At 36.5% G+C, this 72,089-nt stretch overlaps 1 protein-coding gene and 1 long non-coding RNA gene across 3 annotated transcripts in view; one reads left to right on the top strand and one right to left on the bottom strand.

Moving 5' to 3' along the window:
• LOC106086151 (uncharacterized) overlaps positions 1–9,945 on the top strand; it is a 20,824-nt gene extending 10,879 nt beyond the window's left edge. The window contains exons 2-4 of one of the 2 annotated variants that reach the window (XR_001221089.2): positions 1–44; positions 169–272; positions 9,680–9,945. The exon at positions 1–44 is cut by the window's left edge and continues 40 nt beyond it. This is a non-coding gene — a long non-coding RNA (uncharacterized LOC106086151). Of the gene's footprint in view, positions 45–168; positions 273–325; positions 533–9,679 lie in introns of those variants that run through there. The other variant, XR_001221088.2, reaches the window with a different exon arrangement.
• A 24,340-nt stretch (positions 9,946–34,285) lies between these two features.
• LOC106086138 (homeobox protein unplugged) lies at positions 34,286–61,113 on the bottom strand. The gene is made up of 3 exons (XM_059368819.1): positions 59,826–61,113; positions 34,933–35,159; positions 34,286–34,837 (listed from the first exon to the last, which is right to left on the bottom strand). The coding sequence occupies exons 1-3, from the start codon at positions 60,667–60,669 to the stop codon at positions 34,475–34,477; spliced, it is 1,434 nt and encodes a 477-aa protein (XP_059224802.1). The 5' UTR covers positions 60,670–61,113; the 3' UTR covers positions 34,286–34,474.
• Positions 61,114–72,089: the final 10,976 nt, after the last annotated feature.

Here is a 72,089-nt window from a genome sequence, read left to right as displayed (position 1 = left end):
TCATCTTTGCCATCATCTCATCAACATAAACCATCAAGAAACAGGTACGTAAAATCAGTTTCTTTAAAAAGTGAGCAGACAAACAGACGGACATAGCTTAATCGAATCAGGGACTGATTCTGAGTCGATCGGTATACTTATCAATGGGTCTATCTTTCTTCTTTCTAGGTGTTACAAACAAATACGCTAAGTTGTAATACCGTGTACCGCAGTAGTGGTGTAGGGTATTAAAATATGCCTAACGTGTCATGCTATGGTGTACCGTTAACGAGGTATGAATTGTTTAATTTTTAAAATATCAAAATTTTGACTTGGGTTTTTTCAGTGTTTTTAATGACATCGTCAATTTTTGAGCTATAAATTTCACTCAAACTGTGCCAGTACATGTATGCACAAAATAAAAAAAGAATGATGCCAATACCTGTGGCCCTTTAAACATGTCATGGCTTTCAATATGAAAAATATTTGTTTTGTCAAAAATTTACAAAATTTTTTAAAAAAGATACTCCCATTTCCTTCAGGATTTCGTAAACTTTGGCCATGCAACTATAATCATTTCTTTCCACTTTCACAAAGTAGAAGTATTGAGAAAAGAGAAAAGTGTTTTTCCACTTCTTTTAGGCTTGAATTAAAGCTTTAAATGTTCCCTATAACTAAAGGTATGTTTCGCCATATCCTAGCCATAAATGAGGTCGTGGCAGTCCAAATACTAAAAATGTCGATTTTTAAGCAGTGCTCATATATTCACTGTTTAAAATCAAGTATTACGTCACAACTAATTGCACGTACATGTGAGGAACTTTTATTTGGTACCACTTCTTCTACAAACACACAAAAAGAATCATGCACATATCTCTATTCCATCAAAAAAGTCCAATTTTTCAAATTTTGTTGTTGTCGTCAGCGTTAGTCATGAAAAACGACCGTCTTATTTGCAAAATATACCTTACTTTTAAGGATGTACAAAACATTTCCCTATTCGGATTCTATCTTCTCTAAATTCAATATGGACTTCATTAAACTAGGTGTAAAAATATCTATTTTTGAAATGTACCCTTATATGCGAGCTTCATCAAAGTATTGATTGATTCATCCATGGGATATACTTTTCCATGCCGAGAAAAAGTCATTTGCAAAATTTTAAAAAATTTTTAGTAAAAATGTGGGTTCCATAGCAAAAATACCGAAAATCAACGCTCATCCAAATATTGATCGATTCATCCATGGGATATACTTTTCCATGCCGAGAAAATGTCAAATTGCAAAATTTTAACAAATTTTTAGTAAAAATACCAAAAAACCAAGGCTCCGTTTATATGATGGGACCTACACCTAAATTTGGACCGATCTGGATTATATTCTGCAATGTTGTAGATATGTCTAAAAACACTCTCTCTCTTCCAAATTTCAGGCAAATCGGATGAGCTAAAGATTTTTAATCTAGAGATCGTAAAGTAGTGATGAAGCGAAATGTCCTAATTGAACATCTTAAGCTTATAAAATGCGTATGCGTATGCGACAGACCAAAGTCTCTGGTGGAATAGTTTGTTTTATTGAGTCGCGATTTAAATGTTCCTGCGTGTAGTGTGGCAATACTGGCTCACTTACTTGAGTGGTGGGCGTTAACATTTTTGTGTGCGTTTTTTGTGTAGTCGCACACAAAGCCTGTAGCCCACAGTCTTGACTAGAGATGATACATGTTTCAATTTGTGTCCTTTTTTGTTGCCAACTTTGAATGAGACATCGACATTGTAGCACCATCAACCTCTCAGCGGGTGCTCATGCCGTTCCAATCGATAATGGTTTGTTTTTAATAAACCGCAAAATGTTTCCGTTCTCACTTCCGCAATGCAACTGCAGCACAATCACGCATAAACAGACATACTAAGTAATGAATCCTCTTTAGCGTTGTCGCCCAATGTTAATCTCTGACGGACCAGAGACCACGTAATGAATACAAAGCACGACCGCCCCCAAGCTGCATCGGAATGATTTGTTTCCGTTGTTCCTTTTTTCGACATTGTTTCTGGCGTAGTCTTTTTTACGACTGCCACGCGGTAGGTCACCCCTATTAACGGGCAAATAGGAAGGACGTGAGTGAGAGTGTGCACACTTAAATCACTTATTTGGACTAACTGCCGCTGTGTGGTACATTCTGTCCTCGTAAAGTAGTGAAGAGACATCTGTAACAGGTTTACCTATCCTCATCAAACACCTAGCCACACAAGACGCACCGAATGACGGACACACAGACGTGTGAGCTGAAATAATTTCAAATTCGATGCATTCAGGACGACGTCAGAAATTTCAAATGTAACGGCGGTAATGGAATTTCTTGATATGCCATTAAACTTAATAATAAAAAACAATCGCGTGAATGCCATCGTGGCGCAGAAGTTAGCATGGCCGCCTATGACGCTGAACATCTAGGTGCGAACTTGGCATGAACATTAGACAGCATTTTCAGCTTAAACTTGAAACGGACAGCACTCATTGATATGTGACAAGTTTATCCCTTGTTCCTTAATGTGCAAATTTGTACATTGCGTCTTAAAAGCATATCGATGGCTTAATATAAAAGGATCTTTCTCAATTTTTTTCAGAATGGTGTGTTTTGCTTATTCTGGAAGACAAATGTCGGATGCAACTTGTCTCCAAATTTAAGGTGAATATAGTAGCATAAACAGATACATGATGATTAAAAAAATTCAAGTTTTTATACTCACCACCATTGAGCTGCGACCCCGTAAAGTACATACGTATACTGTTGATCGTCTTGACATTCCGTCCGTCCCGTATATGGGAATCACGATAGCGGTCGATCGAATAAATATATTCGGTCGAAACTACGAACACATATTTCTAATTGATAAAGGTCATGAGGGATTTGAAAATGGGCGACATCGTACAAACCGATCTCCAGATTTGACTTCTTTGAGCCAAAGAAGGAGCAGCAATTTCCGTCCGACTTGGCTGAAATTTTACACGGAGTGTGTTGGTACAACTGCAACGCCCTTGGCAAGTACGTTACAAATAGGTCTATAACCTGATATAGCGCCCATATTTACCGATCTCCCATTTGACATCTGGAGTCTCTGGAAGCCGGAAATGCCGTGTGTGTAGGAGCTTACAACAAAAGTAAGCACTAAGAAATTGTGAGCGAAACTCAAAAAGAATGCAAAACGAGAACAAACAAGTAAAAGCGTGCTAAGTTCGGCCGGGCCGAATCTTGGAAACGAACCACCATGGATGCAGCTAAAAATTTATTCAAAATAAGTCTAGTTGAAGGTCATAGTTTTATTCTACATACCAAACTTATGTCAAACCAGAAAAATTAAAGCTTCTAGGAACCGAACAACCGAACCGAACGAGAGACCGGTTTACATGGGAGCTATATCTGGTTCTGGACAGACTGGGACTGTACTTGGCACAGTTGTTAAAAGCCATTACAAAACACTACATGCAAAATTTCAGCCAAATCGGACAAAAATTGCGGCTTGTAAGGGCTCAAGAAGTCAAATCGGGAGATCGGTTTATATTGGAGCTATAACCAAATCTGAACCGATACAGCCCATTTGCAATCCTCAACGATCTACATCAATATTAAGTATTTGCGCAAAATTTCAAGTGGCTGGCTCTACGCGTTCGACCGCGTATCCGACTATCGTGATTTCGACAGTCGGACGGACATGGCTGGATCGACTTAGAACGTCGAAACGATCAAGAATATATAACTAAATCTGAACCGATACAGCCCATTTGCAATCGCCAACGACCTACATCAATATTAAGTATTTGTGCGTGGCGTCTTTGACGATATTTCGAGGTGTTACCAACGGAATGACTAGATTAGTATACCGCCATCCTATGGTGGTGGGTATAAAGCATAACTGGCAAAAGCGCATCACATTGGTGATGTTTGTGAACCAAAGACAATTGAAGCTAAAAAAACTAGACGTTTGAAACAATGAAATCACACAGAGAGAAATAGAAACTGTACTGACACATGAAGAGATATTGATCCAGCGGCTGCAGGAATTGGCATGTGGTAGCCAAACTTAAAATCCAATATGCAATTTCCATTTAGATTTAAATTTGACGCTGACATAATCAATTAAATCCATAAATTTCTGGTGATATTCATTCTCATAGTCATTAGCTCGACTCACTCCCCTTTGGGAGAAATAACGTATTGTAAAATATGAAATCCGATTTGGCCGAAATTTTGTACCTAATGTTTTGTTATGACTTACAATAACTGCTCTAAGTACGATCCAAATCGGTATATAACCTGATATAGCTCTCATATAAACCGCTCTCCCGATTTGAAATCTTAAGCCCCTGTTTGAATGTTCTATTACGACTTCCAACAATCGTGCCATGTATCGTTGAAATCGGTCTATAACCGGCCCCCATATATATCGATCGAATGAAGGAATGTCCTACTAAATGAAATCAGCAAGTTTTTTGATTCCAAATCTATTATTTAGGGAAAGTAATCATGAAAACATTTCACTTAAAGCGAATATAATACCACCCTTTAGCTTATTTCCTCAATTTGTACGCGAATTTTCGAATTCCCATTTCATCAGAGCGTGTCGTGTGCTCACATTCATACACAGCGTCAAAGTGAGCGGTTGGCGCCAATTCAATTTTCCTGGCGCAAGAAGAATCCCATAGCTACCGTATATCCTTTCTTACCCATTGGCATGTTCACTGTCAACAATACAAGAGGTTTTGAATCCAATGCCTGGTCAAACATCCGAATTTGAAGAACAGTGGCATTGACCACTACCACGAGTGAATGCCTAATCGGTTTCAAGTCACACAATAGTTGGAAACTTTTGAAAACTATCCAGACATCCGGACACCCGTTTTTAATAATGCCTAATACGCTAATCCATTCATTTTTGTTATGCGTCCATTAGTTTGAAATACAATGACATTAAGTACTCACACTTTGTTGTCCGGCCGATCTGCATGTATTGAGTTTTGGGTAATAAACCTTTACACTCGCCCAATAAAGCAATTCACCCACCTACCAAAGCGGGCAAAGTTCAATGCGTTTTGTTTAAGAAGCGAAGGGAGAAACATAAATACAAATATTGACAAATGGCTTCCGTGACACAGCCATTCACTCCCACCACCAGCACGCATCTTCAGATCTGCCCATCAATAAAAATCAAATAAAAAATATTTATGAATTATTTATGAAAATAATTAAAAAGAAATTTTTCAAAAGTGATGTCGGCTTTTACACAAAACGGCTCGTTTAATTTTTTTACAATAGAATGCCGCGACACATTTCTCAACATGTCCATATCTCTGTGGAACAATCGTGAATGTGATGTTGACAGCGTACAGCTTGCATACGGGATTTCAATTCCAATGTACCCATCCACAATGGGTATGAAAAGTCCTCGAACAGTGGGAAAATAGTATGTGCGCACTAAAGGTGGGTTCTTATAGACAACGATACTCACACAATATAAATAGAACTTTGTCATACTCTCATTGTAAACACGCTCTCGCGGCAAATTCGCAATAAGTACGACCTACCAAAGTATGGCCGGCGCTAGAAACGAAAACCTTAAGTGGAACTCCTTCTGACTGCAGTGCGGGACACACACACAGTAGATATTCTATAGTCTCTTCTTCTTTTTCGATGTCCTCACAGCTTCTGCAAAAGTCGTTACTGGCAACCTTTAGTTTGTCAGCATGTTTTCCGATTAGACAGACAGTGACCAGTCATGACCGAAACATTGACTGAGACGTCAGTTCTAGCCAGTGACAGCAAAGCGGAAGAGGTCTTCAAATCTAGATTAGATCACATGATTTTGGAATGCCCACAATCCCCCCTTTGTGACCATCTTTCATCCGTTGCCCTCCGGACCTGATTCTGAAGACTTATCTTACATTTGACTAGAAGCATACCTACAGATTCCAGGTCCCCTGAAATGTGTAAAGTAGTTCCTCGGCGCGCAAGCTCGTCTGCTCTACAATCAAAATACAAAACAAAAATCTCTGTGGCCCACCATCCAGAACAGGTAAATGTATTGCGATAGAAAAGAACCCAGCCAGGAAGAATCGTGTGTTGTACACTGAGGCGGCAGGACTCCATCGGGTCATTCCGGTCGTACAACCGGCTGTCATGGGATTGAGGAGAAAAATCGTGTCTCACATTGATTGGTGTGTTGTTATCTCTGGACAACTGTTAGAAAGCATTATAAAAAAAATTGTAATGAAGAAATAGCGAATATATTTCGTAGTTCAAGTGGTACTGAGCAAAACAGAAGCGATACGTCGCTGCGTCACTATGAATATCCCTTCAATTGGTTGCACATGTATTTAAAAGCCAAGGAGCTGGGTCGCAAACAACTCTATTTCAATGTAGTTTTTTCTGTTGTGTGTCGTTGTAGCTCTTCTTGTTTTGTGTCGTCCAATAGATTGCAACCTCACACTGGATAGTCTTTTTAAAGCTTAAGTCGCTAACTTGCCTTGCGGGCTTGTGTATAAATACTATCCTTGCCTCCTGACACGCTTTCGGTGTATATGCAAGTCCTACGCACGCTGTGAAAATGTCGCCCAGATGGGAGACCAGATAGTCGGCCTCCTCCTGTAGTAGGTTAGGTAAGAGTGGCAGTCCTTTACAGACTCACTTAGACAATTTTAAGTCCACTGTGTTACCACAGTAGCGACAGACCAAGGATTCTAGCGGGAATCGATCCCACGACCCCTGCCCTGGTAATCCAAGCACGATACTAACTCGGCTACGGGGTCGCCCTCCTCCTATAGTAACGCCGGAAATATTCCATCAGGTTCGGATGACTTAAGTGGTTGGTAGCTCCTCAAGGCCTCTTACCATAAATTCTGTTATGATAAGCCTTCAATTCGGTGTGTCTGTGAGTCCCGTCGTATCCTGTGGTGCGTTTTTATCAAAAGCCGCAAAATGTCCTCCGTTTAGTCTGCTCTCATTCACATGTCGTCTGCTAATGTTTCAGATTGGGCATGGATTTTTGAGAGAAACTTTTTCATCTTGGGGGTATCATTAACGCTTTCGAACTATTCGCGGAAAAACAGGAGGCATGTTTGTATTGTATTCCTTGAGGCCGTGTAATACACACATCCCAATAAACTGTCGCTTTTTATCAACGTGCAGTTATAAAGTCTGTGGACCACTTGGACCACAATGTTGCGAATCTCACCGGTCATCCAGGTTTTTTTTTTTGGGCTGAATTCCTTTCCCGAAGAGGATAACCATCTTCGAAAGACCCCACTATTGCGGTCGTTATCCTGTGACATTGTCGTCAATGTTTTCTATGCTTGAACAAAATATTGTATAAATTATCTTGCCTAAGTCTTACTTGAAGTAGACTTTCCCGAGTTGGTTTTCACCGTATTCCGGAAGCTTATCGGACTTGGTTTATTTGAAAGATTTCCTTTCCTATCAAATAAAAATATTTTTTATTTACTGAAAAATATCAATTATTTACTTGGTTTTTTGATAGAATAAACGATTTTCCAATAAACTGGTTTATTGAATTAAACTCAGCTTGTCATAAATGCAATTACAAAATCGTTTATTAATAAATACAATAATAAATACAAATTCCTTTATAGATCAGATTTCAGCAAAATTTTTAATTGGACATAAAAATTGTAAGACTGAACCATGATTTTGATTTTTTTTGTGTAGGCGGGCCAATTATGTTGCTTCTGTATGGGTGTGTGTGTGTAGGTATTTTAATCCATATTTGAATTCGTATTTCAATCCATATACATATGTACTCGTTATTTCTTCCAAAATACACACTGTCTCTGCAAATCACTGATGCTTTACTCCTTGCGTTATGTTTGAGGATACTACGAAAGTAGAAGAGCAATTGCGAAGTCTCGATGTGAAATTTCTTCTTAAAAATAACGTGCAAATCTGCCAAGTGCTTGGAGAAATGCTCGCCTAAAGCGAATACGATGATCGAATTGGTAGCGTGATCATCGGTCCGATTGCCACAATAGTCACTGTAATACAACCTAACGATAAGTTTTCCTGCAATAGAGACAGACTGTAGGATCATGGCAAAAGGTATTCTCAATTAAATTGAAGTCTTGTAGGAATGGAGTGGCCTCGTTGACTGATAAAGTGTTTTGCCACCACGAATTTTTCTTCAGGCATGTACCTCTCCCCGCCCATGTCCGAGACGGTGACTTGTAAAGGTTGAAGAACAAATCGCAGTTACCACGAATGCAGCTAGCCGACCACTTAATAGTTGAAGAAATGAAGTCATTAAATCGTTTACTGAAGCAATTTGTCCCCAACCAATAATTTACATGTCTTGCGAGGCGATCACCGCCGTACGTGCCCATACGTCATGGGAATTTTAGAATTCTTGACTGGCAGGGCCACTCAGCCCAGGTCTTGGTTGTTCCTATTTTTGTTTTGTTTCGTTCTGTGTTGCGGTTGAAGTGAAAGGCTTGTTAAATGATCACAAAATTCTCTCATTAAATGCATTTAAAATAATCATGGAATTGGAATGACATGTGCATGAATTGGACAAGAAAATAATAATAATTAATCAATTCATAAATATTGATGCATGCATTTGGGTGTGTGTGCTGTGTGAGTGTGTGTGTTAGACGATTTACATGCACCCGCACTCACTCATATTGTAATTGATGACAAAACGGCTACGGAGGGAGATGTCTTTGATAACAGTCAGTTGTTGTCGCGTCAAATCATTCAATCGGACCGCTCTGCTGCACGGCTTATTATGAATTCATGCAAAGTAATCGTCGATATTTTTTGGAATTTCTGTAGAATTTCAGACAAGTGCAATGTTTCTCTTGCCTTAGCAGGCACTCTTATGCACGCACACAAACAATTCTGTTGGGGAACGAAACGCAATGGCTTTGTTAGCAGGAGTACATATTAGACTTGAGCAAAATGTTGTCCGAATATTGCTATGAAGCCAAAACAAAAATTTCTAAAGCTATGCCTCAATGTAGTTTGCAAAATTAGAATCGTATTTCCACACCGTTCCAGAGGAGAATTTGGCAAGGCTCCTCAGTCGAGGCCCGAAAGAATTCATTCCACAACATCAAAAAGACGAAAACACTAGAATCAAAAATACTTGTTTCTCACTTTCTCATGTAATGGTCACATTCATGTCTTGGCTCCGAAAAATGTATATGTAGTTTGTGGTTCTTTTAAAAGGCCCATTTCGAAGATTTGTTTACTGCCGTTTTCACTGCTATGTTGTAAAGACTTTATTTTTGAAAACAACCTAAGTGAAATTATCCTTAAATATACGAATTCTCAGTCGTTTCAGTACTTCACAAAATCTTGGTTTAATTAAGAAATTTGTACATTAAAATAAAATGTTTGCTGAAATCAGTCCTATAAAGGAATTTACAAACGATTTTGTAATTTGCATTTATGACAAGTTGAACAATTCAATGAAAACAGTTTTCAACTCAATAAACCATACCATTGGAAATAGTGTCTTCTATGAAAAAAAGCTTCGCAGTCTTAATTTAAGTAAATAATTGATATTTTGCCATGATTAAACAATTTTTTTATATCAGTCGATTAATTGGCAATGAACAATTAAATGTGTTGCATTTAAATAAGTTGTCTTTAAAGGAGGCGATTTTTATGATTACGATACGAAATCTTTTGTAGGCGACCTTAACAGAATAACCAAAAGGGGAAGGCCAAGACTCGATGGAAAGACCAAGTGATGAAAGACATCTCCAAACTAAGCGTCAAAGAAAAGAAAAGGAGCTCAAAAGATCGAGGTGCTGGAAAATCCATTCTACACAGAAAAAATAAAAATCGAGTTCAATCACGAAATTAATTGATCCAAATATTTTTTAGTTGAAACTGCTTCAATCACGAAAATGATAATATACATCAAAGGTGATAAAAAATATTTTTCTAAATAAAATATTTTCAACTATACATTTTAGTCAAATAAAATAAAATGATTAAAAAACTTTTGAAATAATCAATTATTTTTTTTTTATTGGTCGAATTAAAAAATGATTGATTAATTTTTTGGGGGTATACTAACCTAGTCATTCCGTTTGTAACACCTCGAAATATTTGTCTAAGACCCCATAAAGTATATATATATATATATATATTCTTGGTAGTCACGACGTTCGGAGTCGATCTAGCCATGTCCGTCCGATCTAGCCATGTCGGTCTATAACCTGATATATCTCCCATATAAACCGATCTCCTGATTTGACTACTTGAGTCCTTACAAGCCTCAATTTTGTACTATTTGAATGAAAATTTGCATGTAGTCTTTTGTAATGACTTTCAACAACTGTGCTAAGTACGATCCAAATCGGTCTATAACCTGATATAGCTTTTGATTTGGCTCCTGCTCTTTTATAGCTCCCATGTAAACCGGTTTCTCGATCATCGTTGTTCGGTTCCTAGAAGGTTTACTTTTCTGGTTTGACAGAAGTTTGGTATGTAGAATAAATTATGACCTTCAACTAAATTTATTTTGAATACATTTTTTGCAGAATCCATGGTGGTGGGTTCCCAAGATTCGGCCCGGCCGAAATTAGCACGCATTACTAGTCAATTTTATCAATTAAAAAATTAATTGAATATATTGAAAATATACAAATGTTATATTAAAATTTTTGTTAAAAGCACTCGATTTCGATGCAACAATGTTCACATATGTAAAGATCCTGAAACACGAATTTGAGGTTTATGTTTGGGGCCATGATCACTGTTTAGACACAAAACAAAAACATTCGGATGTTGGTGGTGTTTTGATCAAGATTTGCTGGAATGTAGGACTAATAGGTCCGTAAAATACCCTTCCTATGTTTAGGGATGCCAAAAGTTTTCCAGCAATAACGGTAACAAAAATTTTAAAATGCTGGTTATCTCTTCAGTAATGCCGGCGACATTGAGATGTATTAAACGCTTGTACGAAGAGGTACGATTAAGCAGCACGACATTCCGACTGCACGAAATGATATTAAAGAAGTTTCTCCGATTCCTTAATAGCATGTTTGTGATAAAATTATGTTGTATGAAATATGCTATAATGCTCCCCGTGACAATAAAAAAATTTATTTTCAACAAGTTATAGTCCGATTCGGACCATAAATGAATTGAATGCTGAACATTGTAGAAGTCATTGTGTAATATTTCAGTCCACTCGGATAAGAATTGCGCCTTGTAGGTGCTCAAGAAGCAAAATCGGGAGATCGGTTTATATGGGAGCTGTTTCAAACTATAGATCGATTCAGACCAAATTGCACAGACATGTTGAAGGCCATGGGAGAAGCCATTGTACATAATTTGTGCTAAATCGGATGAGAATTGCTCTCTCTAGAGGCTCAAGAAGTTAAGATCCCAGATCGGTTTATATGGTAGCTGTGTCAGGTTATGTACCGATTTGAGCCATACTCATCACAGTTTTTGGAAGTCATATCAAAACACCTCATGCTTAATTTTACCCAAATCGGTTGGGAATTGCTCTCTCTAGAGGCTCAAGAAGTTAAGATCCCAGATCGGTTTATATGGCAGCTATGTCAGGTTATTTACCGATTTGAGCCATACACATCACAGTTTTTGGAAGTCATATCAAAACACCTCATGCTTAATTTTACCCGAATTGGGTGGAAATCGCGCCCTCTAGAAGCTCAAGAAGTCAAGACCCAAGATCGGTTTATATGGCAGCTATATCAAAACATGGACCGATTTGGCCCATTTACAATCACCACCGACCTACACTAATAAGAAGTATTTGTGCCAAAGGTAATAAGCACTAACTGGAAATGCAAAAAGCGTCCATTAAGTGCCTTTGCTTTGGCGCTTGGTGGGACTTTTTCGGGTTTTTGAATCTATTGCGAAAAGTCCTAAGTTGGCATCAATACCAATGTTATATGATGCGAAAATTAAAATAAAGCCAGCATTATGAAATATTGTTTCCCGAATTATAAAAGAGAGAGTTGCGAGACGAATTTAGGTCTAGCTTCCTTCATCGACTAACAGATTTACCAATCACCCTATTGAAAAAAAAACATTTCAATTAACTCCTTTTTCAAATTCACGGTAAAAAGTCCCCCCCGCGTTTTTTTTGTAACTGAATAGCAGATTTATGTTTTTACGACAGAATAAATAGTTCGGAGGAAAGGCTTATTGTAGGCAGTTTAATCGTTGTGTGATCAAAGTTTCCAGTCATCGCCGTTGATGTCGTCTTCGTTGGACGTCTCATTTGAGTCGTGTTTCTGCTCAGATTTCGAAGCTGACGATCTTGGCGTTTTATTGACACCGAAGCACAGACACAGACCACGAGGCTTGCTATGCCATACGGATGGCTATCTCTGGGATCTGTGACAAGGATATGCATTACGATTTCTTTTCTTTTTGTTAAATAATGTTTGCAATGTTTTTCATTTGTGTGTTAGTATCGTGTACTGCATGCCATTTGTGAATTTGTAATGAATTATCAATTTTCAGTTACACATCCACAGAGAGACTCATGGACATGAAAACGTCATGTATGTTGGCTTTAATGAAGAGTTTTGTCAAATATACGTTATGCGCTGTGGCTTGGACATGTTGTTTAAAGCCATACATTAATGAGGTATAATGATTCGAAGCGGCCTTCTTTTATGTTTAAGTGATTGCCAATTCATTGGTAATTCAACATGAAAAGTGACAAATTACTGCGAATTATTGTTAGTGGGCCTAATGGCAGGAATTGTCCTTTTATTTGTGGGACAGAGCAGATTTGTCCTATGATGGACGATGGTAGAAAAGAATGCGGGTTTAATAGTTTCGGAGGCACCACATTTCTTTCGTTAAACTCGGTTTGTTCTTGGGCGATTGAAATCGTATCAATACAATCGATATACATTTAGATTTGAGATATTTGCGAGTAAGAGTAATGATCAAATGAACATCCCAAAAGTGCGGCCCCAACTGGTCCCTACTCCACTCTATGCGATTAGAGTGCGAATCTGATATTAAAAAAAAAACAAGTAAAAGCGTGCCGGGTGGAATCTTGGGAACCCGACACCATGGATTCTGCTAAAAATGTATTCAAAATAAATTTAGTTGAAGTTCATAATTTTATTCTACATACAAAGCTTCTATCAATCCAGAAAGAGGAAAGCTTCTAGGAACCGAACAACGATGATCGAGAGACCAGTTTACATAGGTGATATATCGGGGTATAGACTGATTGGGATCGTATTTGGCACAGTTATTGAAAGTCATTACAAAACACTACATGCTAAATTTCTGCCAAACCGGACACAAATTGCAGCTTCCAGTGGCTCAATAAGTCAAATCGGGTGATCGGTTTATATGGGAGTTATATCAGGTTATAAACCGATGTGAACCGTACTTGGCGCAGTTGTTGGAAGTCATAACACAAAACTTCGTGCAAAATTTCAGTCAAATCGGACAAAAATTGGGGCTTGTAAGGGCTCAAGAAGTCAAATCTTGAGATCGGTTTATATGGGAGCTATGTCTGAATCTGAACCGATATAGCCCATTTGCAATCCCCAACGAACTAAATCAATGTTAAGTATTTGTGCAAAATTTCAAGTGGCTAGCTCTACGCTCTCGACTTTGAACGTCGGGACGATTAACAATATATGTTACAAACGGAATGACTCTATTAGTATATCCCCATCCTATAGTGATGGGTATAAAAGAACATATCCAAAGGAATAAGTAGGACGTATATTCCAAACGATGAGTAGAATACTATGCTTTAAAAGTAGCAATTAGGCACAATTAATCCGGATGTAATATGATGTCAGGATTGTGTTGGTGCAAAAAATTTGCCGTAAAGCTGAGTATGCACCTCTAGCGAAGTTTTTGGTTGCAGCCAAGATATTTATGCCGCCACTGAAAAATAATTGTGTAGAATACTGTGGTACAGGGTATTATAACTAAGTGCATTTGTTCGTAGCACCCAGAAGGTATGAAGATAGACCCATTGATAAGTATACCGATCGACTCAGATTTACTTTCTGATTCGATTTAGCTATGTTCGTCTGTACCTCTGTCCATGTTAATTTGTGTAACAACTACAGGTCGCAGTTTTCATCCGATCGTCTTCAAATATGGTACAGTCATGTTTTTCGGCCTAGAGACGAAGCTTATTGAAATTGGAAAAAATCGGTTCAGATTTAAATATAGCTCCCATATATATGTTCGTCCGATTTGCAGTAATAATACAATAAAATGTTCATTTGTTACCGATTTTCTCGAAATTTGGCAGGAAGAATTGTTTTATTAGTCTCGACATAACTGGTGGGTTTCATAGAAATCGGTTAAAATTTAAATATAGCTCTCATATATATATATCGCCCGATTTTCACTCCCAGAGCCACAATATCTATGAAGTTTGCTTGAAATCGGTTCAGATTTAGATACAGATATGACTTGTTACTTTTAATATTACTGGTAATTTTCAGAGAAATCGGTTAAGATTTATATAGAGCTGCCATATAGGTATTTCGCGCGAATTTCCCTTCTGTGGTCACTGCAAGCGCATTATTGACTAATTTTGCCAAAATTGTGCACAAATCTTTCATATCACAATATCAATGAGGTTTGGTCAAAATCGGTTCAGATTTAGATGTAGCTCCCATATATATGTTCGTCAGATTTTGTATAATTTGCATTAATGTTGTCATTTGTCAACCGTATTTATTACAATTTGAACATATTTGCTCGAAATTTGATGCGGATTGTTTAATAACCCATCTGAAAACATCCGCCGAGGTCCATCAAAATTGGTTCAGAATTAGATATAGCTCTCACTTTGTTCCTATAGTGTAGGTGTACGGCATTATAAAGTCGGCACCGCCCGACTTTTGCCTTTCCTTACTGGTTTTTGACTAGAGTTCTTTTTTGTGGAAAATTTTTCGAAAATCATTTTGGTTGGTGGTTTGACAAGGTTACCAAATTTGATTTTTTTGGGTTTCTTGGCCAAAATGTTGCCATTTACGTATAAAAATGATATTGTATATAGTTGTTTGGGTCGTACTGAAATTCATATATGTAATTTCAACCAAACCCCACCCCTTCATAATTAATAAATAATGAAACACAAGCAATTTAAAAAGAGACAATACAGCATTTATTTTGTAAAAATAATTAGATTTTGTAGTATTTTTACTGTTATAAGTTAAATAAGCACAACATTCCAAAAGCCTTTGTCAAAAACACCTGTAAGCAACATCACTAACACTAACAAATACTCAGTTACAATTAGAAGTTTGGCGATCGCGTTTATTTTGCGTAAGAAAATGACTTCTTGCACAGTGACCACAGTCGCCAAGTGATGCTGGCAGAGGCTTTTGGAAAGCTCTACATATTTAACTTATACCAGTGAAAAACCGTTTCGTTTTAAATTGTTTTGTCTAATTATTATTTATTTCGAAGGGGTGGGTTTTGGTTAAAAGAATGTGGTAGCAGCCTTTAACACAAGGTTAAACATATGTTTATTTGACAGTTTTCAACGCTGTATTTGTACGAAAAAAGTCTTTAAAAACCTAATGCTAAGTTTACATGGCACATTTGATGTATTGGTAGTATTGGTGAAAACAACGGTGTATTCGTCACATGTACACCTAACCATCAGTCAAAGCTGACAAATCAAAATCATTTGATTTTTTTCAATGAATGACGTCTATCGATTACCGCTTACAAAGAAATGTGTAATCATTATTTGAAAACACCTGTGATAAACAAGGTTAAGAAATGAGAAATGAGAGTAAAGCATGAAAAATTACATGTAATCAAAGAAAAGAAAAAATCGATGTACCGTTTTAGGCAAAAGCTGTTACAGCACGTACACACGTTAAGTACGATCATGATGTACCATGTAAACTCTGCTTAAAACACTAAAGTGTTCAGTGTAACAACTCTTCTTTAATACACGAAAACATGGATTTCGTAAATTTTTTCACACAAAAGGGCGTAGTTCCAGCCATGGTTGAATTAAGAAGATACAATCCTGTGGCGATGGTGTCGCAAATTCCCACAAGGCTGTCAAATTTCTGGACACTTCCTAATTGACATTCTACTTTTAATTTGCATTATCATGTGTAGCAGCCACAAGATCAAAGGATTTATGATTATAAACGTGTAAATTATAAATTAAAACAATTAACAAAATGTAAAAAAATTTTCAAATCCACCCCAAACTTATGACGTTCTAGCGGGATTTTGTTACAACTCTGGAGTTGGACAATTCCATCAGCCGGGCAAGAAGGCCAACCTTCTAAATTCAACCATGGTACCAGCCTTAATGCCATAAAGTTTAGTAGGCGTCACCATGCTCTATGACAAATTATGACAATCAGTAATGTGATTGATGTCCCATCCTTTGGTAATCGTCTCTTCGATGCTGATTGTTGTTTGCAAATCTGTTTCTGCCTACCTCCCTTAATTTTTATGCTCGTGTTGTTTTTGGGGAAATTGAATTGAAACTGACATCGTTTTGAATCTGTAATGTAATCTGTGATTGTGGTACATTAGTGGCGAGAGGCTAAGGGATGGACATGAACCTGGATGCTTCCGAAACTTGCATATGAACGTGAGTATAATTAATTGAAAAATAATTTTAAATTTCAAGCCACTGCTATATCATTTAGAAGGTGGTTTAGCAGATCAAATCTGGGTGAGATTTCGACAAAGCGCAAAAGGAGAGTATAATGCGGTCTCCAGAATATTAACTCTGCTCTTGCTCACCATGCCAGTCAGAAGGCTGCTGTGGAGTCGGAAGCATCAACAGCCCTTCGTTAAAAAGCCATTACAACATTAAAGAATCGGTCATAAATTATGTGTGATTGTTGAGCCGGTAGCCCGCCTGGTTTCGTTTGGGTGGGGTGTGACGGTTAGACTGAGAGACTAACGACGGCAGCAACAAATTATCCACAAAAGGACAGAGAAGAAAGGCTTTGTTTTGATTCTTTTGCACTTTTATAGTTCATGTGCCATCGTAGTGTGTTTGTGTGTGTTTTTGGGTGCAATGAGTCTCGAGTAGAAATAAAATCGCTACAATGTTTTCGTTGTTTCTGGGGGCGTGTCTCCCAATATTATCGCTGCCGTTGGTTGTCGCACAATGGACTGATTGTTGGGCCTTACCATATTACCTATGCGCTGCCTCCAGCAGCGTCATTTTCTTCGGGGGTTGCTCGCTCGTTCATTACTTTACGTTGCGTTACTTCCGCCGGTATGTACGAGTATGTGTGCGTTTCCCATCTCACCATCCAAATTGCTACAGCTTATTTTTTACAGATGAAGTTTCGATGGCGACGAGGCCAGTATATAAATTGGAAGTATCATCGCAGTTCTGTTGAGGTCGTCACACTTGGTCATTTGAAAAACAAACAAATTAAAATTCCTTAATGAACAGAGATCATTCCGATATTGTTCTACACCGTTTTCTTATGTGCAGTTGTAGAACAAAATTTTATTTCAGTTGTTAGACGCTTAACAAAATGTATGTAGCACTAAATTTTCACAAATTTTGTCCCATGAAATAGCACTATCCACAACACTATTTGTTTATGGTGGGTTTGGACCAAAATTTGTATTTAGGCATAAAAAAATATATACAAAGCACAAGTCAAATTAGATACGTTTAGTATCCTGAGGATCTAAAGCGTTGAAATTTGTACCGGTCTTCCTATTTAGGGTCTTAGGTCTACAAAAACCGCATTTATTACACTACTTCGCTGAAATTTGGCGCAATTAGTTTTCTTAACATCCTTGACGTCGGTTTCGAATATGGTACAGATCGATCTTTATCTTAATGTAGCCCCCATAAAGACCGGTCTTCGATTAAGAATAGTAGCCTCATTTACTACCCGATATTTGACGCAGTGAGTTGCTTTAGACCCTTCAACGTTCGTGCCGAGTGTGGCTCCGACGGAAGATTATTGGGTATAGCTCCATATGGACCTATCTTCTGAGTTAAGGTCTTAGGCTGAAATTTATATCAGTCCCCTTAATATTATTAATGATTATATTCAAGATCAGTCTATATTTGGATATAGTTGCCATATAAACCGATCTCCCGATTTAAGTACTTGTTTCCATAATAAAAAGTATTAGGCCCCTCAAAATCCGTGCCGACTCTCATATAGACCGATCTCCAGATTGAAGGTCTTTGACCCATAAATGACGTATTACCCGATTTTGCTGAAATTGAATATAGAACGTTATGTAAAGCCCCTACATATCGATCCCGAAAATGGTGCAGATCGGTCTTTATCAGGATATAACTGGTATATATATATCGATCTTCCGATTTATGAACTTCAACTCATATAGGGTCCATTTATTTCTCAATTTCATTAAAATTTGAAAAAGTGAGGTGTGTTAGACCCCTCGACGTTGAGTATGGTCCATATCCAACCCTATTTCGGTGAAGGTGCTATGGATTTATATATTGTTGCATTTGTCACCGGATTTTGACGAAATCTGATTATATGGCAGCTTTATACAAACATGATCAGGATAGGGACTATAATTGGTACGGACAACGGAGTAGTGCTGGATAACTATCGATATGTAATTTAATGTTGGCATCCCTATAAATAGTTTTAAACACTATCGCTACCATCGGCAAAATTTAATTTTCTGTTGAAATGTACCCTGTTTTGGTAAAAATTACTCATAGGCCAAACATTAGTTTTTAATTGCCATAAGCAGATCAAATTCTTCTAGAACATAATTGGATTTATTTCAATGTTACGATGCAAAATTATATTACAAGCCCACAATGTTGCTCTAATGAATTTTGTCATTAGACGTACCGATAGCTAAACTTTAAAAATTTAAAATTTCCAAGTTTAATATCCGTCCAGCACTGGTCTATGCGCTTAAATACTCACCTTCTTTCTCTAGTAGGAGAGACAGAAGAGAATAATTATTGGTCTGCTAAACGAATAATCGTTTGCGGCTATCGAAACACTTTTGCCAGTAAAAAGTTTTTGGTTTTGGAACAAAAGAAAGGTACTTTTGCCGTGGCGAAGTTGCTAAAGGGTTGACAATAAACAAAGTTATTTACATTCTATAATACTATTATTATAGCTAACGTTTGATATGTTGAAGCGAAACGTAACATAGTTACAATAAAGGAAAACTTCAACTTTCTCGTAGAAATGTCTCAAACATTTTATTTTTTTGCATGTAGATAAATCGAGTGCCGTAATATTCAGCAATTTGGTATGTTTTATTTCTAGCGCATGTACACTGGAAAAAAAAGTTGGCCCAAAATTCATAAAAATATCTAGTAGAGTATCATGAGAAAATTATTATTCAGAAATTTTGAGGAAATTGGCAATGATGCAAGAAAATGTTGGATTTTCATAAATAAATCTCTCTCGGGGTTCGAAAAGACTGAATTAAGTTTATATAATCTCGAAGGGAATGTAATAGTTGATGACAATGAAAAGAAAAATTGTTTAAATAATTATTTTACGAATATTGCTTTAGAACTAAGGAGGCAAGCCTATACCGAAGAGGAGGAGTGCCTATACCGAAGAAACGTAATGCTAGCTATCTTGGTAGATAAAATAATAGAGAAAGTTTTGTTTCGTAAGCTGGCGGATTATTTTGAAGAAAATATTTTACTCTGCCGACATATCTGTTCTGGACTGGATAATGGTTTTAGTGGAATGATGGCTATATTTTTTGATCTTACCAAAGCTTTTGATCTAGTTGAATACGATATTTTAATTCAGAAATTAAAATATTACACCATCATATTCCCATCATAGAGGGGAAGAAATGTTATTATTTAAGGACTATCTATCGTCCAGAAGACAGTATGTACAAATAAATGAGGTAAAAAGTTCTATGGGCTCGATAGATTTAGGAGTGCTATAGGGGAGTTGATTAGGCTCATTATTTTTTCAATTTATTTGAATGATATAAATAACTTGAATCTCTTGGGTAAATTAAAAATATTTGATGACGATATATGTCAGCTGTATCCATATAAGTACGATATAGAGTTAAAGGTTCGTATGGAACGTGATGCGGTGTTGTAAAATTTGCGCGCTTGAATGCCCTAATAAAACAAAACTAGTCATATTCCGTCCTTCGTTGCCTCGATTTGATATTGAAAACTAAACAGAGAATTGATTATAATGGCATCAAGAAATTTAATGAATTGCCGAATCAACTTAAATCTTTACAGACAATTCGAAATTTTAAATGTGCCTTCAAAAAATATTAATGATCTCCTAAGGAGACACTTTTGTTATAAATGCCTAGTTTACATTGTAATTCAAGTATTTTCAAAACACAACTGTTTTATACAACTGTAATCTTTATTATTCTTAATTTATAATGCTATGTTCATAATATAGTGTGAATTGTAGACATTGCCAATATCCTCAATATTGCCGAATAGACGCTGAGGCGTCTTTAATTATGGCTTCTAGAGCCTTAAAAGGCCATATCGGGTAAAATATATATATATATATATATATATATATATATATATATATATATATATATATATATATATATATATATATATATATCGGAGTTATATCTAAATCTGAACCGATTCATCATGAATAGCGTTCGTCCTTGGACCAAAAAAGTGACAAAATTTTACGATAATCGGACAACAAATGCGACCTGTACCTTTATTACAAGAATATCGAAAGAACAGAAAAAAAATTTTAAGTTTGAAATTTTGCTACACGATTTAAAAAAAATCGACCCGGCCTAATGTAAAAAACTTAATGAAGCCTTAAGGGTGGCACTACGTTCTTTTAAGTGAAAAAAAAAACCAAAAATCCGTTTTTCACTTATTAAAACAGATATGTTGTATTGGAAGCTTTAGTGATTTTGACTATTAAACCCAATTTTTTCGTAAAAATTCACCTGGTAGCATTGGTAACTGTAAAGTAAACGTATGTTTCATTAATTACTACAAAAAAAAATCTGCTGAGCAATAATGAAAGGCAAATACTGAAATGGTATGTACTTAAAAAACAAACATGGTTCTCATATAAGATTTGATCGTGTTATATTTAGATGCCTTTTGCTCTAGTTCAACATTCTATTGTCACAAAAGCCATTGCTGAAGTCGAGCAAAGATTGGGTTGCCCAAAAAGTAATTGCGGATTTTTCATATAGTCGGCGTTGACAAATTTTTTCACAGCTTGTGACTGTAATTGCATTCTTTCTTCTGTCAGTTATCAGCTGTTACTTTTAGCTTGCTTTAGAAAAAAAGTATATTTGATTAAAGTTCATTCTAAGTTTTATTAAAAATGCATTTACTTTCTTTTAAAAAATCCGCAATTACTTTTTGGGCAACCCAATAGTAGGAATGAGTGGATTACATTGTCGAGCTGAGGTGCCTTTGGCAGTAATGTTGGCGTTCTTGGGTTTGCTCTGCAAATAAAAAAAAACAAGCATACTCTTATGAAGTTAGTTTGTAAAAGTAAATTGAGAATAAAAAAAATTTAATTTTAACTTTATAATACACTGGTCCAACACTGGACATATAAAATTCAATGTTGCAATAAAACAAATACTATACGTTCTCATGGTACAATTAAGAGGTATCGTCATTAGCACAACAACAAAACTCCACCCCCAACGAAACTACATTGAGTGGCAAATGCCATAAACTGAAATGTTAAAGTGGTTTTAGAAATAAAGTTTGTGCTACAACTTAACTTCTTCAAATGTGTTTTACATTAATGTTTTCATCATTATAAATTTTTTTGTTGTTACTGTGTGGAATATCGGATCAAATAGAAGATATTTTTCAAGATTTAAGAAAAAAAGTCACAGTTGTGTTATCAAGCATTTGAAATTTATAAAGCATTTGAAATATATCAGCTGTTCGCATGACCTTACCTTATAAGTGCATCTTCATATGTACCTTAATTCAATGTACCTTAATTGTGAAATTTAATTAAACGAAACTAACATATAACATATATAAAATAACATTTCGAAATAGCACATGTAATTTTTTTCGATTAGAGCGTGCTTTATTCCTTCTGACAAAAACCTTAAAGAAATCAGCTGTTTTTGTTGGCAGTCGAATGAAAGCTACCCCAAATTAAATTGTTTTCACAAATTTATGATTTAACCAGCTTTCTCACAACTTTAACAATTATTACACATAAAAAATCAGCTTATGTTCAAATTTTTAGGTTATGTCATACGAAAATAACATACAGGTGTGATAGAAAAAATTATGAATCGTATGTAAATTGACAATTTTGACACTCATATTGAAATTCCAATGATACATAAAAAATTACATGTCATAAGACATCTACATGTCGTGTAATAAATAGTTAGTTATTTTAATAAATAGTTATTTAAGTTATTTTATGACACAGAGAAAAAAACGCTTTCGTAGAAGGCAACATATTAAATATGCAAATATTGAAAGTGTAATAAAGACTGTATCGCGTAGGGAAGACGACTTGGTTTCCAAAGTCATTAGCAGAGTATAACCAGATTAAACTGACTTTGAATCATCTCCAAGCAATGTTATAATCTCCGAATCAGAATATTCCCCTTTTGAAGGAGAATTTCTAAAAAAAAATTATATCCCAAGGGGAATTTCACAATCTCGTTCGGGATTTAGAATTGTCAAAAAACAAAACTTCTAGGTTCCAGTCTTAAGCAACTATTTGCAAGAAAATGTAAACATTTCGCAGGACCGAGGAAACTATATTGTTTGGATCACTTTTCATCGATAGTACTGAAAATAGTAATTTGGCTTACTGCAACGATGTGAACGTATTGTTTGAACAACTTGGATATAGCCATGTTCTATAAGACTGGCGACGGTTCAACAAAAAGTAATATAAACACTTTTATATATTTTATTTATATATGTATGTATATATTTTCTATTTCCAATCCTGAAAACAGTGCTTTTCCATAATGATGGATCACTTCCTTCGGTACCGTTGGCTTAGGTTAAAAACATCAAAGAATCATATACTTAATACTAAATGCTATTGTATACACTACAGATAAGTGGCTAAATGTGCTGATTTTGAAAGCATTAATAATTTTGAATGGCTAGCAAGATGGTAGCACAAAGTATTCTTGTTATTTTTTGGTGAAAAAATAGTATACATATCCCGTTAGTCAATCCAAAAGACATTAATTTACCTCCGTTGCACATAAAATTGGTCTTAATAAAGCAATTCGTGAAGGCACTTGATAAAAATGGAGCAACATTCAAATGCCTTGAACAGGATTTTCCACGAATAACGAGGGGAAAATTAAAAGAAGGTCAACATATATTATATATAATAAAAAACAGTTTTAATTTTAATTTTAAATCAACAGGTATAGTCAATAAAATTACACTATCTGCATGCTCATTTAAAAAGATTTCCATTAAGTTTAGGACAGCTGAGTGATGAGAAAGGTGAATGATTTCACCAGGAAATATTTAAAAGTGAACATCTTTATAAAGGAAAAAATAAAATCGGTATGTTTTCTTACTACTGCTGGTACTCAAAGCGCAATACTTACAGCGAAGTTCAAGTTCAAACACAAAAATTACATTTTTAACCGATTTTATTGTAATTACCCTTTTTGGAAATATATATATTTGGTACCTTTTAAGCAGAATAGAGATCGAAGAAAATGTTGTTTTGAGTTTTAAGTGCATTTTTTCATATTTCAACCACTGTAACTTTGCGATTTGTTAGCCGATTTAAAGAAATATACATACCTAATTTGAATTACACTGTAAATTTCACTGGTTTAGGACAGTGTAATTTACCAGATATGTGTATATAAATATATGTTTATGGTCTCCAATGCTAATGATAGCGGTTGTGATTGTGCTTTCCTTGGGCGTCGTTAAATGTCAAATTTCCAATAGTTGAAAAAACAAGTTATGGTGAAATGAAAACATTTCGTAAATTTTTTTCACTATTTTTTATATGCTTTTTACTGCGGAAAGCGAACGTAGTAAAAATATTTACATACAAACCTATTTCAAAGCTACATTAAGTTTTGTGAATACCGGTGTAAACTTTTGCGTCTGGCATTGCGATTTCTCGCCCTTCCTTGGCTTGCCAGGCCTCGTTAAAACACTTTGTCGTTCGCCTTGTTCAAAGCGTAAAACAATTTGTCGTATTAACTTAAAAGTCATTTTGTCACCAAATGAACAACGGTCGCAGCAGGAGCAGCAGCACGGTGACTATTAATAGATCCCTCCTCACATTGACACTTTCACACATCCAGAGTCTTGCAATTAAAACTAAACAGATGATGATATTGACTCCTGTTCGCTGTGCTGCTGCCCCAACCAGAACGCCCTACCCTAAACGCTGCTGTTCATTTCCATTGCTACTGTCACAGCTATTAAAGACAATTTTGACTTTTGTGTTGTTTTCGATGTTAGTTCGAAAAAAATACAAAATCCTAGCCAAAAGAGAAACCAAAAACAATTGCTAATGTGTAAGACAATAAATGATTCTCACAGAGCCGGAAACCACGAAATTAATAAGGGTTGATTGTTGCCGCTTAAATTGCCCAAATGTATGCGGGGATAAACATTTAAGTTCGTTCGAACACGAACACACATACACTCACATGCGTAAATGTATGTATGGCTATTACAATCCCTCTCCATCCCTCGGGGCGGCTGTCAACGAAAAGTAGGCAGAAAATCTGTTGGAGAGGCGTGACGCGTGATACACCTGGAGTGACTGTTTATTTGTTTGCATACATCATCTACTCAAGTAAATGGCCATGGAACATATGGACCCAGTTGGCCATATCTTCACAACGTCACAATTTGAGGCCAATAACTTGACATTAAGAATTATTAGAATTTCGAAGCTGGTAACCAGGGGAATAATCTTTTGAGGATATGGGCCCTTCTTGGACCCATTTTGTTAAAGTTGTATAGCGTATTTGTTAAGACTCAAAGGTCCGTCATTGGTATACTTAACATTAATTTTGGGAGTAATATTTTTACTTTGCTACTATTTTCCAATATTGCCTTGCTCAATCCGCATAGCGGTCGGGGGCTTTTTAAAAGTTTGGTACTTAAGTTTCATTTTTTCTTTCAATATTTAGCGTTTTTGAAAATTATCTGTGGAGGCTGAAGAAGTAATAAAGCTAGGCGCTTGAAATTTTGCACAAACCTACCTATTAGTGTAGGTCGGATGAGGATTGAAAATGGGGCATATCGGTCCATGTTTTGATAGAGCTTCTAGGCGTCGAAATTTGTATCCGATTTGGCCGAGATTTCGTACAACGTCATCTCCTATAAATTTTAACGTGCGTGCCAAATATGGTCTGAATCTGTCCATAATCTGATTTAACTTCCAAATAAACCGATGCTATATCTTGAGCTCCTATATGGCGCAGCTCTTAACCGATTTGGCTAAAATTTTGCACAATGACTTCTACTCTGGCCTTCAATATTCAAACCAAATATGGCCCGAATCGGTCCATAACCTGATAAAGCTGTTATAAAATAGCAGTTTGTCTCCATTATCCTCTGTTTGTCTAAAAAAACAGGCAAAGAACTTGATATCAAAACCAAGTATGGCCCGAATCGGTCCACAACCTGATATAGCTGCAAGAGCATAGCAATTTTTATCCATTATCCTCCGTTTGCCTACAAAGAAGAATGGAGGGTATATAAAATTCAACGCGGCCAAACTTCTCACTTTTTTACTTCTTGGTTTATATGGAAGTTATATTTGAGCATGAACCGATTTGGCCAATTTACAATAATAAATGAATTATTTACTTTTCTAGCGGCAGAGTTCGTGTTCTTAGATTAATAGAAATGAGTAGAAAACTATTTTATAGGGTCCATATAAAACTGGAGATACTCGAAATATTGTTGAAAAAAAGCGACTGCGCTGCACGAGGTTTGGAATTTACTTTAAGAAGGTGAAGGGCTTATGGCGTGCTACGGTTAGTTGCATAAAAGAAAGAAAACGGAATGCCTGTTTATAGACTTAATGCCTGTTTACAGACATAAGGCCTACTACGAAAAAATTTCGGCAATCACCTTCCTCATTCCACCGCTGGGTTAGTATACGCCCATCCGATGTTGGTTTACCGTTGAGAATTTCGAAAATCTCAAGAAAAGTTATATTTGAGCATGAACCGATTTGGCCATTTTACAATAATAAATGAATTATTTATTTTTCAGCGGCAGGGTTCGTGTTCTTAGATGAATAGAAATCAGTAGAAAACTATTTTATAGGTCCATATAAAACTGGAGATACTCGAAATATTGCCTAAAAGCAGTTCATTAATGAACTGCCGTTACTGCAAACCCGCTGCCGAGATATATATATGAACTACTGATTTTAATAAAAATGCACACCACTGGGCAGAAATTTAGGGCAGACCTTCATTTTTTTCAATATTGATTTACTACTACTAAAAAAAATGTGAGAACACATTTACATTTTTCTAAATTTATATTTTTTCGACCCAATATAATTAATGAGAATGGGTAAAATTTTAACCTAAGAAAAGCCTAAACCTCCAATCAGTTTGTATTACAGTCATATTTCGTTCTGATGAGGCCAAATTAAATACACTTCCCGCTAAAGTTGCTTTTGCAAATTAGCCCCTGAGCTTTCCATTAAAAAGAGTGCTGTCCGAATCAAGTTTATGTTGAATGATAAGTGACCTCCTCCAAACCGCGTAGCGCAGTGTTACTATCTCACAGATATCGCCAGCATAGGGGTGGATGGATAACCACAGTTGACATTTTTTGATATTCTCGCCATAATTCGAAACCAGGCGTTCAGCATCATATGCGGGCATGTTAATCTTTGCGATACGGTGCTTTTACACGACATTTATTTTTCTTATGACTTTTCATATGTATTGTAATTTGTTTTTATTCACATGTCTCAATATGTATTTTCGATAAAATTAGAGCTCGCTTTAATCGAAACCATTGCTTATTTATTGCAAAAACTGATTTTAATATTACATGTTTCGTACATATCACACGATGTGTACAACTTTCAACAGAGTTGCTTTAATTGGAAATACATATGATAATATATATCGTCTAATACCTCCTTAAGCGGATTCTCCCATCCGGATGTTTGATGACAATTTTGTCTACTGGGACAAATTCAGTGCGCTTGAACTGGGAGCAGTTTGTGTGCTCATGGGCATGTTTGGGTGTGTGTATGAAACAAAATGAGATATTCACGTTTGCTAAATGGGACCGGGTAGGTGCTGATATTTGCCGGCTAGGGTAGTAATTGCTGTTCCAATTGGCAATTGGTGGTGTCAATAGCCAGAGCTAATGCTGGATGAGTGTACCATAAAATTGTCTCAATTCGTTACAGCAACGATTGGGAACTTTGTTTAATGCTTGAGGGACGTGAAAGTAGCTCACTGAATGAATTTGTCACATATTACATGCCTTAAGAACAAAACTACCAAGTGTTCCTAAGTGCTGTAATGGATATGGCAATGTCAATGAGGAACACGATGTACAGGGTGGCTGATGAATATTGCTACAATGATGAATATTGCTACATTTTTTTTTCGGTGTATGGAATACATTTTTCTTTTATTCATGTTAAATTAAATTATTAAATTAATTATTAAATTATTATTAATTAAATTAATTAATTAATTAATTAAATTAATTATTAAATTATTATTATTAAATAGAAAAAAAGTTATTACATTTTTTTTTGGTAGCGGCTTTCATCAGCCACCCTGTATATCAGAAGTCGACAATGGTCTTGGGTAATTTGTTTGCGAACTCCTTAAAGCTGTTTAGCTGCATGTGAATTTCTTATTGTCATTTTTGTAAACAGCATTTGGTCGGCCTCTGAAAAGAACATGTAGTAATTAGCAAATATATTGGAAATTTTCCACTCGATATTTTCTTCCAACACTTTTATTTTTATTTTAATCTTCGTCTGCTAAACTACGACTAACAAGAGCTTGTCGACGCAGCATCAACGTTCGATTCATTGTGAGTTTTATACTCGTATTACTTATTATTCTTACCCTAGAATGCAAATTCCAATCTTTTAATTCACTTTTAACATCAAAGCATCGCAAGACGTATGTCACTGATAGGTATTAAGTTCGATCACTGTGGAAAGGTTTTACAAAACATTATTTCCCTTATTGTAGAAATTCTCAAAAAAGCAATTTTTGCAACAAAATGTCATATAGGCAACACTCCCATCATATGTTTTACCACCAGCATTATTTTCGTAAATTGTGTTGTTGGCTTAGGTAGTGTTATGACAAAAGCAAAAGTGGAAGAGCTTTATTTGTTGACAATTGTTATTTATTTGAAGGCTTCAATGACGTCCACTCTTCAAAAATGTCAAGTTTCCCTCAGCGAAAAACCTTTTCAATTTTTTTTTTATATGGAGTTTCATTGTGTAAACTAAACTTAATTCCTACCTTTGAATTAAAAAAAGTCCCCATACACAGAAGGAATTAAAATCGGTTTCAATCACTACAATTATTTTTTATTTGAAACTGCTTCAATCGCGAGAATGACATTATCAATCACAATTTTTGGAAAAATGTGTTTGAAATATTTTTTATTGAAAAATTAAATATTTAATTACAAAAATTATTGAACTTTCGAAATTTCCAATAAATTTCTAAAGTTCAAGTTCAAAAAATTGGAGCAACTAAAAAATTATTTGAAAATATGCAAATGTTATATGTATAAAGATATATTTGTGTAGGAGCTTAATCTAAATCAAGACCGATTTTGATAAAATTTTGCGCACATATTGAGGCGTCAAATAAAGCGCCTCATTCTAAATTTTGTAAACATCGGGCCTTAATTGTGGCTTCTGCAGCCTTAAAAGTCCATATCGGATGAAAGATATATATGGGAGCTATATCTAAATCGGAACCGATTTTGATAAAATTTTGCACACATATTGGGACGTCAAATAAAACATCTCAAGGGAGATTTTGTAAAAATGAAACCAAAATTGTGGCTACTACAGCTTTAAAAGATTATATTTATGGAAGCTATATCTATATCTGAGTCGATATGAACCAAATTTGGCAGATTTAGTTCTAAGCCCATTATAAACATCTGTATAGAATTTTGAAGGTCTATCTTGCTGTTGTGATGTGTTGCCTCACAACTCTGGCTTTGGCTCCACATTGTGGTGGAGGGTATAAAGATTAAATCTTTAAAAATATTTACTTTGAGTTGGAGAGTATTAACTATTCGGCGTCTTTTTGTTTACTAATTCTTATGCGAAGTAGCTGCAAATGCGGCCGCGGGCAGTCAGCGTTTTTCGAGAGGAGAGTCTCAGTGAGGAGTCAGGTGGCACTGGCTCTTAACTAAATACTGAATGCCAATGATACTCGAGAAGATAAGGCGAGTTATTGGCGCCTTCAAATAACCAATGACCAACATCAGAGTCTGTTCCCAGGTTAGGGGCGGCTGGAGGCGAGCGTCGGATCTTGGAGCAAGCGGCTCGCGACAACATGTGCAATCCCACAAAACCCATGCGCTGAGCCAGTAACCCGCCCACGGAAAACTATAAGAATCACTATGAGAAACAAAGGACGAAGAGACGTGAGTGTGAGCGAATTGAGATGTACAGGAGTCAGAATGAAGTCCGAAAATTCTTCCAAATGATTAAACATAAAACTGATGGCTTTGGTGCAGGTAGATCCTCCTGCAGAGACAAAGAAAAAATCTGGTAACGGACACCGTTAGCAGTAACTGACACAAAGTACATTTTACCCAATTGCTAGTGTCCGACGTTGGCGGCGAAGAGGATGCCGCAGAACCAATCCTTGATGACGGTATAGAATATTTATTGATTCAGTTAAGTTTTTAATTGAAAACGTTTTTATGTTTGTATCATACGGTGTCGCTTTACTATCAATAACGTTTGGTACTGATATGAGTATGTTTGGTATCAACTTTTCTCTGGGTGTATGGGACATTTAGCACTACGGGTACACTAATACAGAATAAGTACTGCAAGTGACATAGTAAGCGGGGAAGGTGACCAGACCCTGAAGCATTTCCTATGCTAACGACGGGCTTTCGTCGTTAACAAATACTGACACACGGGTTGTGGTCGCCATTATTGTCATTCATGTTGGCTGCTTATCTTCTTCATTCTAATGTCTGGAATTGTATTGCCGTAAATTTTGTCTGTGTTCTTTAGAGCTTTTTGAATCTTTTTCGGGGGCAACACAATGAACTCAAAGTCCCTGATTGAAGCTGATAGCAGTTGAGGTTGATAGACGCGTACCATCGTATTACCTATGTTTATGAAACATAACAGCAGCAAACACTAAAATCAATTTATAAAATATCTATTTTTACAAGACTTATTCAAAAATGATTTGACATATCAAGTTTTATGAGTTATGCTGATGCGGCCACCTTACTACGTATGCCTTGGTAGTTGCTTTTCCCTAAGATTTTTCTTTAGAAATTGCAATCGTAAAAAATTCGTCCCTGATACTAGAGGTACTCGCGGTACTCGAGTTAATTGAAAGCAAAAACAAACAAAAATATATTTTCTTTCCCTGATAATGGAGGTTCTCGTTTAATCGAGGTCCGACTTCCGAACATTATCATTAATAATATCGATATTGTGGAGGCCACCGTTGAGCCGAAGTGAGAATGTCGGCCTTTGCTCATACGCTAGCTTATGGAAAAATAAAACGCTCTTCCCGCTAATTGCTTTTATTTCACCACTGATCAACATTAACACAACTTCGGAGAAATCAAATATCAACATAAAACAAGTTAAAGTGTCCTAAGTTCGTTCGAGCCGAATTTTATATACCCTCCACCATTCGTCAAGTTCCTTGAATGACATTTTTAATGACATTGCAAAACGTTAAGCCATTGAAAAAAATATGTTGTGTTCTTCCTATTTTAGTCATTGTCATTCACCAATATCATTTACAAGCGGCAACATATAGACGGCCTTAGGACAAGCTGCTTAGTAAGCATTTTTCTCCATACAAAATAAGCGAGAAAATCCGCTTATTGGGTAAATAAAATAAACCTACTGCAGCGTGGTTAAAACATACACACACAGAGGGACACATACACGGGCATCGCTAAATCCTCCAACGATCATGGTTAAATGGCTTAGGTACTTCAGCGCAGATGCTTTCCCAAAGAATTTATACTAAATACTATTGGGTTGCCCAAAAAGTAATTGCGGATTTTTTAAAAGAAAGTACATAAATGCTTTTTCAATAAAACTTAGAATGAACTTTAATCAAATATACTTTTTTTACACTTTTTTCTAAAGCAAGCTAAAAGTAACAGCTGATAACTGACAGAAGAAAGAATGCAATTACAGAGTCACAAGCTGTGAAAAAATTTGTTAACGCCGACTATATGAAAAATCCGTAATTACTTTTTGGGCAACCCAATAACTACAGACAGACGTGCACCATTTTTGGTAAGTATTAAATTCCAAATAAAACAATGCATCTAACTGAATACTTTGATTTCTTTGTCAACAGTCCATAAAATATTGGTGCTTAGTTTTTAAAGCGATCTGGATGGTTCAACGGTAGGAACTAGAAGGCATCTTCCTTCTTCTGTTCCTGTGGTATCACAATGGACGAAAACGTTTAAGTGAGTCTGATGGCAGACTGGAAGTCTAACCTAACCTAAGCCTAACCATTGGTGCTTACTCCTCTTATGCGACTCATTTACGATTGCGAATTTTTCCAAAGCCATTGAAAACAAAAAGTGTGAACATTTTTATTTAATTCTTGGATAACGCACTCGTACACACATATCGATATTCGAATTCTGTTAGCAAAGACATTTCTAAATCCTCGTCTGATTTATGGGTATGAACTTTTTTCAAACTGCAATTCACAAAGCCAACGAAAATTAAATGTGGTATTCAACAGCATTATTATGTATGTCTATGGTATAAGAAGGTCTCAAAATGTTTCTCACTTGGCTACTTCTCTTTATGGCTGCAGCTTCGACAATCTACTTAGAAGTAGATCTCTACTATTCTTACATAAAATCATTTGGAAGCAAATACCTAAATATCTCCACGACAAATTAATATTTGCCCTATCTAGAATTTTCAGCGGTGGCTTTCCCCTCCTAATTCTGACAACATTTGTGAGGTACTATGCCATGTAAAACTTCTCTCCAAAGAGGTGTCGCACTGTGACAAGCCGTTCGGACTCGGCTATAAAAAGAGGCGCCTTATCACAGAGCTTAACTTAAATCGAATTTCACTCGTTGATAAGTGAGAAATTTGCCCCTGTTCCTTTGTGGAATGTTCATAGGGAAAATTTTAATTTTTGCATCTAGAAGGGGTAGGAAACTTGTCCCTTTTAGAAGAAGGACCCTAGTATCTGAATGGTAGTTTTATACGAGTGCCATACGCCTGATTAGAATAGCATTATGAGAATAATTAGTACAGTATAATTAGAATGTTCAAGTGCATAACAAAAAGAGTTTGACAACGTTCATGTACTTGTTGTTCTTAGCATTAATGATTAGTTTGTATCGGAATAGTGGAAATTACGTTTTTTTTCTCTCTTAATGAGCTAAGGAGAGTTGGTGGACTTATTGAGCCCTGTTTCAAAACAAAAGCCTGCTCTTAACCGTACTCAACAGCCTTTGGGTACGTAGGGCACCTTAATCAATTTGACAATGGTGCTGATGACTTTTCATGGCATTTCAGAAATCATACAATAACTAGTCAAAGTGTTTTGAATAATAACACACACTTGCTCAACATTTATAAGTTCTTTGCTAAGCTATTCTTTGAATATGACTTCGAGCTGCAAGAATATCTACAATTAAATGAATTATTTTATATGCATTAGTTAAAACTGAACGGAATAGAAACAAAGACTTTCCCAAAAGTTTATACAAATGTATAAGCATACAGCAAAAATTTCAAATATTTTATTCCATCAATTATTTTAAGTTCAGTTGCATCTCCGATCATAGAGCTCGTCTCGAAAGAGAAACAAAGAAGAATTGTAAAATTTAATGATCTCGCCCTAACGTGCAAAAAACTTGAAAAATTAAAAATTCTCCAGAGCACGGCCAGGATTTGAACCTGGGCACACGGAGCAACAGCGTGAGCTATTGCCGTTGTCTTAGCGTTCGAAGCCATCAATACAACTTCCAACAGATGATCAAAATCATGTGTGGTACGGAAGAAGTGTAATTTACCACAGACAGAATGTCTGCCATTACACAAAAATAAATGCATTGAAAAAGGACAGCTAATAAGCAGGGTTGTCGAGCTTGGTTAATGTGGTAATTGTATTATAGACGTGTTTTCGCAATTAATACAATTCAAATACAACATACCAACGCACGACCCTTGAGGCCATCACACGTAATATGGTTGAAAAGTCTTCTAACCACTATGGGACGAAACGCGTCCCATAGTGGTTGGTGTGTGTTGTTATCTTTGGCTTTCCTTTTCCATTTGCATCTCCGATCATTGAGCTCGTCTCGAAAGAGAAACAAAGAATTGTAAAATTTAATGATCTCGCCCTAACGTGCAAAAAACTTGAAAAATGAAAAATTCGGCAGAGCCCTGCCAGGATTCGAACCTGGGCACACGGAGCAACAGCGTGAGCTATTGCCGTTGTCTTAGCGTTCGAAGCCATCAATACAACTTCCAACAGATGATCAAAATCATGTGTGGTATGGAAGAAGTGTAATTTACCACAGACAGAACGTCTGCCATTACACAAAAATACATGCATTGGGGAAAGTGCAGCTAATAAACAGGGTTGTCGAGCTTGGTTAATGTGGTAATTGTATCATAGACGCGTTTTCGCAATTAATACAATTCAAATACAACATACCAACGCACGACCCTTGAAGCCATCACGCCTAATATGGTTGAAAAGTCTTCTAACCAAAGACGAAACGCGTCCCATAGTGGTTGGTGTTTGTTGCTATCTTTGGCTTTCTTTTTCCATTTGCATCTCCGATCATTGAGCTCGTCTCGAAAGAGAAACAAACAAGAATTGTTCCGTTAAAAATATCTTCCAAGATTGTTCATCATTTAGTTAACGTTGAACCATGACGAAGTTGATATGATGTCACTATTTTTTGGATTTGCATTAACTGAAAACGAGTAAAAATTTCTTTGGCGCTATATGAAGTTCAACTCTATTCAAAAGTAGGTTATTTTAACTCAACCAATGGTTGACTTATTTTTTGGGTGTAGCGAATAGAAACAAAGATTTAATTTTTCACACAGTTTAATTGCGCATAATTCTATTTTATTGATTCTTTGTTTTATATTTACAATTTGTTTAGTTTTTATTTAGTCTGTAGTCTGTCTTTTTGCCGTAACAAAACATGGGATTGGATTGGGGGGGGGGGGAGGGAACACAATAAGAAACGCACCAAATGGTCAACGACATCGATCTCTAATTTCCGAATGATAGGTTTTGGAGTTGTTTTTCATTTTAATAAATACTGCGAGCTAGTGCGAGGGTGCCCGTTAAAGCGGTTAGGTTAGTGGCTGCAGGTGTGGTGGTGACTGTATTCGGTGGCATTGGTGGAGCATTGGAATTCGTGAGATTCGAATTGAATTTCTCGAAACCACTGCTGTCGGAGGTGATCTTTTTCCTTAAATCGGGTTTGGGACCACTTAGGCACATCTTCTCCATTTGCTGGTGCTGTGAGCGGACGGCAAACCGGTTAACATGTACTGGTATGGGCACAACAATTTTCGTGCCGGAGGTTCCGTTTCGCCCTAAACCGTGCGAAGAAAGTCCCGCTTTAACACGTTTCCATTTGGCTCTGCGATTTTGGAACCAAATCTTAACCTGTCAGTGAGAAAGAGAGTTACACTTTGAACTGTTTGCTAATAATTTAGAGCAACTACAACAATAGGCCATTCGTTTGTGGCAGACATGCTTACCTGAACTTCGCTCAGCTTCAGGCTGGTTGCTATTTGACTTCTCTCGGTGAGGCTTAGGTATTTCTTTGCGTGAAACTCTCTTTCCAGTTCCAGGAGCTGCTCAGAGGTGAACGCTGTCCTTCTTCGTCTCGACTTTGAATTTGAGCCGCCTAGGTTATTGGGATCTTTGTGACCATTTGAATTACCCTCGTCATCGGAACAGTCTTCACTATCTGTGTGATTGTAGGCTAAAAATAGAAAGGAAGTGGACTCATTGAATAAAGAGGCGAATACTAATAATGCTTCGGAGACACCTCACAATCCCTATATAATATACCACCCCATTGGATGTATCTGCTTGAGAGTATGAGATATCGCATTAGGTATAGCTCTTGCAAAATTTCGCAAGTATTAATGAAAATTATGACCACTATAGCCCCTAAGCTAAATCTGAACCTATGAAAACACCTTACACCAATTTTTTTTATCGGACTAAGACTGCAACTGATACGACCATCGGATGAAAGAAATATATGGGCGATATATCAAGATTTGACACGATATTATCGAAAATAAAGTATAGTATAGCCAATAACGTGACTTGTGTAAACGTTCGATCTGTACAACGATCATAAGAATACAAGGACAGACTGGTATGAATAATTCAGGAATTCTTCTTCTTCTTAGCATTCGAAACAAAAAGTTACTGGTGCAAAATTTAATAACCATCTAACAATAAAAGCGAACTGTACCTTGCCCACGGAGAGACACGCAGACCGGTATGTCCAAGTCAAATCTGGCAGTGATGCTCCAAAGTTTCAATAATACCCTGTACCACAGTAGTGGTGTAAGGTGTAAATGCGGAAACAAATTGGTCCAACTTTAGCTCTTTGACGACAAATAATTTTATTTGTACATTTAAATTTTTAATTCTTAATTGATCATTTGGCGTTTTTAAGATTTGCCCCTACGTACGGACCAAAATAAAAAATTAAATGATAAAAAGTTATTAAAACAAATTCATACAATTAGTCGTTTTCTGGATTTCAGCTTTAGTGCCGCGAAGTGCAAGGTGTACTATCCCAGCTTATAGCACAGGTTTTCTGGGATCGAGTTCAAAACAAGATTTTTAGCAATGATTATCTCTTCACTTATGGTGGCGACATTCGTGTATGTTCTCCACAATTTAACCCCAACGATTCTTATAAAATACAGACGAACAAAGTAATACCACATTACTCAAATCGCATATGTGTCAACTATGAAAGTTAACCAAAAAGACCAAGAAATCTAAGCCGACATAACCTACTATTAAGGAACCACAAAAACCTGAAGTGAGCTACCTGGAGAATCATTTCATAAAAATTGTGGTTTAGCGTTTTCTTTCAAAACGTGCACCACTGTGGCGGTGTGGATTGTTCACTACTTCAAATTAAGCCATTTGAACGTGTGACCGTAGATTCCCTTGTGCGATTTCGATGAAATTTTATATATTCGCTATCAGAGCATTTATATTAGGCTAGAAAAAAAATTAAAATATATATTTATATTTCCTAAACCGCTGTTTTCACAACAAAAAATCATTTTCCTAATATTTTATGACCATTTAACGAAGAAAAGTGGATTTTAACGACTCAGAGATAAAATCGCAACAGCTGTCAGAAGTAGTCGACTTATAACGATAAATGTATTTTTTAATATAGAAACCATGAATTGCAACAAGGCACTAAAACGACTATGAAACGACTACAAACAATTGTTGACTTCGACAAGCCAGTCCAAATATAGTCGCAAATATGACCGATTAAACATAGGTGCCTCGGTTGCCAAGTTGGTAGCGTGCTTGGATTACCAGTGCTGGGGCTCGTTGGTTCGATTCCCGCCAGAAGCCTTGGCCAGTCGCTACTGTGTTGTCACAATGGACCTAAAATTGTCTAAGTGAGACTGTAAAGGACTGCCACTCCTACCTAACCTAACCTTACATGATATTGACTTATACAAATCTTTTCAAACAAGGAGTTAATTGCTTCAATTATTGTACTTTTGATTGAAAAATTCGATATTTTTTGTATCACGGCAAGTGTTTGGTAAATAAGGCATACGTTAAACATATTTGTAATTGTACGAATTAAATTGTTATTTAACAGTATAAATCGTGTATTGACCAAGTTTATATTGTGTTCCCTTTCACACATATGTAATGCGAAAAGATGTGCGAGTCAAATGTGATGAGTCAAATATAAGTCTAGCTTCCATCACACGCAGACACAAAGTGGCGACAAAAAAATATATCAGGAAAATTAGATGTGTGACTTTTATCTATCTATATAATATGTAATTTGTATACCCTCCACCATAGGATGGGGGCATACTAATTTCGTTATTCTGTTTGTAAGTCCTCGAAATATTCCTCTGAGTCTCCATTAAGTATATACATACATGACATTTAAAGTCCAACTAGCTATGTCCATCCGTTTGTCTGTTGAAAGCAAGCTTACTTTCGAAGGAGTAAAGCTAGGCGCTTGAAATTTTGCACAAATATAAACCGATCTTGGGCCTTGACTTCTTAAGCCTCTAGAAGGCGCAATTAACGTCCGATTTGACTGAAACTTTGCTCGTGGTGTATCACTTCCAACAACTGTGTTAAGTATAGTTTTAATAGGTCTATAACCTGATATAGCTGCCATATAAACCGTAGTAAGGTAGCAATTCGTATCCGATTTGGCTATAATATAGTTGTTATATAAACTGATCTTGGGTTTTGACTTCTTGAGCCTCTAGAGGTCGCAATTATCGTCCGATTTGGCTAAAATTGCACGTGTTGTTTTGGTATTTCTTCTCCCATGACCGCTGAAATAGTGTAATGCCATTTGTGAACAAATAGAATGAATAAATGCCAAACGCAACGAATTGGAGGAAATTGTAGAATGTAAACGTGGTATTTATAAATACCACCTTATATTAATTAATATTATCTTATATTAATATTTTATTATCCATACACATGTGGATCTAGATTTCGTGGTATTCCACGCAAAATGCAAAGATTGGTATTGATAATGCTTCATTTTAAATCTGTATTTATGCAAATTATATTGTTTATAATACTCTTTTACAGACGGTGTCGTCGACAACGAAGAGAGGCTCAAAGCGGAATCGACAATTTTTCTTTGTTTTTTTAGAAGCCTGGCACTATTAAGAAAAAAATGTAATATATTTTAGCAATATTTAATCCAATTAAATAAAAAAAAATTATTAATGTGAAAAACATCAATTATTTATTTTTTAATCAAAACGGCAATAACGGTTTATTGAGTTATTAACCACTTTAATTGGCTTTTTGAGCTTATCATAAATCCGATTTGCAAAATTATTAATCAATAATACAAATTCCTCTGTATGTCGGATTGCAGCACATTTTTTAATTGAATGAATACAAATTTCTTAATTGAACATTGTAGCAGTTATATATTAATATTTTTACTTGTTCATTGTGTTTTTCTTTCATATTATTAAATGTTAACGTCTTTTAATTTACTTTAACACATACTTTTGCATTGCAGTGTGTTAGATTTATTTTGAGTCAAATTTCGTTGATCAAGAAAGAATGTGCTTGTGTTCTCATGACTGTTCCTGGTTGATCAAGAAGAATGTGATCTAATGCGCATGACTGTTCCCAGTTTTAAAAAGAGAGAGAGATAGAGTGAGAAACTCATTGAGTGTTACTTTTGCAATGTAACGCAATGTAATAGAGTCTTTTTGTGCCTGTTGTTATTGTAATTTTTACAGTCATTACATTCTCGCTTGTGAGACAATAATTTAATAGTAATGTTTCTCAGGAACAGTTTCTTTTACTCTTATTGAAATATGCTTAAGTAATATTGTTTATCTCAAACATGGTTTCCTATAAAAGGCACTGCAATGCTTAAGTCTGTCTTGATTTTTTTTTTTTTTGGAAACATTCGTTGAGGTATGAACTAAGGCTTCATGGAAACGCATTAGCGTGGCCGGTTGTCTTTAATCGTACTTTGCCGACGGCAAACAGCACTTGGCGAAAGCGAAAGCAGTCACTTGTGTGAATGCCTGAGGCAGTAACGAATTTAATTCAACCGTAAAGTATAAATTTTTCATTTACACCAATAAATTTATAACGTTTTGCATAGAAATCTTGTTGCGGGTTTGATTTACTAAGGCTGATATTTTGGTAAACCTGTCTACGCAATAAAACCTCTATAAGTTTGGCGCCCAACCCTAGTGGCCTGTGTTAACCCCATTTGAATGAAAAATTCTAAAACTTTACGTAGTAGTCAAAGACTAACCATGTCTACAAATCCTTCCTTAACTACTGAGCAGTTTGAAAGGCTTATGCAAGCGGTAGCAAAAGCCAATGTAAAGTCTGGAACCTATAGTCACTGTACGGCTCGCTACAACGGCGAAAGAGATCCTGTCAAGCTTGAAGAATTCATAGCAGCTATAACCACTTTTAAAACGGTAGAGAAGATAGAAGATGATGATGCTATCAATAGCATGCCGATGTTGTTGCTGGGGGACGCTTCTGAGTGGTGGAGTGGTGTGAAGAACAAGGCGAGAAAGTTTGAAGATGTTGTGAGAATGCTCCGTGAATCGTTTTGCCCACCAAAACCTGCATGGCGTATATATGCAGAGATCTTTGAAGCAAAGCAGCAGAAAAACGAAGCAACGGACACATTTATACGGAAGAAAAGGGCTTTGTTTGCGAAACTTCCCAAAATTCCTTTAGAAAGCGATCAAATTGATATTTTGTTCGGTATGCTTCATGTCCAGATTCGAGACAGAGTTTTTCGTCACAAAGTGGCCAACTTCGACGAGTTGCTAAAGGATGCACGAGAAGCCGAAGATGCTATTAATGAGCGTGGTAAACCTGTGAATACCGAAAATCCGTCCGTCGGTGGTCCAGTCCGATGCACATACTGTCGAAAGAAAGGACATACAAGAGACAATTGCTTCAAAAAAGAAAAATTTGATGCCGAGGCCAGGCAAGAAGCTAACGTTATAGCCCAAACGACCACGGCCAAACCAAAATTGGCATGCTATGGATGTAATATGCCAGGATATGTTCGTGCTAATTGCCCAAATTGCAGTGGTGCTAAAAAGCAGCAGAATCCTGAAGGACATGTCCATTTTAATAATATGTCAATGCGCCTAGTCGGAAGAGAGATTCCAGTTGCCAACATTCAGATGTTCGGTGTCCCTGGGCAAGCTTATCTCGATACTGGAGCTCGAACCAGTATAGCCAGTGCGAACCTAAAGAAAATTATGGATTTTCATGATTGCATTTACAATAAAGTTCGAATGGAGATTTCTTTGGCCGACGGAAGTAGATCCGTCCAAGAATGTTTGTCCACGGTGTGTAAAATTGCAATAGGAGGAAAATCATTTAACATACAGTTTGTTATACTGCCCAATGCTCCGGACAATAGAACATTATTAGGGGCAGATTTCCTAGAACAGGCAGCAATTATTCTAAATATGGGCCAAGGATATTGGTGTTTTGAAGACGATCCTGGCGTACATTTTGAGTTTCCGGATTTGTTACCGTTAAATTTAAACTTGCTGGAGACCATAAAAACGGCGAATACAAATAAGGTCGTCAAAAATTCTTCTGAGGCCGGTAAAAGGAAGTCGCAAGAATGCGAACCAACAACACCAAAGCGTTATAACCGCCAAGTCCACTTGTTCGAATTTGAAAACTTTGGCCCTGACATAACCGGAAATGATTATTCGCCTCACTCAATTCAGGCAATTTTCAAAGATTGTTTACCTGAAAATGAAAAGGACACACCGGTTCGAAACGCCAGTTCTGAGCTGGTTGCCAGCTTTGAGTACGATGACGATTATATCGACTCGATATTCACACCAATTTTGATGGTGGATTTCAAGTTTTTAAAACCATCAGATGGTGAGTGCCTTGCTCAGCATGAAAGACATGAATTGGAGCGTATTTTGCAAAAACATGCCACTATTTTTGGCGGAATTGGCGAACCAACTCCGTACATGGAACATTTCATAAATACGGACAATCATCAGCCCATAGCTTCAGCTGCATACAGACTGTCCTTTGCTAAAACAAGAGAACTTAAAACAGAAGTAGACCAAATGCTGGAATTGGGTATAGTCGAAGAATGTGAATCTGCATGGGCCTCGCCTGTCGTAATGGTGCCAAAAAGAGATGGTGGTATACGAGTTTGTGTTGACTACAGAAAATTAAATAATATAACCACACCAGATAGGTATCCACTGCCACGTATTGATGACCTTCTTCATGCTGCAAAGAGCACCAAGTTTATGACCACGTTGGATCTGCAGAGCGGCTATTACCAAATCGCTGTGAATGAAAAAGATCGAGACAAGACCTGTTTCATTACACCTTTTGGACTATTTCGATTCACAAGGCTGCCTTTTGGTTTGAGAAATGCCCCAGCTACATTTCAACGATTGATTGATCGGTTCAAAATCGGATTAAAGGATATGCTTATATTAGCCTACTTGGATGATCTTATTATCTGTTCCCCAACTTTTAATGATCATTTACGCGACTTGAATCTGGTGTTTTTTCGTTTAGAGCAATTTAAACTTCGAATAAACAGGTCGAAATGCAAATTCTGTTGCCGCGAAGTTAAATACCTAGGTCATATTCTAACACTGGATGGCATTGCGATTGATTCAGCAAAGACTTTAGCAATATCCGAGAAAAGGGAGCCGAAAAATGTGAAGGAACTAATATCTTTCATTCAAACTTGTTCTTGGTACAGAAAGTTTATTGATAACTACGCCCAGATAGCCAAGCCCCTTACAGATCTAACCAAAAAAGGTTCATCCTGGTTATGGGGAGATATTCAAAGAAAATCTTTTCAAGAATTAAAGAGAAAGCTTATAACCCCTCCTGTTCTACGACAAGCTCGAGATGGAATTCCTTTTATTATAAAGACGGATGCAAGTTCTTTTGCACTCGGTGCGGTGCTAATCCAGGGGGAGGGGCCCGATGAACACCCTATTGAATACATAAGCAGATTGCTTTCAAATGCGGAAAGAAATTATTCAACGACGGAAAGAGAAGCACTCGCAATTGTATGGGCATGCGCAAAGTTTCGGGGATACATTGAAGGCGCTGAAATAATACTGATGACCGACCATCAGCCCCTAAAGTGGCTGCTCACTATGAAGTGTCCAGTTGGTCGTTTAGCCAGATGGGCCCTACAAATTCAGCAATACAACTTTCGCGTTGAATATACCCCTGGGAAAAGTAATTCTGTAGCAGATATGCTATCTAGACCCAATGGAAATGTTGAAGAACCTGATGCCGTTAATCTATTTAGCTTTCAGATCGATTTTCCCCACAAAAATCCTGAAAACGTACGTGAAGAACAGATGAAGGACGACCTTTTAAAACAAATCATAACATGCATAGAAAGCGAGGATGAAAACCTCAGCCACTGGCTCAATCGTGGCTATGTTATGAACGATGGAGTATTGTATCGATATAATAATGATGAATCAGATGAAGCGCAATTAGTAGTTCCAGAACATGAACGATCTGATATATTAAAGATATATCATGATGAAAGTACGGCAGGACACTATGGTGCAGAACGAACTATACAAAGAATTGCTAGTAGATATTTTTGGCCAGGCATGAGAGCCGAAATAACAAAATATACTAAATCTTGTATTGAATGCCAGCGGTTTAAGGCATCTAATGTCAAACCAGCAGGTCTTATGAAAACCACGAGTTGCAAACAACGATTTGAAGTGCTAGCTGTTGACCTCTTTGGCCCGTTGCCCACAACAGATGAAGGATATCAGTGGATCCTAATAGCTGAAGATGTTGCATCCCGATGGATTGAGCTATTTCCACTTAAAGAAGCTACCGCCGAAATGTGTGCTAAGTTACTTATCGAGGAGGTCTTTCTACGCTATGGAGTACCAAGGCGACTTAAAACTGATAATGGTGTCCAATTTATTTCTGCCATAATGCAACAAGTAACATTTTGCTTCAAAATACAACAACAATTCACACCGGTCTACCACCCACAAGCCAACCCAGTTGAACGCAAAAATCGTGATATGAAGGCACAGTTGGCAATCTTAGTGCAGTGTCACCACAATGCATGGGCCAATCACCTCAGTGCTATTCGATTCGCCATGAATACCGCCAAATGCCAGACAACAGGGTTTACTGCCGCATTCCTAACATTTGGACGTGAACTAAGAACCATTGATGACGTTAATAAAGATCTACGGTCCATTGTAGAAGGCGAAAACTTTTTACCCCAAATTTCTACGTATCTTCAGAATTTGTCTACAATTTATAAAGATGCTCAAGAATCTGAACAGCATCGCCAAGATGACAACAAGAACGCTTACGATTCTCACCGAAGACCTCAACCGAGTTTTGATGTTGGGACTACTGTTATGGTCAACACGCATGTCCTAAGTCAATCATCGAAAGGCCTAACTGCCAAGTTTATACCAAAAAGAGATGGCCCCTATGTTATAACCAAGAAAATTGGCTCTACATCCTACGAGATTGCTGCTCCAAACAACATAAATATGCCTTTGGGTACCTACCATGCATCAGCTTTAACTTTATTCAGAGATGACAACTGTAATGTGATGCCAAATCCTGTTCATCCAATACGCAAACGGGGAAGACCAAGAAAGTCCTAGGTGGTTGTCGTGCTCCCGAGCCGTCTTCGCACTCCAAAGGGGGAGAATGTAGCAGTTATATATTAATATTTTTACTTGTTCATTGTGTTTTTCTTTCATATTATTAAATGTTAACGTCTTTTAATTTACTTTAACACATACTTTTGCATTGCAGTGTGTTAGATTTATTTTGAGTCAAATTTCGTTGATCAAGAAAGAATGTGCTTGTGTTCTCATGACTGTTCCTGGTTGATCAAGAAGAATGTGATCTAATGCGCATGACTGTTCCCAGTTTTAAAAAGAGAGAGAGATAGAGTGAGAAACTCATTGAGTGTTACTTTTGCAATGTAACGCAATGTAATAGAGTCTTTTTGTGCCTGTTGTTATTGTAATTTTTACAGTCATTACATTCTCGCTTGTGAGACAATAATTTAATAGTAATGTTTCTCAGGAACAGTTTCTTTTACTCTTATTGAAATATGCTTAAGTAATATTGTTTATCTCAAACATGGTTTCCTATAAAAGGCACTGCAATGCTTAAGTCTGTCTTGATTTTTTTTTTTTTTGGAAACATTCGTTGAGGTATGAACTAAGGCTTCATGGAAACGCATTAGCGTGGCCGGTTGTCTTTAATCGTACTTTGCCGACGGCAAACAGCACTTGGCGAAAGCGAAAGCAGTCACTTGTGTGAATGCCTGAGGCAGTAACGAATTTAATTCAACCGTAAAGTATAAATTTTTCATTTACACCAATAAATTTATAACGTTTTGCATAGAAATCTTGTTGCGGGTTTGATTTACTAAGGCTGATATTTTGGTAAACCTGTCTACGCAATAAAACCTCTATAACATAGTTTTTAATTTTTTCAGTTCAATTTAAGTTTTTTCAAAAAATATCTTGCATACAATTATCAAATGAGTTACTCCAAGTGAAAACCAAAACAAAGGTAGATTCGTATACGGCAACTAGACGGAATATCTATTATCGATCAGCACTTAGATTTGATGGAAACCTACCACGGCTCCTCGATAGGATTTTTGTGAGAAAACTTTTGCTGCATTTTAGTTTGAAAAGTTCTTACCAAAGCACATACCAATGAGTGCTGTCCGATTCAAGTTTAAGCTTAATGATAAGGAACCTTTTTCTAAAAGCCAAGTTCGGAAGGTGTGTGACAGGGCGCTACGATTAGAATCCAGGCATTTAGCGTCATTGGTGGACATGCTATCCATGGCTCTTGAAAATGTTGCCTTACTTCACCCATCGGCCTTTTTGTTATAAAAACAAACAAAAAAGTACAGGCTACCAACATAAGGCTTTCACACTTTGGCTCGTCTCCAAAGAGAAATAAAATGAGAAAAATAAACTTTTTTTTTATTGTGAAGCACGCTAGCTAGTCCAATTAATATGTTTATATATATATATATATATCAGTTTTCTGTCCATGAATATGATTTAAAACTTAAAATTTTTTCTAATGGCTAAAATGTGTTAAAGTCGGCAGATTGTCGCGAACAATAAGAAATAAAGTGGTAATGAAAATGAGAAGTAAATCATGATACGGCTAATGACCAGAACCATTTGAAAAATGTTCACAAATGATTCCCATCTCAAGTGTGTCTCATTTAATTAAGAACTCTCGCGACCACAAACGGCAATGCGCATTGGGGAAAATTAGCATAAATGGCATTAAGAACCCAATGTTTGATGTCAATCAAAGAAGAAAGACAACTGTAAAAACTATGTACGGCGTAAACGCTTTTCGCACAATCAACTGACATCTTGACACATGATAGCTACTCTTTGCCATCACCATCACCATCACAGTCACCCCAACACCGCCTTTGGAAAATTGTGGCCGAAGTCAAAGTCAACAACTTAATCTCCCCCTACTTTTGGCATAATTCATAACTTGCCACAACTTCATTCATGCTGAACAATAGCACCACTCCACCACACCAAGTCAGCGAGAGAAAGAACGTAGGAATGAGATGTGGAACGACGACGAATGTTCATTGAAAATGTCTGTATGTTGAGTTATACAATTAAGTGTATCCATCCATTCGTCCATCGTCCGTTTATTCCTAAAAGAAAAGGGTATGGGCAATTTGAAATGCAGCAAAAAACTTTTCCTGTTTTTCTCTTGGCAACGCACAGTGAGACAAACGGTTGTATTGCGTTCTGCAAGTCCTGAGGGAAAGTTCGGCTAAATTGTTTCCGTTTTAGATTTTGACAAGGCTCACTGTTTCAGTCGACTATAGGCGATATACTCTGTAATTTTAAATTTGGGCTTCTACTCTGACATAATGTTGTTCCGCCGACAAAGTTGGATAGTCACTTTATTAATCTTTGAAATTACACGCAAAAAAAATAAAATTTATTTGCCATAAACGAAGTTTTGGACAGTAAACTTAACTCGTCATAAGCAAGAGAATTTGTTTATGGTAAAATTACTGATTAGACATCGGTTAAGATAGAATCATGGATGACTTCATGGCAAATAAAGGGTGCGCCAGAGAAACTTACGAATGTCGCAACAAATTTTCGATCTGTGTGTGTTGTGGCTCCATCTTGCTGAAGCCACACGTTTCTAACGTTCATTTCTTCGAGGCTTAGAAGGAAGAATTCAAAATAAATTTAAAGCGATCGCGGAAGGGACGTTACGTAGCAACAGGTGAGCAGGTGAGCCCGCTGGCTCCCTACACCAAAGCATGATGGCTACTTGGGGACTTTCTCCTCCAAATGCGTCCGTTCTCGACCCCTTCCTGTCCAACTTACCGCTCGGGAGTTTTTTCAAATAAGCAAGTTTCTTTGACGCACCCTGTATAAGTACACGCAAAAATACTTTTATTGCGAATTTTGTCTTTTACTATAACTGTGTAAAGATGCGCTTTAACATATCAAACGTTTGTCATAAACGTAGGATTACTTACAATAAACAAAGTTACTTTACTTTGTTTATTGTAAATCCTTAAAAAGCTTCGCCTATGGGAGAAAGACTTTTGGTTTTGTTGTAAGACCAAAAACTCTTTAATGGCAAAAGTAACGCCCAACAAGCCCATGAGTTTGCATATAACTGCAATTAACTGTTACAGATACAATCTCACGCAAATGGCAATTTTTTAAGTTTCGTCTTACGTACAAAAATACTGATGTAGCTAATGATACAAATCATTAGAGCAACAGACAAATTCCTGCCAGGTACAAGAAAACACAACAACTCCCGTAAGTATTATTTCGTATTATTTGTAGCATAACGCATACAGCAGATCATAATACAAAACCATAATGGAGTTGTGGGAAAATGGAATGAAGTTGTGTGAAAATCGGAATAAATGCAAATAAACGTAGGATTACTTACAATAAACAAAGTTACTTTACTTTGTTTATTGTAAATCCTTAAAAAGCTTCGCCTATGGGAGAAAGACTTTTGGTTTTGTTGTAAGACCAAAAACTCTTTAATGGCAAAAGTAACGCCCAACAAGCCCATGAGTTTGCATATAACTGCAATTAACTGTTACAGATACAATCTCACGCAAATGGCAATTTTTTAAGTTTCGTCTTACGTACAAAAATACTGATGTAGCTAATGATACAAATCATTAGAGCAACAGACAAATTCCTGCCAGGTACAAGAAAACACAACAACTCCCGTAAGTATTATTTCGTATTATTTGTAGCATAACGCATACAGCAGATCATAATACAAAACCATAATGGAGTTGTGGGAAAATGGAATGAAGTTGTGTGAAAATCGGAATAAATGCAAATAAACTCTGAAAACATTTTGAAGTGAAAGATATTATCAGGGTAAAAAAAAAGTCCAACGTTTTTCACAAAAGAAGTTTGCTTAGCTAAAATTTCCTTATTTGCTTTATGTGACAGTTTTAACTTCAAACCATGCATTTGCTGTCTTCTATCATAATGTTTGTTTATATTACGCCCTTTGTTGCGTTGCTCTTTCATATTCAGTAAATAAATTACGAAATGGTTGCAGGGAAATGGGAAATATACAAAACACTTTTGCTACACCGAAAAATTGTTTGTCCTAATTTTAAGCAATTTTAAACAAAGATAAGCAAATTTAATTTAAAGATGAACAATTTTCCAAATTTTTATGGAAATATTCACTTTGTGAAAAATAATTTCCTTGATGTTCATGGCATTGTATGGTAAATGGTAGTTTAAGAACCCCTTCACTTTGCGTCTTGTTATTAAAGACAAAAATCTAAAATGAAGGTCAAAATATCCTTGAAAATTAGGAAATTGATCTTGGGGCAAGACAAGAATGTACCTTTGCCAAAGACGCAAAAAAAGACGCCTTACAAATAGGAGCGTCTTTCAATGTTTAGTGTTTTAGGTTAAGGTGCTGAATTTAAAAAAATTAGTTTTTCAAAAAAATAATAGTGGGTCAGTAGTATTTGAAGTAAAATAAAGGAAATTTAATTTAAAGATAGCGTCTTTATATTAAAGTTTTGGTTCGTTGGCTAATCCTACGAATAAGGAAAAATCTTAAGTTTTCGGCCAACATTTTTTCAGTGTATATTGCATAACAATACTTTCTTTGAGATGAAATTTGTCACTTATCGAATAATAATTGCCAACAAATCTATTTTGGATAGGAATTATTCTAAATTCTATATTTTGCTATTCAAATGGTTTATGACTTCATTTTCTCCAGGTTGACGTCATGTGTGTATTGTTAATTTGTAGAAATTTTTTTACCTAACGCAAAATTTAATTTCCGTGTTTATCATCCGCACATAACCGCATTCCTATCTACACTGAATAAGACTTGACTGACCACACCTTATGAAAAAAATCCAAAAAAGAGATGTGAGTGTGCGTCCTTACATGACATAATAACCAGGTGGTGTATCGTAAACAGCTGAGTATAATTTTTTCTCGCGAAGTGCACAGTCTGTCAACGAGTTTTGGTTGTGTGTGTGTATTATAGTTAAGAACCATATACAAAGAAACAAACAACGAGAAACGGCGCGAACTAGTTACATACACAAAATCAGAGTTACACTAATCACTGATTTTGACAGATAGTGCACTCAATATTTAGTTGTTGGGCAACTGCCACTACCTGGAAATGAATATATCTTGCGTCCTTATAAGCGCTCACGCGCTTACTCTCTCTCTTGTAGTTTAAAGAGACACAAGAGATGAACAAGTCAAATTAAACATCTTTTTGCATAACATAGCATCTTTTGCTGTAAACAAATAAGTTTTGGCTTAAAAGACCCATCTTTCTAAAGGTTTTAGCCATACACGAAGTGACTGCTACATCAAAAAGCGGCAAATTTAGAACTACCGTTCAACAGCAAGGGGGAAATGTTAAACGGTAGGTCATTAGAGATTGCAAATGGATCATATCGGTTCAGATGTGTATATAGCCGCCATATAATGGTTCAGATGTGGATATAGTCCATATCGGTTCAGATGTGGATGTAGCCCGCATATAAACCAATCTATCGTCTTGACTTTTTGAGCTGCTAAAGGGCGCAATTTTTATCCGATTGGACTATAATTTTGCACAATGACTTCTCCTTCGACCTCCATCATCTGTGTTATTTATGATCTGAATCGGTGTATAACCCGATATAGGTCCTATATTAACCGATCTCGCGATTGTATTTATTAAGCCTCTAGAGCACAACGACTTCTCGTATGACGTCCTATATATATATGTCAAGTATGGTCTGAATCGGTTCCTAACTTGATACAGCTCCCATATAAACATATCTCTTAATTTGGCTTGCACCATATTATATAAACTTCCTGTTTGAGCATCGACATAATTCCTAAAACACAGCTGGTTCGTACATTAAAACAATCACAAGACAACATAGTATATAATGAAAAAAACTAGATCGAATCCACTCGAATCAGCTGTTCTACTGGACGAAATCAATCAGCTGTAGAATTGCCATTTAAGGACAGTGGAAGAATGTTGATGATCCACTGAGATATCATTTTTACGATATTAAACAAGTTTGAAAATGAGTTTGAGGCGTCAGAGATCTGATTCCCACATACGAATAAGTTTTTGTACGAAATTAAATTACGAATCGTACCTATTATGTATTTGGATACGATAGTAATTATTCGAACATGTTATCGGCCTTTGAGTATAAAAATCGTCCAACTCAATGTAAACAAAGCAATTGGAAAACACACAAAAAGCTGAATCCTGCCGAATTTAATTTGTGCTAAATTTGACATGTCATTAGACAACTACATGCCGTATAATAGATCCTTAAGTAGTCAATGCATATGCGACGTCTTTCAAAACAATTTTTATTTTGTGCCTGTCTGCAACATTGAATGAGTTTCGTTTTGTTCCACCTTTTTTTTAAAAATTCAATATAAAAAAAGTTTGCTAAAAAAAGATTATTATGTAAGACAACTTGAAACTTAAAAACAATACGTTACAGAGAAGTATTCGTTATAGAGTTTAAAATTCGTGAAAATGTCCGAAAAAAGTTGCATTCTCAATTTTTATTCGTTATAGAGAACTATTCAAAATAAAGGGAAGTTCGACTGTATTTTAAATAACCCCATTAAAAGAAATCGCATGGACTCACATCTGGAGAGGGTGCCGGTCATTGAAGATCGCCTCTGAGAAAGATGAGGCGGTTGGGGAAATGTTCTCGCTACAAATTCATTGAGTCTCGTGCTGTGGCTCGATCTTACAAAAACCACACGTTTCTAACGTTCATTTCTTCGAGACTTGAAAGAAAAAAATCCTTGATCATGTTCCTGTAACGAGCTGCTTTCACGGTAACTTCCTCACTCTTTCGATATTTTCCGGAGCTTTAATGGTCCGTTGAAGTCCATTACTGGCTTAAGTGGCACTTCCAGACTCCCGAAATGAGTTAACTCACGACTGAATCGAATTACGGCCAGGAACGAGTCTATGAGGAGGAATTTCCCAGCGAGCGCGGAAGGCACAAGTGAACGACCGTTAGAAATGAATCTCCCGACGACAAAGGCCCGCTGCTCCCTAGACGAGAGCATGATGGCAACTGACTGGGGGGAGAAACAAACTTGCGCCAGATGTGCCTCCCCGACCAACTCACCGCTCCGTAAGTTAAAGTTTGCTTTAATGGTATTACAAAGCATTTGTAAAATTTGCATCTAAAACGTTTTTCACCATTGCCAAGTGTTTTGACAAAACAATTCTCAAATAAAACAATTTACAAAATAAAGTAAAATGTTCCGTTTGACAATCTGTACCTTTATTGTAGTCAATGTGCAAGTCACGTTTGGTATCCAATCCTCACGAAATTTTCTACATCACTTTTTAGCCCAAAGACGAACGAAAATCGACTCAGTGTAGGATATAGCTCCCATGTATATAAATCGCCCGATTTGTACTTATATGGAGGTAGTAACTACAATTCCACCAATTTGCAAGAAATTTGGTTAGGAATCTTTTATGCCCATGCTAAATTTAATCGAAATCGGGTTAGATTTACATAAAGACGCCTCCCGATTTTTAATTATTGGGCCGAAGGGATTGCAATTTAAAAACGGCGGTGCTAGCTCTATCCAACTCTGAACCAATTTTGATTTAATCCAATAGAGGCCTTCAGATGGATAACAAAAAACATTCCATGCCAAATTTCGTGCAGTTGCCAAACTGTTTGTGGGTTGCGAAGACCGCCTCAAAACTTTATTATCGAAGCTAAATGCTAAAGTCCATCCCTTGGCCAAATGTGCAACAAATTTAGAGGTTAGAGGATTTGAATCAGGAACTTAGAAAACGAACCAAAAACGGCAGAGACGTCTGTCTGTGCTGGCATAACTTTGCTCGTTCGTATTGTACCCACATACTCGTATATGAAAACTGAGTGCTTGGGTTCTTTTAAGTCGGTTCCAGTGTCTGTGTGTCTGTCTGTACTGCAAAAAAAGAAAAGTAAAAGCCAAAGCGAATCAATTGAATTTTCGTTACAGAAAAAATTAAATATTCATAACTGACGTTACTGGCGTCGTTGGAACGAGTTCATTCTTCACTCAAGCGACGCAACGAGTTTCAATTACAGTGAGCAAACAATTATTCCACCCAACAAGAACAACAACAACAACAACAGCTACACTAAGTGAATGAGTAACAATGATAATTTGCGAACGTCGTCCACGCTCAATAAAAGATTTCAAGGGGGAGTGCTGTGCGGTACGGTGCGTGTTGTGTTGTGCTGTTGGCTTTTTGTATTCCAAAAGAACATCCTTTTAAATGCCATATGGATGTTTTGGGCCGGGGTGAATTTAATCGATGGTGATTAGTGGTTGGATTATGACACAGCAGACAAGTATACAACAACACACACCAAATTGAATATAAATCTCTGCCAGCAAAACTATCAAACCAGTCATCCATGTAAGTGCGAACAACGCAAATGGTGCGCATACACATTTCAAGACGCTATCGTTTTGGGCTATCATTGCTATCTGATGATGTTGTCCTTTGGCCCCTCGAAATCAGAGGTTTGAGGGTAGCTTTTTACGCCCACCACTCATAATTCACATTTAATGAAACATTTAGCGGTTGGACATACACTAGAGATATGCACGTGACTGATTTTTCACTCACGCTTGTGACAAAAAAAAATTACTGACGCACAACTTTTATATGTCGACTCACGTTCAAGCATCACAACAGACACTCACGAGATTAGTATTTACAAAACACTCACGAGTCACGGTTTCCCTCTCTCACGCTCAGGCACGATGTATTTTAATTCAGTCACGATAACGTACTATCATCGGATTGAATTTGGATCTCACTCACGTGCACACCTCTAGTATACATTCTGCTGTCACAGGCAAAATAAATAACTCGTTTCACATAAAGAAAATTTTCTACAAGTAAACTTCTTTTGTGAAAAATGTTGAACTTTTTTGCGATGAAAGTACATGTTTTTGCGATAAATTCCTGCGAAAATTTGTGACAAATACAAAGTTTTTGCCCTGACAAAAGCTTTTATTCTTGATATATAGAACATGTTATACGGGGTTTCAACTAGTTTTTCTTTATTTATAAATTAATATATTGTCATGTTTATGTGCATGTATATTTTTTTAATTTTGAAATAGATTGCAAATTCATGTCAAGTTCAATTTCATGTTGCAACATAATTCAAATTTAAAAAAAACGTTTGTATCAGAATGTGCCTATAGCAGTAACTAGCACAAAAGTGCAATTATGTACAAGCCCTTGGCCTTGCTTGGCTTTATTTTCCTGTGTACGTACACAAGTATTTGGCCATCTCTGGTCTATACACTCAAATACTCATCCTTTCTCTCGAGTAGGGGAGGTGCAAGGGAATAATTATTGGTTTGGCAAACGAATAATCGTTAGCGACTGCCGAAATACTTTTGCCATTGAAGATTATTTTGGTTTTACAACAAAAGAGAGGTCTTCGCACCGTAGGCAAAGCTGCTGAAGGGTTTACAAGAAACAAAGTAAGTTAACATCAATAAAGCTACATTTATGGTTAACGTTTGATATGTTGAATCGAAACGTTATACAGTTGCAATAAAAAATAACTTTGTAATAATAGCAATTTGTTTGTCGTAAAAATGTCCCAACCGTTTTATTTTTTGCATGCATTTATAACATCCTTGACTTGTTTAATTGTTTGGCCATGTCATGCTTTTAAATTTTCATTGGCTGGTAATAAAACGCAATAAAGACTTTGTCATATGTATGCAAATCAATCTAAATTCACTTGGGTCAGAGCTTTTGATTCGAATTCGTGCGAAAAGTACAATCACTTATTTAGAAGATGTAGTTAATATCGGGCAATAATGGATATCAATAAAAGGGCAGAGACTAGTCGAAATGTTGTGTTTCTATATAAACTTGGGTGAGTAAAAAAGCAGTAAGGAAAGGCAAAAGTCGGGCGGTACCGACTTTATAATACCCAACACCTACACTATAGGTACAAAGTGGGAGCTATATCTAAGTCTGAACCAATTTTGATGGACCTCGCCGGATGTTTTCAGATGGGTTATTAAACAACCCGTATCAATTTTTGAGCAAATATGTTCTTATACCGCGATGGTATGAGCTGCTCCCATCTTCAATCCATTCTCCTATCGCCTTAAGTCTCATAGCCGCAGTGGCTGCCTCACACTTAATTTGTATGTCAATGGGTCGAATATCTAGAATACTCTCCAGTGCCCAAGTGGGCGTGGTCCTCATCGCTCCGCCTATGCCAAGACAACATGTTCTCTGAACCTCTTGTATGGTCCTTATGTTGCACTTTTTCTCCATAGCAGTCCACCAAACTACTGAGGCGTAAGTAAGTATTGGTCTAATAACGCTCCTGTAGAGCCAGTGGACTATCCTACGATTCAGGCCCCATCTCGAGCCTACGGCTCGCCTACATAGTGCCCAATTCCAATTCAGTTTTCTGTCCAAGATCACACCTAAGTATTTGACCTTGTCAGATATCGAAATCGTCTTATTGAAGAAACCTGATGCGTTAAATTGGCCCACTCGTGAACAGGCATATCTCAGTCTTCTCTGGGTAAACATTGAGAACTCTGGGTCTAGCCCAGTCATATGCCATATGCAAGACCCATTCGGATCTTCTGCATAGCTCCTTCGGATCCTTGCCCTTTAGAAGTATTATAACATCGTCTGAGTAGCAGACTGGTTCAAATCCCTCCTCAGTCAGCATCCGCCGAATCAAAGGATTCTTCTATTTTATGCACAACCTCGTGCAGGGCAGTCTCCACCGACCTTCCCATGACCTAGGCATGCTGTTTGTATTTGACAGTTCGCTGGATGTCATACTCTTTATCATGGCGTCCACAATACGTTCCATAGTTTTGAGTAAAAAGGACATAAGGCTTATGGGTCTGTAGGCCTTTGCTGTAGCATAACTTGCCTTGCCGGGCTTGGGTACAAACACCATCCTTGACTCCTGCCGGGCTTTCGGAGTATATGCATGTCCTAGGCACGCTGTGAAAATTTTGGCCAGGCGAGGCGATAGATAATCTTTCTGTAGTAACGCCGGTAATATTCCATCAGATCCGGGTGACTTAAATAGTTTGAAGCTCTTCAAGGATTGCTTCACAATAAATTTCGTAGATATAAACCTTCAATCAACGTCATTATTCCAAGATTCCGGTGTCTCCGTGAGTCCCTTCGTATCATGTGGAAAATGGGTTTTCATCAAAAGCCTCAACAAGTCCTCCGTAGTCTCTGCTCTCACTCCCATGTCGTCTACTAAAGTTTCAGTTTGGACATGGGTTTTTGAGAGAAACTTTTTATCTTGGCGGCGCCATTAATGCTATCGGCCTGTTCGCAGAAAAGCTTCCAAGAGGCAAGTTTTGCCGCTCTTGTAATCTTATTGTAGTCCTTGAGCCGTGTGTAATATACATCCCAATAAACTTCCGCCTTTTTACGACGTGCTCTGTTAAAAAGTCTGCGGACTTATTTTTGACAAGTTTTTTTTTTACTTTGAAATTATAATTAAAAAAATTATTTTTTATGGAGAGATAAAAAAACGCTCTCTTTTTTATTCATATTTTTGTCTATATAGTTGGTCATTGGCATTTCTTTTCGCGTTACAAATGTGTGAAAGGGAACACAATCAATGCACAATGTGTACTATTAAATAACATTTTGATTCATAAACTGAAACAAAAAAAAATTGATTTTAATCACGAAATTAATTGATCCAATTAACTTTTTTAAGTGAAACTGCTTTAATCACGAAAATGATAATATCAATCAAAGTATAAATTGTGTGCATGAACCAAATTCCTAGTCAAAAACATGTGATTTTTCTTATTTCTAACATTTCCAGCATTTGACTAAAGAATCAAACATTTAGACATGTTGCAGCAAAATGACCAATATTCAAATCAGTGAGAGTTCACTAGCTTATGACTAAATAAAGCCAAGTACGCTGCTTACTTTTGTTTGCAACTTGTCGCCACCTATAATTGTAACGGCTCTATTTAAAAGCTGTAATTTAAAATAATTCCATTTGTAGACACATTTCCAAAACCAAAAATCTTTTCCATAATTACCAATTTCCTTCATAGTACCCCATTTCATTTAAATATAAGACAAGGCCAACATTTGCAGTGTTATTTTTCAGTTCTATCAAGTGCAAGTCAGATATACAGGTTAGAATTTCAATAAAAAGTAGTACTGGGTAGTTATTGATATCATGCGATAACAGCCGTTAACATGCGATTCGCCCTGTATAGCGTTAAAATAAAGCAATTAATCCAAAAACAAAACAAATGTTAATCAAACAGAAATCGGCCACAAATGAACACTTCACCATAGATTGCATTTGTCGTGCACCTTGAACGATTTTTCATAAGCAGATTAAGCTTTGGACCATACTCGACATGGATGTTGAAAGCCATAGCAAAACACAACGTGGAAAACAGGTACACAGAACAAATTTAGTTTCAATTTTGAACGATTAAACATGGCACTAACTTATAAAAAGTCTTCGAACAAGTTGATTAATTGCTATAAAAATTTTCAACATAAAAATGCGACTTTTTGCTATCACGGTAAGTATTTTGTAAAAAACGCATACGTTGAGCATAATTTTAATCGTACGAATTAAAATTGTTATTTAATAGTATAAATTGTGTGGATCTATTCTCTTTCACACATACGTATACATATGTCTGGTTTCTATCATATACAGACACATACTGACGTGGCTAACAAAAACTATCAAGAACAAGTAAAAAGGCGTTAAGTTCGGTCGGGCGAACTTTGGATACCCACTACCTCGGGTATACATGTAAACCACCTTTCGGCAAAATTGTGAAAAATGCATACCTTATGCCCAATAGCAGCTATATCGGAACATGTTTTGATTTGGGCCAAATACTAATAATTACAAGTCATTGTTCAATTGTGTATAACAAAATATTGGTCTTTTTAGTAGCTATGTCTAAAGACAAGCCGATCTGAACCATATACGACACGGATGTCGAAAAGTCTAACATAAATCACTGAGTCAAATTTCGGTGACATCGGACTATAAATGGGCTTTTTTGGGCCCTTAAATCAAGAGATTGGTCTATATGGCAGCTGAACCATATGCGACACGGATGTGGAAAAGCCTAACATAAGTCACTGTGTCAAATTTCGGCGACATCGGACAATAAATGCGCCTTTTTTGGGCCCTTAAATCAAGAGATCGGTCTATATGGCAGCTATATCTAAATCTGGACCGATCTGGGCCAAATTGAAGAAGGATGTCGAAGGGTCTAACTCAACTCACTGTCCCAAATTTCGACGAAATCGGACAATAAATGCGCCTTTTATGGGCGCAAGACCTTAAATCAAGAGATCGGTCTATATGGCAGCTATATCCAAATCTGGACCAATCTGATAGTATAGTATCTGATAATAGTAGAATAATGTCGAAGGGCCCATCACAACTCACTGTCTCAAATTTCGGCGACATCGGACAATAAATGCGCCTTTTATGGGCTCAAAACCTTAAATCGAGAGATCGGTCTTTATGGCAGCTATATCCAAATCTGGACCGATCTGGGCCAAATTGAAGAAGGATGTCGAAGGGCCTAACACAACTCACTTTGCCAAATTTCGGGGACATCAAACAATAAATGCACTTTTTATGGGCCCAAAACCTTAATCGAGAGATCGGTCTATACGGCAGCTATATCCAAATCTGGACCGATCGGGGCCAAATTGAAGAAGGATGCCGAAGGGCCTAACACAACTCACTGTCCCAAATTTTGGCAAAATCGGACAATAAATGCTCCTTTTATGGGCGCAAGACCAAGGACCTAACACAACTCACTGTCCCAAATTTCTACAAATTCGGAAAATAAATGTGACTTTTATGAGCCTAAGCTCCTAAATCAGCGGATCGGTCTATATGGCAGCTATATCCAAATCTGGATCAATCTGAGCCAAATAATAGAAGAATGTCGAAGGGCCCAACACAACTCACTGTCCCAAATTTCGGCGACATCGGACAATAAATGCGCCTTTTATGGGCTCAAAACCTTAAATCGAGAGATCGGTCTATATGGCAGCTATATCCAAATCTGGACCGATCTAGGCAAATTGAAGAAGGATGTCGAGTGACCTAACACAACTCACTGTCCCAAATTTCAGCAAAATCGGATAATAAATGTGGTTTTATGGGACTAAGACCCTAAATCGGCGGATCGGTCTATATGGGGGCTATATCAAGATAAAGTCCGATATAGCCCATCTTCGAACTTAACCTGGTTGTAGACAAAAAAAGAATCTGTGCAAAGTTTCAGCTCAATATCTCTATTTTTATAGACTGTAGCGTGATTTCAACAGACAGACGGACAGATGCACGGACATGGCTAGATCGTCTTAGATTTTTACGCTGATCAAGAATATATATACTTTATAGGATCGGAAATGGATATTTCGGTGTGTTGCAAACGGAATAACAAAATGAATATACCCCCATCCTTCGGTGGTGGGTATAATATGCTGAAAAAAATGGTGTACTATTTTTTTGTTTGCCTGTTACTTGTTTTAATTACTTTAAGGATTTTTTTTTAGAAATTTTGTTGGAAGAGATGATTTTAATTTGTGAAATAATCCATTGGTATACATTTCGAAATGTGACTTAGCTCGTTCGCATTTGTTGTTATTGCTCTACTAATGTGGCATGGCCTTTTGTCTCTGAATTTAAAGAAAAAAGATTATGGAAGGTATACATTCAGTGGTGATTGTAATAGTCTAATAGTCAGCAGAAAGTGTTTGCTATTTTCAGCAGACTTTTTTCTATGAGTGTATACTTTTAGTGAGGAATAAGAATAGAATACAAAACTTTTTGTGTATCATTTTAAGCAAATGTGGAGAGCTTATAAGATAAAGTATATATAAGTATAAGATAAATAATTTTAGGTCTGTTCCGGTTTTCGAATTCTCAAAACTCAAAAAAATATTTTTCTTATTCGAATTCTTTTTTTTTCTTTTGAAAAATGGGCAACTAATGTATATACTAATACTACAATAATATGTTGAATTGACGTACTGAACAACTTTGGAACAGAAATGGTAGAAAGATCTCAGCGACTATTTCAAAAGCAGAACAGAATACAAACCATTAGTGAATTTGAATTTGAATTTGCAAGTCACTCTAGACCAAAAAATTAAAGAAATCAAATTTGCCGATTTCATTTTGTTATCGAAAATCCCGAAAATTTTCTGAAATCGGCAAAAAGCCTTAGATGACACGAAAAATATGTTTTCGAATTTTTTATATATGCGGATAGCCGGGAATAAGGAATTAAAAATGAAGGCTCTGTGTAAATGGATGCTTTACCAGGATATAGACCGGAAATAATAACAGAACTAAACATTTACATTTTTGGGTAAATCGCATGTAGAGAAATCGGTTACATGGGAACCATATACGATAATGGATAGAATTTGGCTGCAAAGATCTCCAATAGTATGGTATACCCTCCGCCATTGGATGGATGTTTTCTGGATTTCTTGATCTAAGATCCTTTAACGTACATGTTCTACAATAGATCGCCATGACATTCTAAACCGAGTTATGCCAAGTATGGTCAAAGCAGAAATTACAAATTTTTCGCATACGTGAGGCGATATTTCTTGCGTGATCGTGTGTCACTCACGCACACATCTCTTCAACAAAAACATATACAATGAAAAAAACATAAATTTTATCAGCGATTACAATCAGAGTTGGATTGAAAATCTATTCTACTCAATAAGAGTACTATTTTCTAATAAAAAATGCCACTCGAGTATTCACGAAAACAACGCGTAGGAAAACATATTTTGTTTTTGACCAAATCACGCGAAATTTTGCACAACTACACCATTCGAAACTGCATGACGATATACTTATCCCCTCAAAATTTTCAGACATATTTTTGCCTTAGTTCAACGGCATGCCGGTTACAGTTGTTTCCCTATATATAACATGCTTTCCCCCTCTTCAGTGGCATGAGAGGAATAACCACAGACTATTATTTCTCTGCAAAAAGCATGACGGCTAATTCCAGGTTGTTTCGGATTTTGCATTTTTAAAATCTAAAATATGCACTTGACTGCTTGTCCTTTTTTAGGTTGCAGATACTTTGACCTTTGTTATCCTTGAGTCATTTTTCTCTCGAGAGTCTATTGAAACCGATCCGTAGATAAATGGCTACCATTTATTAAACTAACCTCCACCACTTACCTCTATTTTTATCCACTTCAGTTCTGCAGTTTTGGGGGGACATTGTTAGGCTTATGTCGCTGCAAGAGTCACCACTGCAATCGTAGTCTTCGTCTACAACGTCCACAGATGTGTCCTCGGTGTGAGGATGCGAACTGCTGCTGTCAGAGCAGTCAATTCTGCTATTAAGGTGAAAAGATGGAACCGACATCGGAGTGGGATTCGCCGAGCTATTCAAGGCGACCTCACCAAATACTTTGTGGGCGAATCGATTTGCAATCGAAAGGTTTTGTACATTTTCCGAAGTTAGACCACTGGTCATAATTTCCGCAAGCTTTTGACGCGAGGTCAGATCATTGGCGAGACTAACGGATTGTTGTAGGAGAGTCTCATTCAGAGAGGACATTGTAGGGGGAATTGGACCCAAGCCGAATGCCGGTATCAGGAACCTAGTTTGTAGTTGTGCCTCAAAATCGGCCGATGTGTTTGAAGAGTTCAGGGGCGGAGAGTTATGCGGGAGGCTTACGTTGTTCGGCGGGCTGGAGCCTTTTTCACTTTGTTCCTTTAACAGAGTGTTTGTCACATAGTCTCCGCTGTTGGCAAGAAGTTGCGAGATCCTGTCGTGGTTTTGAGCAAAATACCCATGCAACCATGGATTATAAAGGGGAAAGTTGGTTAAACCTAAAGCTGAAGATGCCACCATGGCTCGGGCACTCAGTTCCTCCGTTATCTCGTTATTGTTTGCCGCTTTTTCGCTGCCCTTATGAACTGCTTGATGGTGGGTAGCAATGAGACTTTCTATTGAAAAGGGCGTTGGAAACTTGCTGAGTTTCGTTGGTACGTCCGATTCCATTTTATTATCCATTTATGCGTTTTTTTTTGTTTTGTTATACGTTTAGACTTTTATTTGATCTTCTATTTGTAAGCACTTGATCTTGTTTTTATGTATCAATCCCTATTTCTTGTTTTTTTATAACGCTGACAAAAACGTTGGGTATGTCACAAAAATATACACCATTGTATCAATGAGCCATTCACACCCGCGCAATTATTACAGTCGAAATTGTTTGGAAATCTTTTAGAAATTACTATAAAATGCTTCGGAGCACAACGGGCACACTCACACGCACGCGGTTCAGTGATCCGTTTAAAAGTCTTCGGCGTACTGACAGTATCCGTTGTGCGTCTAACCGGAGCTGCTATCCACACATCACGTACCACCAAACAATGGAAACTGTGTTTGGGTTCCACCAGCCCACCGGCCCGATGCCAGACCAGCAAAAGAAGAAAAACAACCACCAGACAGCCAGTCGGCCGTATTTGATTGTCACGCACAAAGTTGTGGTCCCGCCTCTCGATTACAAATTCAATATGGCGCATGCCAATACGCCAGCGAATGGAAGAGCCGTATGCTTGCATGTGTGCACGCGAGACAGAGAGGTCGCTTATGCCCGTGTGAGAGCGAATGAGGAAGTTTCGTGGCTAATTATGTTGACGGTGGATGTCGGTGCTGATTGCCGTTGTCCGGGCCCCCTCGTTTTCTGTGTATTGAATGTTTTATTGTTGGTGTAGTCGTTGTTGTAGTTGGCAGTGGTATCATGAATTATTGTTTGTTGTGTCATTTTCTGCTTGTACGACGATGATTGTTCGGTCGTTCGAGTAAGTGTTGCGAAGAAATCTTGTTTGGTTAATTGCGTTCCGCATGATTCGCATCGTAATGGGACGACGACAACGACGACGATGACATGTACATACAGTACAACCTAACTCACATCCATATGTATTCATATGCACATACACAGTGACACACACACACACACACATTTCCATACACGTCGTCGTCAAGTGTCTCCTTTTTGTGCAATTGCTACATCATAGAACAATGCCACGCCCACTCATTAATAACAGCCCAAATGAACTGCTTTAAGTGACCAATTTGTAATGAAGGAACAGCATTTGTTGTCACTTTTGTGGACTCACTTGTTTTCCTATTTGCTCTGCTCATCCGCATCAATCAACTACACATACATATGCGAACATTCCAATTGCGTGTAGTTGTGAGCCTATTAGTGATAGTCGCCGGTAATTAGCTGCAAATTATAAAAATTATTAATGCAATTCAAGTGCTACCGACGCATACATATGTACATATGTATGTATGCATGTCGAAGTGAATGTGCCAAAGGGTCATTTGTATTAGTTTCAAGTATTTTCTTGTAGTTATTCAAATAGGTTTAGGGGTTGACTATTGTATTATAGGTCAACTAACCCATTTTACTGGTTAAAAGTCACTACTGTGGACTCTCGGAAATCAAAGTCTCACAAACTCAAGCTGTTGAGAAGGTATAAGGTGCCTTTTTAGTCCATGTTACTTTCTGAAATTAGGAACTCAGGTTCTAATAGTTTCTTTTTAGAGAATTATTTTAATACACCGATTTTTTTGTTTTTTTTTTTTTTTTTTGCTGAGACATATATTTCAAACAACATATTTACACGATATATTCGCTCTAAAATTCGAATATAGGGTTCTAATTTCTAGAAGTATTTTCGGTTTATTTATGGTTAACGAGTTTTTTTCTGTTTTGTTTCATTGACAATGTTGGTTACCAAGCATCGGTTCTGATGGCTTTTGACTTATCTTGGTCTTTCTTCATCTCAATTGTGGAGAAAAACCTGCCCGTGGCGATGCTCCTGCCTGCAGTAGCTATCATTAAGATCCATTAAGGTTACACAAACAAAAAATAGTCGGCCAAAAGTTTAAGATTTTTCATTATTCGTAGGATTTAAGCAATGAAAACGATCCAAATACCCAAAACTTTAAAATACAGATGCTACCATTAAATTTAATTTCCTTTTTACTAACGGACAACACCATCCGTTTCAAATTTCGATCGCTGACTGATTCTTATTTTAATTCACAGGTAACTGTCAAATTATTATTTTTTGATTTTTTTTTTTTAATTTAGTATCTCAACCTAAAAAAAGTAAAAGCGTAGTTAGTTCGGCCGGGCCCTTTAGAGGCTAAAGAAGTCAAGATCCCAAATCGGTTTATATGGTAGCTACATGAGGGTATGGACCGATTTGAACCATACTTAGCACAGTTGTTGCATTACTAAAACACCTCATGCAAAATTTAATTCAAATCGGGTAAGAATTGCGCCACTAGGGGCTCAAGAAGTCAAAATCCAATATCGGTTTATATGGGAGCTATATCAAAACATGGACCGATATAGCCCATTTACAATCCCAACCGACCTACACTTAAAGGAGTGCAAAATTGTGCAAAATTTTACGCGCCTAGCTTTACTCCTTCGAAAGTAAGCTGGCTTTCGACAGACAGACGGAAGGACATGGCTAGATCCACTTAAAAGTCATGACGATCACAAATACGACGAATATTTCGAGGTGTTGCAAACGGAATGACGAAACTAGTATACCCCATTCTATTGTAGAGAGTATAATAACTTAAAATTTAAAGACGCTACTATTTGTAAGGCTATATTGCGTCTGTTGCACACTGTTGTTTTGTCCCAAAGTCAATTTTCATTGAAAGTTTATGATATTTGCAGTCTTTGATAGCCTTATACATTCAAAGAAATTTCAAGCAACGTCTGAGTTTGGTATCCCTGCTAAACTGATAAGACTCTGCATAATAACACTCGCTGTTTCAGAGAGGGAATCGGGTGATCTCTTTAATATGCTGCTGAAGAAGCTTATACAGATGCAGGTGTGAATAGGCATGGGACACTACTCACAAGACACGCCTATGCCGACTACATCGATATTATGGGTCAGTCACCAGAAGGAGTATCTGCAGCCTCGGCACCGCCGTAATCGAAACAAAAGACACCAGTTTGGAAATAAAATAATATTGGCCAACAGATGCTACTTTGGACTGAGCAAGCAGCTGAGGAGCAAGGCCACCTCTCGATAGACGATAATTACATTATACAATACACTGATACTAACTGAGCTGTTGTATGGCTCCGAAGTATGGATACTTGCGAAAGCAGATGCGGCGGTACTTGAGAAAAAAATCCTTCGTAACATATATAGATCAATTTGCGCTAATGGAGAAAATAAGCGTCGTATGAACCACGAGCTGTATATCGACGATACAACGGTTGCGTTGGCTAGGTCGTGTTTTTAGAATGGATGAAGAAGCCCCAGCAAAGAAGACTTTTGAAGGCGATCACGGTGATAGATGCAAGCCGGGACGAACAAGAGCCCGATTGAAAGATCAAGTGGTGGGAGACACCTCGAAACTTGGTGTATTCTACGTTCGTCATAGCCAATTTAAGTAAGTAGGCCAATCTTCGAAAGTTACAAGTCCGCTAATCAATTTCAATCCCCGGATTCGAATCCTGTTGAGAAAATCAGAAAAATTTGCCTTAACTGATATAATGACGCCGCAGCCTCTTCAAATTAGGAGCCGAAACTTGGTACAGATTATTTTTTTACCCAAATTTATTCGAAATTTCCAAACAATGCGTTAAATCGGATCTCCTTGTATTCAAAAATGGTCTAAATCGTATCATATTTCGATAAAGCTGCAACATAGAGCGATCGCGCAATTTAAGGTTTTAGGAATTTTTTAATAAATGCGTTGTAGAGAGACCATCTATATAGCTTATCTTTTAATCGATTTGTGTGAAGTTTGGATAATTGGGTAGTAGTATTGACCTTTCTACATCCTTTTCTAATACGGTCCACACCAAATCTTAGTTGTATGTATTTTTATTATGCACCGATCTCCAGATGGAAATATATCTATGGTTGTGGGTATCTTATTTTTGGCTCGGGTGAGCTTATGATTTTTTTTTTTGTGTTAAGTATGTATGTGAGTTTATAAAATAAAACCTGCATAGAAAAAAATACCACGAACAATGTTTTCAATTAGAAAATTCATTATGTAAATTGAATGCAGTTTTTTCAATTACAATCGTGTTGAAATTTTAGGAAATTTTCATTATGTAAATTGAATGCAGTTTTTTCAATTACAAATTTTAGGAAATTTTCAATGCCTGAACTTTTTTCAATTTAGACCGGGATTGAAGTTTTGTAATTTTCGATTAAAAAATTAATTAATTCAAAAATTTTTTTTAATTGAATCTGAACTTTTTTCCAACTACGATTGTGATTGAAATTTTTGTCATTTGCAATCAAAAAATTAATGGGCTCAATCATTTTTTTAATTGAATCCTAAAAAATTCCATATATACATACATATAAATGTGATTGAAAATATTTTATTTTTCAATTAAACAATAACCGTCTAAACCGCATTTTTTTTTTTCTTTTCGTCACTTGATTAGTTCTTCGATTCATTGAAAACATCTGATTTTATAAAGGGATAACAGCTGTTTTCAGTGAATTGGCGAACGAATCGAGTGACAAAAAGAAAAAAATTTAGTGGTCTAGTCAGTAAGTTCTTTCAATCAGTATTTAAATGAATTTGAAAATTTTACAGACTCAACAGCACTGTTATGACTGTCGATTTTGAAAAAGTCTAGCCGCTCGAAATTTTGATAAATATGTTCTATATGTAGAAGATAAAACTCCCCCACAAGCAGTTTTTCAACTACTTTTTTTTAATTTTTAAACGCAAAATTAATCTTATTTATGAACAAAATATGCATATTAATGGCATTACGGCCTCGTTAAATTGGTTTCTGTTGGGTTTCTTCCCCAATGCATGTAATTCGCAAAGTTACTGTAATAAACAAAACATACTAATCACTACTAGTCTATGTCGGTAGCTAGACATATCGCCCCGCTACTCTTTTATAATTCGGAAATAATACTAATTTTCTTTTGCTACAGTTTATTTTTATTGAAATATAAATTTTATTTCTTTTTTATGTTGAATACGTATTTTGCTGAATTTTCATCGTTTAAAAATTATTTCCAGGATACAGAAAATACTCCTTTTAATATAATTCCAAGAAATATGCGTAGTTTATCTTCATTTAATAAATTCAAAACTTTACTTTCAAATATGCCTAAGCTACCTTGTGTTATTGCTGTACAGGAAACCTGGTGTAACGATGATATATCTCAAATTTATTCTCTATCTGGTTACAGAGCAGAATATTGTTGTAGAGCGGATGGGTATGGAGGTATGTCTATTTACGTCAGAAATTATACAGAGTTTGATACAATTTTATATGAAAGTAAAGATTCTATCGACTGCATACAAATACTTCTGAATGATGTGAAATGGTGTGGGGAACCAATAAAATTTTTTTCATCTATAGATCACAGAATTGTGGAAGGTGCTCATGTTTTTTCGTTGGGATACCAATATTGATTTATTGGATGGGCATACATCTGATGTACTGTTAGATACCATAGCTAGCTTTATTGTGAAAGGTGCCCATGTTTTTTCGTTGGGATACCAATATTGATTTATTGGATCAGCATACATCTGATGTACTGTTAGATACCATAGCTAACTGCCATACCTTGATAACGCATAACAATTGATGACGTATATATGAACTTTAAGGGACTTCGGGAATTGCTTCAGTGGAATGTGGATTGTCCGACCATAATATTTTGTATATCTGTGTTGGGGCTGCCATTGAGGATCAAGAGCTGCCGAAGCTTGATATAAATGGTGACCCATCAGTTAATATGAGTTATTTGATTATTCTATTTAATTCAAAATTGCATAGAGAAATCTACAACTACTAAATCATATAGACGACCTGGGAAATATAACTCCATGGACAAATGGTAATTTGAGATATTTTATTGATTTTAAGGAAAAGTTAATAAAGCCTCAAAGGAGAAGTCCAGCTAAAAACCTCATAGATTTATAATTTCAATTCATCTTTATTGGTTCATTATTATGTTCATATTTACAAAGCAGAGTTATGAGATCTTATCTTTTGGATATTACTGCATATAAGACTTAGGATCAAAGATATTAAATTACAATAGCACAGTTAAGATAATGAGTTTAAAGGAAAAATAAAGGGGAAAAACCTTTCTATGAAATTCACACAATTGGAAGAAAATATATATGTACACATACTCAAAAATATAATAAAAATACTCAAGGTAAGCATACGATTTCCATGTGATGATTAAAAGGGAGAAAAAAGGAAAGACCGTAAATTTATGTTAATTCGTTGCATGACCTTATCAAATGATAAGTCGAATATTTTACTTTGTTGAAATAATTATCATTAAGTCTATCGACAAATGTATCCAGTTTTTCGTAGCCTGTTTCGTCGTGAAGTAGCGCCGTAGAGTACCTCCAGTGCCTCCTATTTATGATTTTTAAACATTTGTTTTGCAAAATTTGTAGTTTTTTCCAGTGAGATTTTGCAGTCCTATACCAAACAGGACATCCGTAAGTAAGAGAGGGCCTTATTACACTCTTGAATAAAAGATTTTTGTTAGCATAGTTGAGTGTGGACTTCTTGTGGATTAAAGGCCATAGTGAACGAATCGTTCTTAACGTTTTTTTGCAGACTTCATCGATGTGCTTTCCAAAGTTAAGTTTTTTATCGAGCGTAACTCCCAAATATTTAACGCTGTCAGCAATATCAATTCTTTCAGTACCGAAGTTAAGTTTTCTGATAGGCAATCTTTTAGGAGACTTGTTAAAAGGAAAAATAATGGCCTGGGTTTTATTCGGTTTAATCTTAATTTTCCATTTTGAAAAGTATTTATTACAAGCCAGCAACCCGGTTTCCATTTTTTTAAGAAGTGCAATAGTTAACTTGCTTGTAGTTATTAACGCCGTATCATCTGCGTAGTATGCTGTTTTCACGAAAGAAGGCGCTTTAAAGTCAGCAGTGTAGATGGAATAGAGCAAGGGAGATAGCACTGAACCTTGGGGTAAGCCTGTATTCAACAATTTTCAAATCTATTAGTAAAATAATAAAGATTGCCTGTCTATGAATCAATGAATAATTTCTATATAACTAGTCTTGAGAAACTTCGTAGTGAACCAAGCAGATGTTGGAAGTTTTTAAATGAAACGTTGAGTAGATCGAGTGGCAATGGACAAGGACGGTAGATTAGTATGTGATGATCTTGTTAAGATCACAGAAAAATATATATCTAAATACAGGATGCGCCGGAGAAACTTACTTATTTGAAAAGTCGCTAAAAACAAAAGAACTTCTGTTATTGTTTTGTTTCTTTTATTTTATTTTATTTTATTTTATTTGAGAATACAATTTTATCAATTGACATGTTGGGAATGGCGTCGCGAATATTGTTCTTGAGGTAAGGTGAGGTTTTTCAAATCTATCTATATATATAAAAGAGTTGCGTGACTGACTGATTGCTGACTGACTGACTGATCATCGCCCAGCCTAAGCGGCTAAAGCTAGAATCATGAAAATTTGCATGAATGTTGGTCTTGGGTCGTGGGCACGGGATAAGGCTGGATTTGGTGATATTAGAACATTTTGGTACTAAAAAGTACGAAATGGTACATATTTGCCCAGGGCGAACGAAAAGGGTTGGAACTATTCGGTAATTTCTTTGCAAATTGAACTAAAGCTCTAAATTTTGGAATTTAGGTACACTATGACAACTTTAATTGGGTGACTATAAGAGTTTTTGGAAATTTGTACATATTTGCCCAGGGCGAACGAAAAGGGTTGGAACTATTCGGTAATTTCTTTGCAAATTGAACTAAAGCTCTAAATTTTGGAATTTAGGTACACTATGACAACTTTAATTGGGTGACTATAAGAGTTTTTGGAAATTTGTACATTTAGGCACTACTTTTGTACATTTAGGTACTACATCTAAATATGAATCGATTTTTTCAAAGTCAATAAACCTCACCGTTTAGCCCCAAGGGCCATTGCGGTTAAACGGTGAGTATGCAAATTTTATTTCTTTTTTTCTTTAATTAAACATTAACGGCCTAGACCTCTAATATTTTTTCTTTTTGTTACCCGATTCGTTTGTCAATTGAATAGCCGAACGACTAGAGCGGCAAAAAAAAATTATGTGGTATAGGCAGAAAGTTCTTTCAATTATTTTTTAATTGAATCAGAAATTTTTTAGACTCATCAGCACTCATCAAAATTTTGATAAAAGCTTTCTCTATATAGAAGATAAAACTCCCCCTCAAATAGTTTTTCGAATACCTTTTAAAATTTCTATATTTTTTTCTTAGCGTCGATCTAAATTTAATATATTCTAGATAAATGTTTTTCTGTTCTGCTTGTTTCCCCAATGCATGTAGTTCATAAAGTTACTCCAATAAAAATATATTAGTTAGTCTATTAGTCTATGTCGGTAGCTAGTCCTAAACCCGCTTCACTACTCTTTCTTTTGTAATTCCGTTGCATTTTTGGAAAAACCCCCGGAGGTGTTTTATTTCTAATGAGTGATCGTGGACCCTAATATAAAACTGAAATTCGTGTTCCAATTCGAAATCGAGGATGCGCCCTAAACAGCGCGCCTTTCGCAAACATTTTAATATAGCATTTACATATATTTTCAAATACATTTTTAATTGATCCAATTAAAAAAATTTATTGGATATGTCGGAAATTTCATTCGATTTTTATTTGGATCAATAAAAAAAATTAATTGAAAATTTTAATAATTTTTTTAATTCGATCAGTTAAAAAGTATGTAATTGGAAATTTAATTTTTTTAATTGAATATGACATTTTTTATGAAATTTTTTCCGTTATCAGCATCCTATGGACGCCCGGTAGCGCTCGGCTGAGCTACTTATATTAACGATGACCACCACAAGGACAACAGCTCAAAGTCTTGGGTTATCGTAATCTGTTCGTCTTTTTATGTTAATTATTGTCAATGTCCATTTAGATTAAAATATCGGATTTTAATATGTAATGGTAATTTTTTATATCAGATATATTACCGAAATGTTTTCTTATGAAACAGATTCATATATATCTGTTTACCCGATCTGTACCCACATTGCTTTCGCCGATCTATGCGAACTTGGGCACATAAAAATCTCTTATGACACTCCCTAAACATGGTAAGTTTTTCGAGATAATATTTAGCTCTACCATATATGAATGTACAGATTGCTCTATTGGCATTTATGGAGTTTATTCACCTGATTTAAGTACCGATCTTTTGAAAAATTTTAAAGCTCTCACTACACGCATAAATACTTTGGACTTGGGTGGTTACGATTTATTTATTTACAGATCTTTTTTAATTTTTCTTGGTCCACATTAATTTTTGCTTGTGTGAGTACGTGAGTGTGCTTGTAAGGCTTGGATTATGCATTGCACTACTCTTCCAATTATATCTTTATGCCACTGTCATATCTATAGCGAAAAACTTTCCTTATACTTCGATACATGCACTAAACCACCCTTGACGTAAGGCATATCTCTCTATTCATGGACAAGATATATGCACAATTCGTGCAGGTTCCCTTAATTAACTGGTAATTGAATTACCTAAACAATTGCCTTCGATATGCCACTAATTACAACGTTGCCCCAACTTGTCTCTCTGACTCTCCCACCACTCACCGTGGAATTTTGGCTGGTTACTGGTGGTGGTTCACCTTCCTGCTCGGCGTAATCGTTCACTTGTGGTCAAAGTTATGAACTCTGAGGAGTAGGCGTGTCCTTTGTTGGTTAAACATGGCCATGGGCAAGCATGCATTCGATAATTGTCGCAAGAAGTGTGGTTTGTTTTTGTTTATCCCATTCTAGTTAATAGCTACTGTTTTTGAAATTAAAATACCCCGTTCCGTTCACCCATGGTGTATCATGTCAACTGCTGACCTAACTCTTTCGTTTCCAAAGGTCATATGGCATAATTCACATGACCGCAGTGTACCTCATCGCACCGATAATTCCAGTGTTCAATAATTGAAAGGATGTAACAGGAGCATGTGTGTGTGTGTGTGTGTGTGTGTGTGTGAGTTTGGTTTTGGTATAGAATAAGCAATGAATTTCCGTTTCGTTAATTTGATTATTATTTTTACTGCTGCCTCGTAATCATAAAACACCGATATTAAGCAGGCACGCAGTAGTTTCGAATAGGATAATTTACATGCATAATTCAAAGTTTTGTCATCGGGCAATTGCCCAGATGGAAATTGGTTTTAATTCCCCCACCACTTCCTCCGTAAAGGCGGCACATTTCAGGTTTCACATTTCAGATTCCCACTTAATGTAGTAGGCGCATTGTAGCCGAGTTGGTACCGGATTCCCTTCAAAGGCTTTGTAGTTATGTGAGGATCTTCTTGATTCTTGACGAAATGTTCTTGGGCAAGTTTAGTGTAAAAAACAATATGTTATTTTCAGCCTTCAGCCTTAGGTTCAAAATACCATAAAAGGCGTATTAATTGTCCGATTTCGCTGAAATTGGAAACAGTGAGCTGCTTTAAGACCCCCGACATCCAACCCAAATATGGGACCATATTTAGATATAGCTGCCATATAGATCAGTGGCGAGCAAATGCACACGCACTATTACACATATTTGTGTACGGGAACAAGAAATATTACGCATACCAGCACATGTTTCCAGCACTGATATATTGGGTTGCCAAAAAAGTAATAGCGGATTTTTCATATAGTCGGCGTTGACAAATTTTATCACAGCTTGTGACTCTGTAATTGCATTCTTTCTTCTGTCAGTTATCAGCTGTTACTTTTAGCTTGCTTTAGAAAAAAAGTATAAAAAAAGTATATTTGATTAAAGTTCATTCTAAGTTTTATTAAAAATGCATCTACTATCTTTTAAAAAATCCGCAATTACTTTTTGGGCAACCCAATAGATTTATCAATTGACTTGGGGTTTAAGTACATAAACGGCGCATTTATCATGCGATTTGGGTGAAATTTTGAACAGTAAGTTGTATTGAGACCCCCGACACCCGCCCGTATATAGTCCAAATATAACTGTCATATAGACAGATTTTCCGATTTGGGGCCTTATTACCCGATTACTTCTAAATTTGGAACTGTTACTTGTATAAAGCTTCTTGGCACCTGAACCAAATATGATTAAGATCGGCCAATATTTGGATGTTGATATAGGTATAGAAGTGTTCAAATAAAAACGGGTGAAGCTATAATATGGAACAAAACTGCAAGATATAAAACCATTCAACTTTCTGGGCCTATAATCTGATACGTTTTCTTCTCTTACTGTAAAGACTTTGTTGATAAAAAATAGTAGCAAAATAATTTTTTTATTAGTTCCTCTATAACGATCAGTAACGTAGTATTTCGTCGGTCCCCAACTGTTACGTTATAGAGAAGATCGACTTTATGTATTTTTAGGCCGAAAAAAATTATC

Source organism: Stomoxys calcitrans, chromosome 5 (assembly GCF_963082655.1).
Source record: "Stomoxys calcitrans chromosome 5, idStoCalc2.1, whole genome shotgun sequence".
Taxonomy (NCBI): domain Eukaryota; kingdom Metazoa; phylum Arthropoda; class Insecta; order Diptera; family Muscidae; genus Stomoxys; species Stomoxys calcitrans.
The sequence above is the reverse complement of the archived record's forward strand: the minus strand, read 5'-3'. Positions and strand labels throughout refer to the sequence as shown.

Coding starts and splice junctions, on each gene's coding strand:
- LOC106086138 (XM_059368819.1), bottom strand. CDS start 60,669: ATGGATAATAAAATGGAATCGGACGTACCAACGAAACTCAGCAAGTTT. Junction 35,160..59,825: donor TGAAGTGGATAAAAATAGAG/GTAAGTGGTGGA, acceptor TTCTATTTTTAG/CCTACAATCACACAGATAGT. Junction 34,838..34,932: donor TGAAGCTGAGCGAAGTTCAG/GTAAGCATGTCT, acceptor TCTCACTGACAG/GTTAAGATTTGGTTCCAAAA.